The sequence below is a fragment of the Tamandua tetradactyla genome, chromosome 6 (genome assembly GCF_023851605.1).
Source record: "Tamandua tetradactyla isolate mTamTet1 chromosome 6, mTamTet1.pri, whole genome shotgun sequence".
Lineage (NCBI taxonomy): Eukaryota > Metazoa > Chordata > Mammalia > Pilosa > Myrmecophagidae > Tamandua > Tamandua tetradactyla.
In genome coordinates, this window is record NC_135332.1 from 1,198,879 (window position 1) to 1,259,826 (window position 60,948).

The 60,948-nt window shown below is 59.4% G+C and overlaps 1 protein-coding gene across 3 annotated transcripts; it reads right to left on the reverse strand.

The window, feature by feature from the left end:
* Positions 1 to 2,625: 2,625 nt before the first annotated feature.
* On the reverse strand, positions 2,626 to 60,675 carry PEMT (phosphatidylethanolamine N-methyltransferase). 3 transcript variants are annotated; one of them, XM_077163364.1, is made up of 7 exons: positions 60,572 to 60,675; positions 47,863 to 47,970; positions 13,630 to 13,745; positions 7,845 to 7,990; positions 6,302 to 6,413; positions 3,209 to 3,283; positions 2,626 to 2,866 (listed from the first exon to the last, which is right to left on the reverse strand). In XM_077163364.1, the coding sequence occupies exons 2-7, from the start codon at positions 47,953 to 47,955 to the stop codon at positions 2,809 to 2,811; spliced, it is 600 nt and encodes a 199-aa protein (XP_077019479.1). In that variant the 5' UTR covers positions 47,956 to 47,970; positions 60,572 to 60,675; the 3' UTR covers positions 2,626 to 2,808. The 3 variants fall into 3 exon arrangements, with proteins under 3 accessions (XP_077019479.1, XP_077019478.1, XP_077019480.1); XM_077163363.1 differs by lacking the exon at positions 60,572 to 60,675 and adding an exon at positions 59,530 to 59,692; XM_077163365.1 differs by lacking the exon at positions 60,572 to 60,675 and adding an exon at positions 59,530 to 59,674 and having other exon boundaries at positions 47,863 to 47,966.
* Positions 60,676 to 60,948: the final 273 nt, after the last annotated feature.

A 60,948-nucleotide genomic window follows, 5' to 3' on the forward strand; every position in this document is an offset into this window, starting at 1 on the left:
CTTCAAATTGTTAAAAGGATCTTATGTTCTGAATACTTCCCACAAATTTTTTTTTTAAAACTAAGGTTTAAGTAAGCCAGACATAAAAGGACAAATACTGGGTGCACAGGTGGTTCAGGGGTAAAATGCTTGCCTTCCATGCAGGAGACCCAGGCTCGATTCCCAGACCATGCACCAGAAAAAAAAAAGGACAAATAGTGTATGACTTCATTTATACAAAATATCTAGAAGACGCACATCCACAGCAAGGGAGGGCAACAGCAGGTCCTGGGTCGGGAGTCGGGGCTTACTAGGTGCAGGATGCCATTTGGGTTGTGATGACGTTTGGGTGATGCCGATGGTGACGCTGCACATTAACGCCACTTGATTGTACACTTGAAAACAGCTAAACTAGGAAAGTTTTATGTCATCTAAATGTTACTACAATAAATATTTTTTAAAAGAAAAGAAAATCCTGTACTCGAATGTTTATAGCCATGTCATTCACAATAGCTAAAAAGTAGAAACAAGCACGTATCCATCAGCAGATGCACGGATAAACCAGTGTCCGCTCTGTGAAACTGTGTTCAGCCACACTACAGCACAGTGGGGACCTCGAAGGGATCTTAAGAGACAAGCCAGCCACACAAGGTAAGGTGCCAGCTGTGTGGAACCCCCAGAGGGCAGGCCGCTCTGCTGCTCTTGGGATTCAGTCCAAGCTCCTTTCCTTGGCCCAGCAGGCCCCAGGGCCTTTGCACATGCTGCGATGGCCCTCTCTTCCCTGCCCTTTGCCTCCCTGACACCTGCTCACCTTGACTCTGGCTGCACCAGAGGGTTCGGCTGAGCAGGCCCCATGCAAGACGGGGCCCCCCATCGGCCCTCAGGGAACTACCTGCCATGGTGAGTTGATGTGTTCGGCAATGGCTGTCCCCTGAGAGGGGAGCCCACGTGGGCAGCTCCTGGAAGCATCTCGTTCCTTGCTGAGTCCCCTGGTTTGCAGGATTTAGTAAATGGTGTCGAATGGATGGCTGGAGGGCTGGAAGGCGGAGGGCCCACCAGGTGAGAGGCCTGGAGGTGTTGGGAGCTTCTCTGCAGCACAGATGGGGGCGGGTGCATGTGGCAGAACAAGGCCCTGGGAAGAGACCCCAGGGCTGCGACTTGCCCCACTCAGGTTAACAGATGGAGCCCCATCCTGAGGACAGCAGGGGACTGTGGGTGTGCCAGGGATTGTCTGCAGGTGGCTGTGGCAGTGCCAGTGCCGGTGGTGGGCTGGGGGGCAGCCTCTCCCCTCACACTGCCCGGGCTTCCTGCTCCTGCCGCCTGCTAGCACAGCTCACCCCAAGAAGTGGAGCCTGGACGTAAAGCCAGCCGTGCGGGATCCAGCTAAAGATGGGGACGCAGGGGCTGGGGTGCTGCAGGGGCAGGAGAGGGGCTGGGCCCCCCAAAGCCACCTCCTGGGTCTGAGCCGTAACTACACGGCTGCGGTCTCCTGGCCCCCGCGGTGGCCCCAGGCTCTCTCTGGTCCAGCTCCTGCCTGGGCCATGGAGCCGTTTGCCAGGCACCTGGGATGCTGAGGGGACAGCTGGGGACAGTGGCCCAGCCTTGGCCAGCCCAGATCTAAGCAGCCACTGCCCACCCCTCCTGCAGGTGCAGTGGGGTGGGGGCCCACCAAGGCGCTCCACTCTGGGCTCAGCGAGGCAGGGTGGGGGCACCTTAGAGCTGATCACCAGCCTGGAGCACTGGGGGAGGTTGTGGGGGGAGGGACTCCTTGCAGAAGCCCCCCTGCCCCCCAAATGACAGCTCAGGCCCGGGGTTCCTGGAACTCCAGGGCTGGGGAGGAGATGGGACACTGGCTTCGTGGGCTTGGGAGGCTTGCCGCTTCCCTGGTGGCCAGGTCAGGGGACTGCAGGCCAGGGGCCAGCACCCATGCCCCCCATGGCACTTTGCCGATGGCCCAGGCCAGCCCCTGGAACCAGTTAAACCATGTGTAGGGGGCCAGGCCTCAGATGCTGTCCTGTCCAGACCCCTGGGGCTCTGCCACTGAGTTCAGGACCCAGAGATGGACAGAGGTCACACAGTGGGGGGGGGGGGGGCGGGAGCAGGTGGGGGTCCCTGTGAGGCCATTCCTGGGTCCCCGAGAGGGACAAGTCAGCCAGCTGGCATGGAGTGGGATCTCTGGCCCCCTTGGATGGTCACCCAAAGCCTGCGGAGCCCACGACCCCCCATTCTACACAGGCAGAGCGCCCGGGCGTGGCTGGAAACAGGCCCCTAGACACGGGGCCCTGGCCCAGGTCAGCGACCAGCTGGGCCATCTCTCATGGCGGGGGCCCCAGGCAGCAGCCCCTGGCACAGGAGGAAGGGGCTGGGGCTCTCTGATGAAGGGGTCGTGCCCTGGGAGGTGTCGTGGCCTGAGATGATGCCCCCCCCCCCCAGCTGGCACAGTTGGACTCCTCTGGGGAGGGCGGCAGGTGCCCCTGGGTGGCACTTGTGGGCGAGGCGCCCACCTGCCTGTCAGGGCCTGGAGGGGAGAGGCGGCATGGCCCAGCGACCCCTTCCTCTCCACCCCTCTCTCCTGCCCCCCTCATCACCCTGGGACCCCCAAGCCTGCTCCTTCACCAGTGGACACACAGAGACCCGCGGGGACGCTGGGGTGAGGTGCCTTTATTGGGGAGTCTGAAGGCGGCGGGGGCAGAGGGCATCTGGCCAGGACCCCAGACAGCAGTTCCCATGACACCAGGTGGCCCTGAGGTGCAGTCCTGGGTGCTGTCCTCCTCGGGCGGGTGGGGGAGCCCCAGGCCACCACAGGGCCCCCCGCCATGCGCCAGCCGGTCAGCTCCTCCTGCGGGCCGCGGCGGCCTGCTGCCGGTATATCTCGGCCGTGAAGGGCCTGCGGGTGCAGGAGGGGGATTACATTTGAGGGTCCTGGGGAGGAGCCCCCCACATGGATCCTGGGGCCAGGAGGGGCCAGGGGCACCCCTAGTTCCCCAGGAGGGCAGAGAGGGGGCTGACAGAGACTGGGACGCCTGGGGCAGGGGCTGCCTGGAGGCAGGCAGCACGAAGCAAGGGCCTGGTCAGGCCGACCGTCCCAGCCTGTCCCTCCATGCTCTGAGCTTCCTGCCTGTGGCCTCACCGGACACAGGGGACGGCCCAAAGAGTCGGGGAACCGCTGTCCCCAGCCCCCGTCCCCACGTTCTCATCCCACCCACCCCCGTCCCGGCCCCCTACTCACTCCTCAAACTGGAGGGCGGCCACGTAGACCAGGGCCACGACAGCCGTCAGCAGCAGCCCCGTGGGGCTGGCGTGCCTGCGGGGACGGGGTAGGCCAGTCAGCGGGGACCACCCAGGACCACCCAGGGCCCCAGTGGTGACGGGCACTGCCAGGTGGGAGGGGCTGAGCTGCCCCTGCAGGCCTCCCGGGTCCCCATGAGCTGCCTGGTACTGGCCTTCTCAACCTCCTCCCACTTGCCCGTCCTGATAGGCTGGGGCGCCCTCTGGAATGGGGTGCCTCCTGCACCCCGTCTGGAGCTTCGGCCACATGTGCGGGTGAGTTGTGAGGGAAGGAAAGACTGCCTTGGCCCTGCAGTCCCCGGGACAGCCTCAGGGCCACGTCTGCTCTTCTCTGCCCAGGGGCAGAGCCCAGTGTCCCGCCCCCAGGCAGCGGTCTCGGGTGCTGCAAGAAGACTCTCCCAGAAGGGGGTCCAGGGCCCTCTAGAGCCAGGGAGGAGGGGCCTGGGTGCCCAGTGCCGGGGGCTCTGCTTCCTCACTGGGTGCAGAAGGTCTTCCCTGCCCCGCGGGGAGCAGCCCCCTGTGCACAGGAAGCCCAGGACAGGCTCCTGTGGGCTGAGGGGCCCCGAGGGCCGGCGTCTGCCCGGAACCCCCAGAAACACCTGCTGTCGAGTCACCTCTAATGTGGCCGGCCCCGCGGGGAGCTGCGGCCGCCTCCAGCCCCTGACCGCGGTCCTGCACCAGGATGTGGGGTCGGGCCCAGTGCCTGCCAGGGACCCGCAGCCCAGCCGGTGCCCCGCCCTGGCTGTCAGGACAGAGGCCCCCGCAGACCTTCGACAGACGGGGCTGGTCTGAGCCGCGAAGGCTCATGGGGACCCTTTGCCCTTCCCAGGCCCCGCTCCTGGCACCTCACCCCGTCTGTCTGTCTGTGTGCTCTGGGGGAGACGGAGGGCAGACACAGGAACAGAGAGAGGCCCGGCCCTGGTCTGGGCTCCAGCAGTGCCCTAACTGGGTGCAGAGAGGCGGGTGCAGCCTTCAGACAGCACCACGGGCTTCCAGAGAGTTCCAGGAGGGGGCAGGATGGAGCCCTCGGAGGAGCCCAGCATGGCCCCTCCTCATCTGCCCTCCCCTCCCAAGAGCACAGGCCGTGCCGTCCCCAGACATCCTACCCCACGAAGGGCGGTACGGCTGTGGGGAGAGCGGGGCCCTGTGGGGAGGGCAGGGCCCCAGCACGGGGCGAATCTCACAGGGAACCAGGCCGTGGGGCAGGGGGCCTTAGCTGTCCGCTGGGGGGTGCCCCTCCTGCTCCCAGCCCTGAGTCTTGGGCACAAGCTCCCTTGCTCTCTAGTTTCCTGTCTTCCTAAAAACATGGTCACCCATTAAAACAAACAAACCTTGACACCCCCCTGCTCAGTGTGGACCTGGAGTTAGGAACTTGGAGACCACCCTGTCTCGAACCCGAGCCCCCTGTGTGGCCTGGGACATGCCACGGTCCCTTGGGCCTCAGTTTCCCCACCTGTCACAGGAGAGGCCTGAAGTGGGCTCCATGCTGCCTCTCTGTTTTCAAAGTAAATCACTTTGACAAATGCCTCGGGGGCTCTGAGAAGGTCCCGAGAACCTCCTGCCCCCCATCGTGAGGGGCCTGGCAGGGGGGTCGGGTGGCCACCCCCACAAGCAAGAAGGGACCTTCAGCCGCCCCGGCCCCCGCTGGCCCCCACAGCCCCTGGGAGGGCAGCGCTGGCAGTCACAGGCCCCATGGGCTCAGGTGGCCTCCACAGCCCCCCCGGGACACCGAGGCCCCCCCATCCAGATAACCACGAGGGAGAAGGGGGCCTCGGGAAGCTCTTTTCCTTCACAACGTCATGAAACGTTGTTTCTAAAACTCCCCCGTGGGGAGGGTGCCCCACCCTGCAGCTGGGGGAGCTCAGGCCCGACGGACAGGCACCCACGACCCAGCGTGGCTGCTGCAGGACTGTGGGGCAGCTGCAGTGGCCCGAGGCCCGGTGGCCCATGGCCCCGTCCGGCCGCTCGCCCCTGGGCAGCCACAGCGGCAGTGCTGCAGCCGCCCCTCCCTCCGCCCCTGCCCGTGGGACCCGGCAGGTGTGTGGCCTCCTGCTCAGCACGGCGCAGCGGGGCAGCGGCTTGGGCCTACAGGCTCTCAGACACAGGCCCGGACCCAGGCGGCCCCTCACCTCCCACCCTGCCTGGGCGCCAACATCTCGAGGGGTCCCTGGCCTGGAGAGGCTGATGCTTACCGAACCAGGCTGGGAACAGAGGCGGCGCCACCCGGGCTCCGTGACAGCCCCAGAGGAGGGGCGTCTTGGGTGGGTGTTTCGATGCCCAAGTGGGGGGAGTAGAGGGGCAGAGGAGAGGCACCTGGGTGTGGGGGTGGGGAGGGCCCCCGGGTCCAGGCTCAGTCCCTGGGTGGGGGATGTTGGGGGCTCGGGCGAGTCTGGAAGCAAGACTGGAGGTGAGCTCGGCCACCACATCTCCCTTTCTAGCTTCTGGATGCTCAAACTACAGCAGTCCCAAGTCCACGCTCTCCAGTGGTACCCACAGAGGGATGGGGAGATGGGAAGGGCCTGCATCTCTCTGACATTCCACCATTAGAGATTCATTCCTTTGGCATCCTCTACCCTTCATGGTCTCTGGGAGCACCTATAACACTCTGGCAGGTGGTTTTGAATGTTAAATAAAAGCAGCAGAACATTTTCTACCAAAGAAAACCCTGTGGAAGGAGTCCTAGTACAGACCATGGATAAAGCAGACCTGCAGGGGGCAGGGGGCCTGGTGTGAGGGTGAGGGCCTGCCCAGCCTGGTGTTCCCGCCCCAGGGGTCAGCAAACCAATGGCTTTCACATTTTTAGACGGTCTGAAAAACCATCAAAAGAGCACTATTTCATGACACGTGGAAACTGAATGAAATTCAACCTCCAGTGTTCAGGGACATTTTTTCCTTTTGGTCACAGCCCAGAAGCTCCAGAGGAATGAAAGTGAGGAAGAGGCCCAGGTGGCCCCGGCGTCCCCACAGGACAGCGGGGCCGGCAGGCAGCTGGGGTCCATGTCCTCCTGAGCCCCAGCCCGCGGTGGCTACTCACATGAGCGCCCAGCCCAGGTGGCAGGCCGTGCTGCCCCAGTACATGGGGTTGTCCAGGACGCTGAACGGGAACGTGGTCACCCGAGCCTCCATCAGGATCCCGAAGTAGTCACCTGGCACGGTGGTCAGGAGAGGAGGGTCACTCTGCCACCCCCCATTACTGAGGGAGGCCCGGGGCTCCGTGGCAGTGGGCTCTGCAGCATGCGAGGCGGCAGCCCAGCCCTCCTGGAGGCCGCTGGCCCATCGGGGACCCGGTTAAACGCTGGGCAGTGGGCAGTGCTCCCACTCGGACATGGGGCACCAGGGTAGGGAGGGAGGGGGCTGGAGGGCCGGGCCGGTGGAAGCTGGGTGCTAGGGGCTCCAAGCCGTCCCCCCAGCACCGTCTGCCTGCTCCTCTGGCTCTCCGTGCTCCCACCACACTGGCCTTGCAGCTCTCCCTGCCCCAGGGCCTTTGCACACATGTTCCCTCTGCTTGCAGCGCCCCCGCCACCTCTGTCCAGCCCCCTCCTGCTCCCTCGGCTGCCCCGCACCTCCCCCCTGAGCCCCCCACCCACAGCAGAGCCTGCCTGCACCCCGCTCCATCACTCCCGCCTCCCCTCCCCTGCAGCGCCCAGCTCTGTGGCCCTGAGCTGCTCGCTCCCTCTCAGGCCTGCAGTTTCCCCTGCCACGCAGGGGGTGGCACCAGGGCCAGGCCACAAGCCTGGGTTGACTCTGCACAGGGACAGGCTTGGGGTGGACGGGCTCTCCCTGCCCCTGCCCTGAGGGCTGCCCAGTAGACTGGGCGACTCTCCCGAGCAGGCCCCACCCCGCCGTGGGGGGGGGGGGGGGCAGTGGGTGGCCAAGGGTGATTGTCTCTTGTGTCCGGGCAGCAGGCTGCAGGGAAAGGAGGGCAGCTCGCTGCTCTCTGGCCTCCGGGCCCCATGCCACACAGCTGCTGCCCCACGGGCGGGCTCACCACCCACCCGTCCCCCTTCTCTCCCCCTCGCACCCAAGGCCAGGCCATTGCAGAGCCGGCGCCCAAGGCCAGGCCAGCTTTGGGGCTAAAGTGGCCCCCGGCCCCTCCCCCACGGCCCGGTCCCCAGCCTCTGCGCGGGGCCACGTCCCACACCCCGGCCTGTGCTCTGGGCCACTTCTCCAGGGCGGGGGCTGGGAGCTGCCATCGCTGGGGACTCCCTGCCCTTCTCCCGACACAGTGCTTCCAGGCAGGTATTCCCGAGGACAGGCTGGCCCATCCCTACCCTCGCCGCCCCCCCCCCCAAGGAGTGGCCAGCACCCTGCTGCTGCCCTGCCTTGGGCCCCTGGACCCCACCCCACACTGAGTGTAGCTGCTGCCCGCCCCCCCTTCCCGCCTTGCCTTTCAGGGAAGCAGGGCCTCGGGGTCCCCTAGAGGGGGACAGGCTCAGGGCCTGCTGACCAGCAGACCCGGGCTGGGAGCAGGGGGTGCCGCCCAGGTGGGGCGCCTCAGAGCAAGGGGCCCTGGAATCACTGGACACCAACCCAGTGCGGCACAGCCGCCAGTCCTCCCGGGGCCCTGCAGCTCTTACCGAGGAAGGTTCCAGTGAAGCCCAGGGCCAGGAAGCTGGACAGCACGAACAGGACGCCCAGACCCAGGAGCGCGAGACCCAGGTGGTAGGCTGCGGCATGGCCCAGGGCCTCCATCCGGGGCTGCCACAGCATGGCCTGCGTGAAGCTGGGGGCCGGGGCAGCAGGTGTCACGGCAGGCGCAGCAGCCGCCCTCTCCCGGCGCCTCGTGCATCCCTGCGGCAGCAGCCGCCCTCCCCCAGCGCCTTGCGCATCCCTGCGGCAGCGGCAGCCTTCCCCCGGTGTCCAGCAGGGACCCTGAGCACCCAGCATGCCCCTGCGGAGGCCAGGCAGGGGTCACCGAGGCCAGGCCCTTGTGGGGTGTCCCGGCCACAAGATGCCGCAAGTCAGTGGGCCAAATTTGGGCTATGGGCCACCCGCCTGCAGACTCTGCTCCCCTCTAATAGGCAACTCGTACTGCACAGGAGGTGGGGTTTGGAAAAGACGAGGCACATGTCAGGGTTTCCTTGAGCAGCACTCGTGAGGTCTCCTGGGTCAAGCCCCGTTTCCCTGGCCAGTTTGGCTCCCTGAAGCCTGGGACTGGATCTGCTGCTTCGGCTTCTGGGGCTCCTCCCAGGCCTGGCCAAGTGTGGGATGGCCGACTCAGGTCCAGGGGGGCTCTGAGCCCCTTTATGTGTACCCCCCACCAGGCTCCCTTTGGGGTGAAGCCACTGAAGTCTTTAAAGGGCAACTGGTGGACACGAAGGGGGTGACAACGATGGCATAGTGAGGCTCAGGTTCTACAGGTAACTCCAGAAGAGAGGGCACAGGGGGTGGCTCTGGTGGGAGGGAGGCCCTGGGCACCTGATGAGGACAGTGACACATGCAAGTGCAGGTGTGCACCCCTGGCTGCCTAAGTCAAAAGGAACAGGCGTCTCACAGGGGGCAGCAACTTCATCCATCCTGGGTTCTACACACCATCTCTGAGCACTCACTCTGTGTGAGATGCCTCTTAGGACAGCTCACTATCCACCCTCCCACCCACTGACCCACCCACACACCCATCCACCCACCCAACCATCAATCCACCTACCCAACCATCCATCTGTCCACCCATCCACCCATCCATCCATCCACCCACCCACTCATCCATCTGTCCATCCATCCACCCATCCATCCATCCACCCACCCACTCATCCATCTGTCCACCCATCCACCCATCCATCCATCCACCCACCCACTCATCCATCTGTCCACCCATCCACCCATCCATCCATCCATCCACCCATCCACCTGTCCATCCATCCACCCATCCACCCACTTAACCATCCATCCATCCACCCATCCATTCACCCATCCACCCATCCATCCATCCACCCACCCATCCATCCATCCACTTAACCATCCATCCATCCACCCATCCATCCATAAATCCATCCACCCACCCACTCATCCATCCACCCACCCATCCACCCACCATCTACCCACCCATCCATCTATCTGCCCATCCATTCATCCATCCACCCATCCGTCCACTCAACCATCCATCCATCTACCCACCCATTCATCCACCCATCCATCCACCCATCCATTCATCTATCCACCCTCCACCCATCCACTCATCCACCCAACCATCCATTTGTCCACCCACCCACCCATCCATCTATTCCACCATCCCTTCCATGCTAAGTGTTGGTGTTCCAGGCTCTTTCAAGCAGCAAGAACTCACGACCTTCACTTATTCATTCATTCCACTGGTAAATTAATATTGTAAAAAGTGTTCTTATGTCGAGCTAAAACTGCCTCCTTGGAACTTTTCCCTCCAACCAGAATTTCAGTCTTAGAGAACCAGGAGACTCCCCTTCCTTGGGCATCTCCCCGACACAGAGCTCGTGCTAGCAGAAAGGGGAGCTGCACACAGTCCCCCTCCTAATGCAGAGTGGAGAACGGGGGGCGGGAGGGAGGGATGAGGACGAGGGCCTGGGAAGGAGCATAGCAGACAGGACCCCATAGCCTGCTGGTGGCCCATCGAACCTGGCCACTGGGCATGCCGCCCACCCCCAGCTCTCCACTCACTGCTGCCTTCCCTGATCCTCTGCTGCCCAGGCACAGGGTCACAGCAGGCGGAGGCACAGCAGCCTAACCCCACAGGCTGAGTTGCACTTGGTACTCCGTCGCCACACCCACTGCCCACCCACCTGCGCCCCATGAGCAGCAGCCATGCCTCCGTGCTGCACCTGCAATGGGGGCAGTGTCCAGCTGCCGAAGCCTGGGCACCCTCCCTCCCTGGACACCGTCCCTCCTGGGTAACCCCTGCACACTCCCCAGGCACTGCCCCTCCCTAGGCACCTGCTCCCCTGGGCACCCTCCCGCCTCTCCTCCTGCAGCTGGCAGAGACGTCACCTTAGCGAGGGGGTGGGGGGCTGGGGGGTGGGGAGAGTGGGGGGTGGGGGAGGGTCGGGGGGGAGGAAGGAGGCGGGAAACTCCAGAGTCGAGCTGGCTCTCCTTTCCGCTGCTTTCATGACGGGGAAAAGAAGATCCCAGAGCCCTCCCCACTGACCAGGCCTTGATCCCTAAGGCTCTCCCCGTGCCCCAGACCCACTGCCCAATCCCGACATGCCGTGTGGCCCTGAGACCCTGCACACCTCCGACCGAACGTGCGCCCCTGAGCCCCACTTGGTGGTTGGCGGCTGCACTCTGCGTGTCCCTGCACCCCCTCCCCCAGCCCTGTGGCCGAGTGGCCCAGCCCAAGGTGGCCCCATCTGGATGTGCGTCCCCCAAGCACCTGGCTTGGAGGGTCTCGGAGGGTATCTGTTAGTTTAGGGGTGGCTCCGTCGAGTGAGGGGGTTTCAATCTGGATACCAGGGGCCTTTACAGCCACAATTAACCCAGAGAGAGGGAGCGCTCCATGGGAGGGGGCAGGGGAGACGCAAGGAGCCGGGGCCCCCCCGACCGCTGGGCCCGGGAGAAGGAGACACCTCGGCTCCCACCTGCTGGTGTCCGAAACCGCACGCCCATAAATCCGTGGCTCAGGCCGGCAAGGGTGTCAGTCACACAGGCCTGGCCGCCCCCAGCCCTGCCCCAGGGCCCCCTAAAGTCCCCGCCTCTGCGGCTCACCCCAGGGTGACTGTACACCGGGGGGTGGCACTGTGATCCCCCACTCTTCCCCGAACCCCCTCACACCACGAGATGGGCAGCAAATGACGGGGGACGGAGCAGAGGTCAAGGGCCAATTCCAGGCCACGCGCCTGCGGAGTCAGCAGGCCGCCCTGTTTTCCCGAACAAGCTGAGCCCACATCCTCCCGCCACCACCGCACCAGGGCCCTGGCCAGTCCAGCCCGCGCTGGGCTCTGCGGTGCTGCCCCCTGCCCGGCGGGCGTAGGACCCGGTTTCAGACATACCGAGGCCGGGTGCTGGCCAGGGAGGACACCCCCTCACTCCACCGCGCCCTGGAGCCCGGCACTCACGCTCCTCTTCCCACAGCGCCCCTCTGTCGTCTCTGAGGCCCCCACCTTCCTGCCGGGGCCGCTGCGGCTGCCGTCCACTGGGACCCAGGCTCGTTCCTACTCACAAGCCATGTGCGACACACGGACCGCGTGGCCTGCAGATCCGGGATATACAATCCCCGGCCCCTTTCAGAGAAAGGGTGCTGACCCCATGCAGAGAGCCCCAAAATCTCAGAAGGGGCCTCGGCACCCACTCGTCCCAGGTCAGCAGACACGTCCTGGCCGGGTCTGAGTAAATGCTGTTGGCCCTGCAGGCCAAGAGGCCAAGCCGAAGGTACCACACAGGCACCTCTGGAACCATTCACGACGTCAGAACCATTCCGAGCTAATGGGTCAGCAAAGCAGGGGCGGGCCAGCTCCAGCCTGCCGGCTGTCACTCACCAACCTCGTCACTCAGCAACCTCTGAACTCAGCCAACACCCAGACTGGGACTAGAATGGACAGGAGAGGAGCCTGTCCAAAGCTTTTCCTGGCTGGATGGGGAAGGAGGAGGGAAAGCAGGAAGGGAGGGAAGAAGGGAGGAGTGATGGGGAGGACAGAGGGAGGAGGGTGGGGAGGGCGAAAGGGAAGGGGAGGGAGGGAAGGAGGGAGGGACAGATGGAGGCTGTCAGGCTCTCCCTGCTGGCTAAGCTTTCTGAGTGTGCTCATTCAGAGTGACCACAGACAAGCCCGGGGTGGGGGGAGGGGCTCACCTGTCACGCGAACAGCCGCACGCGGGAGGGGTGACTGTAATCACAGAGCCCACACGCGGGCCCGGGCCTCTCTTGCAGCACCCGAGCACCGTCCTCCCAGCCCCTCCTCCACTCCCTGCCCTGCCCTCTGGCCAAGCATGTCTGCGCCAGGTTCTCCTTCTAGAAGTAGGGGGCTCCCTCTTTTCCCCACACGCACCCAGGACCCACCAGTTGCCCCTTCCACAGACCCGCCCCACCCCTGTCCAGTCCACTGTCCATCCGCCTCCTTGTGGCCACCATCCCCAGCCATTACCCCCAACCCAGGCCAGGGCCCCCCACAGTGAACGGGGGGTACATATGCAAGTAAATGGAGTGCACCCCTCCCCGTTTCATCATTCACCTGTGGGGCAAGGCGAGATGCATGCCGAAGGGCCTGGACAGGGATGCTGGCCCTAAAAGGCTGGACGCAGCCTAAAGGCAGGAGGAGTGAGGGGCGAGGGGCCAGGGACCGTCTGCCCCACGGAGTCCAGTGTGGCCCTGGCGACAGGGAGGGGACGCTGGTGAGGGCCACTGCCATGTGGACCGAGCCATGAGCCGGCAGCGTTCAGGGCAATGCACTCCCGGGGCAGGGGCCGAGTGGGGCTCGCAGGGCAGCCAGGAGGGGCAGCCCTGCCCATCGGCCACACGGGTAAGTGAGCTGTGGCCACTGGTGATGTGACCGTGCAAGGACATGAAGCTGCCCGGCCATGGGCGAGCCCTGACAACGCCCGCTGGGAAGAGGCCAGCCCCAGTGTCGCGCATGACACATCCAGGCTGGACCCACGGGGACAGAAGCGGACGGGGGCCTGCAGAGCGAGTACCGGCAGGGACGGAGCTGGGTGGACGGGGCGACCCTGCCCATGACACATGCCACCCCACTGTTCAATTCAGTTAGCTTGATATCCTGTGAATTTCACCTCAATAATTATGTTCTTCAATTAGGTGTAGAAACCGTTTCAGCACATGTGTGAGAAGCCGCAGCTGGTGGCAGCAGGGCTGGAGGCGCTGAGCCCCGCGCCCCTTTCCCCCCCAGCCCGGCCTCCAGGGGGCAGCTCTGGGCGCCGTGGGTGGGCCTCTCTAGATGAGCCCTGGTCAGAAGGGCGCGTGTCCCAGTCCAGGGGGGACCGAGTGGCTTCCCGCGGGGAGCCTGGGCGCAGGGAGATGCTGCCCCCCATGAGGGGCAGCAATGGATCCTGGGGGGGGAAGCACGGGCCAACGGGGCCATCGGGAGACGTCCTGGCCTCTCAGGGTCTGCTGGGCACCCCCTGGATGTGCCCCGGGGGCCTCCTCAGGAGTCGGGGCTCAGCGGGAAGGGCAGGGAGGGCCTGGCGGGGAGCACACGGGGCACAGGGCCTCACCCACACCTGGTTCCAGAATTCAGGGCTCTGAAACGGGGGACGCCGAGCTCCTGCGGGCGCTGCCCTGACATCTGCCACGGCAGCTGGGGTACAGGACCCTCGGCCCAGGCGGACGCTGAGCCAGGTGCAGGCTGGGACCCCACCCCCACCCCCACGCGTGCCCCAAGGGAAGGGGCGGCTTCACGCCCCGAAGGCCTCTGGGAGTGAGTGGCCGACCCCCCCGCGGCGGCTTACCAGTGCGAGCGCAGCAGGTTCAGCAGCAGGATGGCGCCGCCCAGAGCGTAGCAGGCGAGGTACGGCGAGCCGAAGGCCCTGCTCAGCTGGCGCGTCCTGTGCTCCCACCTGGCGGCCTGCGTCCGGGGAGAGGACAAGGAGGGGCGTCAGAGACCTGTGGGGGCCGGGGGCAGCGGGGCCGGGGGCTGGGGGCAGCAGGGACGGGGCGCAGAGGGGCAGCAGGGGCCGGGGGCAGCGGGGCCGGGGGCAGCGGGGCCGGGGGCCGGGGGCAGCGGGGCAGCAGCACAGCCGTCCCAACAGTTCACTGACCACGGAGGCCGGTGTGCACAGTCCGCAAGGGGCCCGGCCCAAAGCCTCCCAATGGCCGACCTGGCTGTGACCTCTGACCCTCAGACACGCCCCGGAGGGTCAATGGCAGAGGAGGGTGCAGCCGAGGAGGGAGGCCCTGCGGGGAGCTAAGCCAGCGGCCCGAGGGGCCAGCCCAGGACCAGCTCACGGCCCCACCCAACTGGAGGCAGAAGCTCCATCCAAGGGCGGGCGCTGCGAGGGCAGGGTCTCCAGATCAGGCTGCCCCTGGCTAGGCTGGAATTTCAGACAAGCAGAATCATCTGGTATAAGCAGTTGCAAATATAAGACTTCTTTTCAATACTGAAAGGTCACTTGTTTATCTGAAATTCAAGTTCAAGTGTGTGTGGGGGGGTGTCCTGTACTTTTACCGGCTGACATGCCCCCCAGCTCTGCAGTGGGCAGGGCCTCTGCTCCAGAGCGTGCTGGTTTTTCAGCCCCCACTGGCTCCACATAGGAGGGAGGAGGCGGAGGTGGAGAGGCCGGGGGGTGGGGTGGGGAGGGCTGAATGAAAGCGAGCGGGATGGAAACCGGGGGTCCATTCTGGTCCTCACTCTGCTGCCGGCCAGCTGACAGCCTTGGGCTTGTGGCAGGCCCCCAACAGGTCAGCTCGGTGCGGGGGGAGGGGCAGAAAGTCCTGTAGAAAAACACTCTGGCCCAGCACCCCATCTGGCCTGTGCTAGCCACCCCCATGCCTGAGGCTGCGCCCAGCGGGCCTGTGTCCGACCCCCGCCTGGGCCCCACCAGCTGGGCTGACGGTGGCCTTGAGGGAGGCATCTCCTAGGTGAGCTGTGCTTCCAGCCAGGACACCACTGCTTTCTAGCACTTTCCGGGGCTCTATTGTGGGCATCCTTGGGCCCAGTGGCACCTGATAGAACCAGAGAAGCCAGGACCTGTTGGGCATCTCAACCTGGGAGCACAGCAAGTGTGGGTGACAGCAGCTGGGTGAAAGGAGGCACAGGGGCAAAGGCAAAGCAACAGAGATGGAGACCCCAGCTGGCTTTTTGGTGCTCACAGTCCAAAGCCCAGAGAAAACCTCTGATTCAGATGGCAAGAAGTATGTTTCCAGTTCATCCATCCATCCACCCAACCAATCATCCACCCATCCATCCACGCATCCATCTATCCATCCACCCATCCACCCATCCACCCATCCACCCACCCGCCCACCCACCCATCCGCCCACCCATCCGCCCACCCACCCATCCACCCACCCACCCATCCACCCATCCGCCCACCCACCCATCCGCCCACCCATCCGCCCGCCCACCCATCCGCCCGCCCACCCATCCGCCCACCCATCCGCCCACCCACCCATCCACCCACACATCCATCCACACATCCACCCACCCATCCACCCACCCATCCACCCACCCACCCATCCACCCATCCACCCATCCACACATCCACCCATCCACCCACCCATCCACCCACCCATCCACCCACCCATCCACCCAACCAATCATCCACCCATTCACCCATCCATCCACGCATCCATCTATCCATCCACCCACCCACCCATCCACCCACCCACCCATCCACCCACCCACACATCCACCCACCCGCCCACCCGCCCGCCCGCCCGCCCGCCCGCCCACCCACCCATCCACCCACCCACCCATCCACCCATCCATCCATCCACCCACCCACCCATCCACACATCCATCCGCCCACCCGCCCGCCCACCCATCCATCCGCCCACCCATCCGCCCACCCACCCATCCGCCCACCCATCCGCCCACCCACCCATCCGCCCACCCACCCATCCACCCACCCATCCGCCCACCCACCCATCCGCCCACCCATCCGCCCACCCATCCATCCACCCACCCATCCATCCACACATCCATCCACCCATCCACCCACCCATCCACCCACCCATCTACCCACCCATCCACCCACCCACCCATCCACCCATCCACCCACCCATCCATCTATCCATCCACCCATCCACCCATCCACCCATCCACCCACCCATCCATCTATCCATCCACCCACCCACCCATCCACCCATCCACCCATCCACCCACTCATCTACCCACCCACCCATCCACCCACCCACCCATCCACCCATCCATTCATCCACCCACCCATCCACCCATCCATTCATCCACCCACCCACCCACCCATCCATCCACCCACCCATCCACCCACCATCCATCCACCCATCCATTCATTCACCCACCACCCACCCACCCATCCACCCATCCACCCATCCACCCACCCATCCATCCATCCACCCACCCACCCATCCATCCATCCACCCACCCACCCATCCACCCATCCACCCATCCACCCACCCATCCATCCATCCATCCACCCACCCATCCATCCATCCACCATCCACCCACCATCCACCCACCCACCATTCACCCACCCATCCATCCATCCACCCACCCACCCATCCACCCACCCACCCACCCACCCACCCACCCATCCACCCACCCATCCATCCATCCATCCACCCACCCATCCATCCATCCACCCATCCACCCATCCACCCATCCACCCACCATCCACCCACCCATCCACCCATCCTTCCTCCAGCCCTCCCATTCACCCACCATCCACTCGACATTCACTACAGTCCAGAGCGTGTGCTAATAGTAAAGTGCTTTGAAAAGAAAAAGAAAAAGAAAGAGGCCACACAGAAAGCCATCCAGTAACAATGGTGGCCTTACTGTCACGTGATGAACCACAATTTAATAAAGATCATTAAAGCCAAGTGCCCTCACGCCCACCGGCAGCCCGTCCCTCCAACCTGCTGAGGCCAGAAGAGCAGCTGGGCACCTTGCTGGGTCTGGACCTTTTTCTGGAGGCGTCCCCCTGAAGCCTCTTGAATTTCCTACGTGTCCCTGAGGCAAGGGCTGCTGAAGGTGGAGTTTTAAATGCCCCACCAGAGGCCCCTTCGCCTTCACTGGGTGATTAACTGTGGACTGCGCCAGGGGAGCGCGGGTCCTGGGCTCCCACACCAGCTTCTCCACCTCTGGCCGGCGGCCTGGGCAGGTTCCTCCGTAAAGGGCTGCCAGGAGCGAGGCAAGCATTCGTAAACGGTGGGTGAGGGGGCGGGTGGGGTTCATTCTGGTGTGAAAAATGGGTTGGGGTGGAGAAGCGGAGGGAGGCCGAAGCAGTGAGGGCAGCCTGCATAGGCCAGTGTCCCCAGCACACTGGGCACCAGCGCGCTCTGCCCTCGGGCACTGCACGGTCTGCCTCCAGCCTGGCTGCAAAAGGTGCCAAATGGCCCCACGGCCCCTTCATCCTCCCCCTCCCCCCCAGAGCACAGTAGAAGCCCTTTAAAGCACAGGCCAGGCGTGACACCAAATTCCAATCCCTCAGCCCGGCCCCCAGCCCCCCCGAGTCTGTGGGTTCTCAACCTGGGACCCCGGCATATTCGGGGGTCCATGAACATCCCAAAACCAAAGCAAAAGGCGAAGGGGCAGATGCCCATAAGCTTTCCCTCCCAAGTGTAAGCATGGCCGACCTCACCCGCTGCCCCTGCCGGCCACATGTCCAGGGCGCAGACCAGGAGCAGACCTGGGCTCCGGCTTTCTCTCTGCCGTGGGGCCTTTGCCCGGAGGTCCCCCTGCCTGTGACCTGGTCACAGCCCTGTACCTCCTGATCCGCTCGTCCTCTATCCTCTGAGCTCAGCTTGAGCGTCCCCCACCTCCACGATTCAGGGTCACCAGCCCCATGCAGAACCTTCTCACTCTGCGCTCCTATCGTGTGCTCACCGGAGGAAGTTCTGCCGTGGCTTAAAGGTTGAAACGGCATTTCACCCACCACGGGCTTCCGCTAAAGTAGGGGCTCAATAAGTACTGCTTCGAGTGAGGGAATGAACAGGTGAAGGGTGGAAGTCCAAAGGCCGCCCGGCAAACGCGATGGAGCTTCAACTCACCAGCTGCATCCCCCCGTCCACGACTCTGGGCGTCTTTTGATTTAGGTCTTCTTTCTCTTTTCCATGCAATTTCACTGCATTATATGTTCGCACACCACATAACCATCCAAAGTGTGTGATCAGTGGTTCAGTGTCATCATACAGTTGTACATGCACCACCACAGCCAACTGCTGAACATTTTCATTACTCAAAAAAATACACACACGTATAAGAACAAAAATGAAAAAGAACCACCAAAACATTCCCTACCCCATTCCCCCCATTATTTATTTATTTATTGTCTTTATTTTCTTACTCATCTGTCCATACCCTGGATAAAGGGAGTGTCAGACACAAGGTTTTCACAATCACATGGCCACACTGTGAAAGCTACACCATGATACAATCGTCTTCAAGAATCGAGGCCCCCAGAACACAGCTCTACAGTTTCAGGCACTTCCCTCCAGCCTCTCCAGTACACCGTAAACTAAAAAGGGATGTCTACATGATGCGTAAGAATAACCTCCAGGATAACATCTTGACTCTGTTTGAAATCTCTCGGCCACTGAGACTTTATTTTATCTCATTTCTCTCTTCCCCCTTTTGGTCAAGCAGGCTTTCTCAGTCCCATTACGCTGGATCCCAGCTCATCCCGGGAGTCCTGTCCCACGTTGCCAGGGAGATTTACACCTCTGGGCATCATGTCCCACGTAGGAGGCAGTACTTAGGTCTTCTTTAATGTCTTTCAACAATGTTTTGTGGTTTTCAGAGTATACATTTTCCCACATCTTTTAGGTATTTTATTCTCATTGATGCAATTCTAAGTGGAACTGATGTCTTAATATTTCTGGACTGCTGGTCACCACTGCAGACACATGACTGTTCTGTGAGTTGGTCTTGTCCCCTGCCCCTCCCCCAGGGGCTCCGTCTCAAGGAGAGGAGGGAACTGGGGGGTCCACCTGCCCCCAGGGGCGAGGCCAGGGCCAAGCTGGGGGGCAAGGCAGAGCATGGGCTGCTGGGGAACACCCCCTCCCCAGCCCCTTCCCTAGAACTGCAGATGCCCCCAGCTGGGCCTGCCCCAGGAGCTGGGGGCTTAGGCTCCTGTGCAGCAGCAGGTGGCACCCAGGGTCCCCCAGGACCATCAGCCTGGCAGCAGCAGAGAGACCCCCAGCCAGCCAGGCCCCCCCGGTCTCCCAGTTCCCCGCCCAGAGCCCTGCATGGCCCCCCGCCCGCCCGGTCCCCTGACGCCCCCAGCCCAGCCCCCCTGCCCCCCCACCCCAGCTGCCCGCCCACAGCCCTGCGCAGCTGTCAGAGGCCAGTGCCCTTCCCAGCCCCGGGCAGAGCTGTGCCCAGAGTGTGGAGCCACCAGGCAGGTCCCCGCGCCACTGACGGCCGCACCCTGCCCCTTCCCAGTGCAGCAGGGTTGGGGGGCAGCACCCCTGCACCGCACCACCCCACCCCGCCTCCTCCTCTGCACAAGGCTGACCCCGAGAGTGGAGACCATGCCCACGGAAGGGAACTGGCTACAAAGGCTCACCTTGAGAAAGAAAAGTGCCTGCCACGGGCGGAAACACGTCCCACTGCGCACGTCCCGGGCCCGGGTGCAGGGAGCTGGGACACGAGCGTGAGTCCGGATGTGGCTCTGTTGATTTTTCTTTCCCAGCGGCCATCCACTGACCCAGTCCCCTGGCCGGTGGCCCCTCTCACCTCGTATCCCCACCCCTCCAGACCCCACCTCCAACCCCAGGAGCAATGCGGACTAGCCCGGCTTTTATCCCCTGACTGTCCACGGGCCCAGAAATGCTCCCCTGCAGCCGACGGGTCAGAGGACCACGGGGAATAGCCGGGGTGTCTGCAAACCCTGAAAAAGACAAAAACTGCTTGGCAGACACACATGCACCCTGCCCGCCTCCCATTCCCGGCTCCCCCGGCCCTTTAATTCGCGTTCTACGCCTGCGAATGTGCTATTTCTAGTCATCTCTTGTAAGGGCAGCATGCAATTTTGGGGCTTGTGTGTCTTACGTATTTCGCGGAGCCTGATGTTTTCCAGGTTCTTCCACGTTGCAGCCTCAGAACCTCATTTCTTCTTACAGCCCAATACGATTCCATCATGTGTGCGCACTGCGCAATTCTGTCTGTCCCTCTGTTGATGGACATGGGTTATTTCCACATTTTGGCTATTGTGGATAATGCTGCTATAATCACTGGTGACAAGCGTCTGTCTGTGACCCTGTTCTCACTCTTTGGATTTATCTCTGGAGTGGGGCTGCCAGGTCATGTGGTAATTCTATACTTAATTATTTGAGGAGAAGCCATACTGCTTTCCAGAGGCTGCACCATCTTACATTCCCACCAGGGACGCTCTAAATTCCAATTCCTCTGCATCCTCTCCAGCAATGTTTGTTATTTTTCATTTTTTAAGTAATAGCCATCCTATTTGAGTTTGAAGATGGCATCTAATAGTGGTTTTAATTCGCATTTCCCTATTGGCTAATGATGGTGAGCATCTTTTCATGTGCTCATTGGACATTTGTGTATCTTCTTTGGAGAAATGTCTATACAAGTCCTTTGCCTGTTTTTAAATTGAGTTGTAGCAGTTCTTTATATATTCTGAATAGTGAACCCTTATCCAATATATGCATTTTCTCCCATTCTATAGGTTTTTTCACTTTCTTGATAATTCCCTTTGATGTATGTTGTAGTTTGCTAGCTGCCAGAATGCAATCTACCAGAAACGGAATGGCTTTTAACAAGGGGAATTAAATAAGTTGCTAGTTTACAGTTCTAAGTCTGAGAAAATGCCCCAATTAAACAAGTCTATAGAAATGTCCAATCAAAGGCATCCAGGGAGAGATACCTTGGTTCAAGAAGGCCGATGTCTGGTCCAAAATAGCAAAAGTAGGACCAGGTAAAATGCATAGTCTTTATTTAAAAAAAAAAAGCCGATGAAGTTCAGGGTTTCTCCCTCAAGTGAGAAGTCACATGGCGAACACAGTCAGGGTTTCTCTGTCAGCTGGAAGGGCACATGGCGAACATGTCGTCATCTCCTAGCTTCTTCTCCTGGCTTCTGGTTTCATGAAGCTTCCCAGGAGGAGTTTTCCTTCTTCTCCAAAGTGCTGCCTGATGGACTCTGCTTCATGGTGCTGCAGCATTCTCTGCTCTCTCCGAATCTCCTTTCTCCAAAATGTTTTCTCTTTTATAGGACTCCAGAAATTTATCAAGACCCACCCAAATGGGTGGAGACATGTCGTCACCTAATCCAGTTTAACAACCACTCTTGACTAAATCACATCATCCAGGGAGAAGCTGATTACAGTTTCAAACATACAGTATTGAATAGGGATTATTCTGCCTTTATGAAATGGGATTTTGATTAAAACATGGCTTTTCTAGGGGGCATACATCCTTTCAGACCAGCACAAATGCACAAGAGTCTTTAATTTTGATTAAATAAATTTATCTATTGTTTCTTTTGGTGCTTGTACTTTTGGTGTCTGAAACCACTGTCAAACACCAATTCATAAAGATTTGCTACTATGCTAGCTTCTAAGTATTTTATATTTTTGGCTCTTATATGGGCTGTTTCCATCTCTTGGCAATTGTTAAATAATGCTGCTATAAACACTGGTGTGCAAACGTCCATTTGTGTCCTTGCCCTCATGTCCTCTGAGTAGATACCTAGCAATGGTATTGCCAGATCATATGGCAATTCTATACTTAGCCTCCTGAGGAACCGCCAAACTGCTTTCCACAGGGTTGTACCATTTGACATTCCTGCCAACAGTGGGTCGCTGTGCCTCTTTCTCCACATCCTCTCCAGCACTTGTTTTCTGTTTTACTGATAATGGCCATTTTGGTGGGTGTGAGATGATATCTCATTGTGGTTTTGATTTTCTTTTCCCTAATAGCCAGAGAAGTTGAGCATCTTTTCATGTGCCTTTTGGCCATCTGTATTTCCTTTTCTGAGAAGTGTCTGTTCGTGCTATTTGTCCATTTTGTAATTGGGTTAGCTGTCTTTTTATTGTTGAGTTGAACAATCTCTTTATATATTCTGGATACTAGCCCCTTATCTGATAAATAATTTCCAAATACTGCCTCCCAGTGTACGCTGTCTTTTTACTTTCTTGACGAAGTTCTTTGATGCACAAAAGTTTTAAGGAATTCCCATTTATCTATTTCTTTCTTCAATGCTCGTGCTTTGGGTGTAAGGTCTAGGAAATTGCCTCCTATTATAAGATTTATAAGATACTTCCCTACATTTTCTTCTAAAAGTTTTATGGTCTTAGATCTAATGTTTAGGTCTTTGATCCATTTTGAGTTAACTTTTGTATAGGGTGTGAGATATGGATCCTCTTTCATTCCTTTGCATGTGGATATCCAGTTCTCTGGGCACCATTGAAGAGACTGTTCTGTCCCAGGTGAGCTGGTTTTACTGACTTATCGAAGATCAATTGTCCATAGATGAGAGGGTCTGTATCTGAACACTCTATTCGATTCCATTGGTCAGCATATCTATCTTTATGCCAGTACCATGCTGTTTTGACCACTGTAGCCTTGTAATATGCCTTAAAGTCAGGTAGTGTGAGACCGCCAACTTCATTTTTCTTTCTCAGGATATTTTTAGCTATTCGGGGTACCTGCCCTTCCAGATAAATTTGGTTATTGATTTTTGTATTTCTGAAAAGTAAGTTTTTGGGATTTTAATTGGTATTACATTGAATCTATAAATCAATTTAGGGAGAATTGATATCTTAATTATATTTAGTCTTCAACACTCAAAAGTCTGTAGTGTTTCTATATAGTAGTGAACTATATAGAACACGGGATGCCCTTCCATTTATTTAGGTCTTCTGTGATTTCTTTTAGCAATTTCTTGTAGTTTTCTTTGTATAGGTCTTTTGTATCTTTAGCTAAATTTATTCCTAAATATTATATTCTTTTGGTTGCAATTGTAAATGGAATTTTTTTCTTGATTTCCTCCTCAGATAGCTCATTACTACTATATACAGACTTTTGAGTGTTGATCTTGTAACCTGCCACTTTGCTATACTCATTTATTAGCTCTGGTAGTTTTGCTGTGGATTTTGGGGGGGTTTTGACATATAGTATCATATCTGCAACAGTGAGAGTTTTACTTCTTCCTTTCCAATTTTGATGCCTGTATTTCTTTTTCTTGTCTAATTGTTCTGGCTAGAACTTCCAACACAATGTTGAATAACAGTGGTGATAGTGGACATCCTTGTCTTGTTCCTGATCTTAGGGGGAAAGTTTTCAGTTTTTTCCCCATTGAGGATGATGTTAGCTGTGGGTTTTTCATATATTCCCTTTATCGTGTGGAGGAAGTTCCCTTCTATTCCTATCCTTTGAAGTGTTTTCAACAAGAAAGGATGCTGAACTTTGTCAAATGCCTTTTCTGCATCAATTGAGATGATCATGTGTTTTTCTGCTTTGATTTGTTGATATGGTGTATTACATTGATTGATTTTCTTATTTTGAACTGTCCTTGCATACCTGGGATGACTCCTAACTTGGTCATGGTGTATAACTCTTTTAATACGCTGCTGGATTCAATTTGCAAGAATTTTGTTGAGGATTTTTGCATCTATATTCATTAGAGAGATTGGTCTGCAATTTTCTTCTCTTTAGTATCTTTGTCTGGCTTTGGTATGAGGGTGATGCTGGCTTCATAAAATGAGTTAGGTAGCCTTCCCTCCTCCTCAATTTTTTTGAAGACTTTGAGCAAGATTGGTACTAATTCTTTCTTGAATGTTTGGTAGAATTCACGTGTAAAGCCATCTGGCCCTGGACTTTTCTTTTTTCTCTTAATGACCAATTCAATTTCTTTACTTATGATTGGTTTGTTGAGGTCATCTACTTCTTCTCATGTCAATGTTGGTTTTTCACGCCTTTTTAGGAAGTTGTCCATTTCTCTACATTGTCTAGTTTATTAGCATAAAGTTGTTCATAGTATCCTCTCACTACCTCCTTTATTTCTGTGGGGTCAGTGGTTATGTCTCCTCTTCCATTTCTGATTTTATTTATTTGTATCCTCTCTCTTCTTCTTTTTTGTCAACCTCGCTAGGGGTCCATCAATCCTATTGATTTTCTCATAGAACCAACTTCTGGTTTTGTTGATTTTCTCAATCGTTTTCATGTTCTCAATTTCATTTATTTCTGCTCTAATCTTCGCTATTTTTTTCCTTTTGCCTGCTTTGGGGCTAGTTTGCTCTTCTTTCTCTAGTTCTTCCAAGTACACAGTTAATTTCTCCATTTTTGCCCTTTCTTCTTTTTTGATAAAGGCATTTAGGGCAATAAATTTCCCTCTTAGCACTGCCTTTGCTGCATCTCATAAATTTTGGTACGTTGTGTTTTCATTTTCATTTGTCTCGAGATATTTACTGATTTATCTTGCATTTTCTTCCTTGACCCACTGATTGTTTAAGTGTGTTGTTCAGCCACCATATATTAGTGAATTTTCTGGCCCTCTACCTATTAGTGATTTCCAACTTCATTCCTTTATGATCTGAGAAAGTGTTTTGTATGATTTCAATCTTTTTAAATTTATTGAGACTTCCTTTGTGACCCAACATATGGTCTATCCTTGAGAATGACCTATGAGCACTTGAGAAAAAGGTGTATCCTGCTGTTGTGGGATGTAATGTCCCATAAATGTCAGTTAAGTCTACTTTGTTTATTTATTATTCACATTGTCTGTTTCTTTATTGATCCTCTGTCTAGATGTTCTGTTCTTTGATGAGAGCAGGGAATTGAAGTCTCCAGCTATTATGGTAAATGTGCCTATTTCTCTTTTCAGTGTTTGCCTGATGTACTTTGGAGCACTCTGGCTCGGTGCATAAATATTTATGTCTTCTTGTTGAATTGTTCTTTTTATTAATACATAGTGTCCTTCTTTGTCTCTTTTGTTTTACATTTGAAGTCTAATTTGTTGGATATTAGTATAGCCACTCCTGTTCTTTTCTGATTATTGTTTGCATGAAATACCTTTTCCCAACCTTTCACTTTCGACCTGTTTATCCTTTGGTCTAAAATGTGTCTCCTGTGGACAGCATATAGATGGGTCCGTTTTTAATCCGTTCTACCAGTCTATGTCTTTTGATTGGGGAATTTAATCCATTAACATTTAGTGTTATTACTGTAAGGGCAGTACTTTCTTCTACCGTTTTGCTTTTTGGATTTAATATATCATATCTAATTCTTCTTTTTACCTTCATTTTTTTCTTCATTTCTACACTCTTCTCCACACCTCTCTCTCCCGTCTTTTCCTATCTGTCTCTAGTGCTCCCTTTAGTATTTCTTGCAGAGCTGGTCTCTTGGTCACAAATTCTCTCAGTGATTTCCCCCTCATTTTTGAAGGACAAGTTTGCTGGATATAAAATTCTTGGTTGGCATTTTTTCTCTTTCAGTATCCTAAATATATCATACCACTGTCTTCTCACCTCCATGGTTTCTGCTGAGAAATCTATGCAGAGTCTTACTGGGCTTCCCTTGTATGTGATGGATTGCTTTTCTCTTGCTGTTTTCAAGATTCTCTCTTTCTCTGTGACATCTGACATTCTGATTAGTAAGAGTCTTGGAGTACACCTATTTGGATCTATTCTGTTTGGGGTACGCTGCACTTCTTAGATCTGTAATTTTAAGTCTTTCTTAAGAGTTGGGAAATTTTCAGTGATAATTTCCTCCATTAGTCTTTCTCTGCCTTTTTTCTTCTCTTCTCCTTCTGGGACACCCACAACATGTATATTCGTGTACTTCATGTTGTCATTCAATTCCCTGTGTCCCTGCTCATATTTTTTCATTCTTTTCCCTATATTTTCTTTTGCTTGTCAGATTTCATATGTTCCATCCTCCAGTTCACTAATCCTATCTTCTGCTTCTTGAAATCTAACATTGTAGGTCTCCACTGTTTTTTTTTCATCTCTTCTACTCTGCCTTTCATTCCCATAAGTTCTGTGATTTGTTTTATCAGATGTTCAATTTCTTCTTTTTGTTCTTTCCTTGCCTTCTTTATATCATCCCTCAATTAACTGATTTGATTTTTGATGAGGTTTTCCATGTCTGTTTGAACATCCTATATTAATTGTTTCAACTCCTGTATCTCATTTCAATTGTTGGTTTTTCCCTTTGACTGGGCCATATTTTCAATTTTCCTAGTATGTTTGTTATTTTTTGCTGGTATCTAGGCATTTAATTTCCTTACTTAGTTTATTCTGGAGGCTGTTTTCACTTTTTTTTAACCTAGGATTTTCTTGCTGGATGACTATTTTCTATCTTTGACATTCAGTTTGGCTTATCCTAGACCTCTAGCTTAGGTTTTGTTTAATGGATCAGAATTTTTCAGTTCATGTTTTCTTGTTTCTTGCTCTGCCTGTATGATGCCTTTTTTTTTCCCTTAGGAGGGTCTACTTAGGCATCGTAGACCCCAGTTAGATTTTCCCAGACCACTGGCCTCCTCTCAGGAGGAAAGAGTCACCCGCGTTGGTTTTCCCCGAGGGTGAGACCCAGCACATTGAAAGACTTTCCTGTGAAGTCTCTGGACTCTGTTTTTCTTATCCTGCCCAGTATGTGGTGCTTGTCTGCCTGCAGGTCCCACCAGCATAAGGTGATGTGGTACCTCTAACTTCAACAGACTCTCCCTGCTGGGGCGTGGTGGAGACAGAGGAGAGGTGGTGGCCTGGCTTTAATTGCTTCGATTTTCCAGACCCTGGGGTCTGAATTCCTTGAGAGAGGAATTCCACCTGAACTGGGCCCCAACCCTCTCCTGGGGAAGGCACAGCCTCCAGACAAACTCTCAGACAAGCTTAATTCTTCCCATGCCTGGGGCAGTGGAGCCTGAGAAGCCCTGCTGCTGTATCCAAAGAATAGTCAAGCCGTAGAAAAACAGCCACAGAAAAGAAAAGAAAAGTAAATCCTTTTCAGAGTAGGACCCCTGTTCCTCAGGTTTGCCAATCAAGAGCTTAAGTTGGTATGTTGCTCTGTGTATCTCCAGGTCCTGTGTGCCCCCTCCTTTCCCTTTGCCATGGCTTGGGGAACTCACAGTTCTGGGGAGGTTCACAGCCAGTCCAGCTGGTCCAGACTGGGGTACGCTGTGTGTCTGGTCACTGCCGTGGCCCCAGCAGTTGTTCTGTCCTGTTACTAGCTGGTGTGCAGGATGAACTAAATCCCACACCCCACTAAACTGCTGTCTTGGACCCTGCTATTTCATTCTTTCACATTTCCTTGGAAATGTAATTAGCTTTCTTAATTTCCTCTTCAGATTGTTCATTACTAGTTCAAGGAACACAATTATTTTTTATTTGTTTGCTTCCTTTTTTAAATTAGAGAAGTTGTGCATTTACAGAAGAATCATGCATAAAATACAGTTCCCATTTCCCACCTGTTAACTCCTTGCATTAGTGTGGTACGTTTGTTACAATTGTTTTTTGCATGCTGCTCTTCTCCCTGCCACTTTGCTGAATTCATTCATTGGTGCTAATATAACAGTTTTCTTGTGGATTCCTCTGGATGACATATATAAGATTATGTTGTCTGCAGAGAGTTTTGCTTCTTCCCCTCTAGTTTGGATACCTTTTTATTTCTTTTTCTTGCCTAATTGCTCTGGCAAGAACTTCCTGTACAACACTGCCCAGTGGTGGTGAAAGTGGGCGTCCTCGCCTCATCCCTGATCTCGGAGAAGGCTTCCAGTCTCTCACCACTAAGTGTGAAGTTGGCTGTGTTTCTGTTTGTTTCTTTTTCATAACTGGCCTTTACCATGTTGAGAAAGTTCTTTTCCGTTCCTACCTCTCTGAGTGTTTTTATCAAGAAATGGTGATGGATTTTGCTAAGTGACTTTTCTGCATCTACCAGGATAACCAAACGGAGCTCTTCCTGCACACTGTCGATCACGCATTAACTGATCCGTCTTCATTCGCTGAACCACCCCTGCCTTCCTGGGATGAGTCCCACTTCATCATGGTGTGTAATCTTTCTAATATGCCATTGCATGTGTGTGCTAGTGTGTCTTTTAAGGATTTCTGCATCTATATTCACAAGGGAAATTGTTCTGTAATTCTCTTTTCTTGTCTTTACCAGGCTTTGGTATCATAGACTGAATTAGAAACTGTTCCCTCCTCTTGAGATCTTTGGAAGAGCTTGAGAATGAGAGGTATTAATTCTCTTCTAAATGCTTGGAAGAATTAGCCAATGAAGCCATCTGGTCCTGGGCTTTTCTGTGGTGGAAGGTTTTTGTTTAACGAGTTCATCTCTGCATTAGTTCCAGATTATTACTGTTTTCTATATCTCCTTGAGCCACAAAGATGCATTTCTAGGAATTTTTCCATTTCTTCAGATTACTAGTTTGATGGTGTTCAATTTTTTGTTATATTTTCTTATAACCCTTTTTATTTCTGTAAGGTCAGTAGTGATATCACTATTTTCCTTTCTGATTGTAGTTATTTTCTTGCTTCTTTGTCAATCTAGCTAAAGTATTGTCAAATTAAAAAAACAATTTCTTTCAAAGAACCTACCTTTGTTTTATTCTCTCAATTGCTTTTCTACTCTCTATTTCATTTATCTCTGCTCTAATCTTGTTTCCTTTCTTCTGCTGATTTTAGGTTTATTTGGCTCTTCTTTTTCTAGTTCCTCAAAAAGCAAAGTTAGATTATTAACTTGAGCTCTTTCTTCTTTTTTATTTTTTATTTTATTTTATTTTTTGTCTTTGAATACAGACTTTAATAGTAACAACTCCTTAAAGCTTAATTAATTTTAGGTATTACAAGTCTTATGTAGATGTCACTATTAGATCAGTGAGTTGCACTGGGTTCCTCACAGAATATTAGACAAATTCAATGGAAAGGGTAATCAACAATCATTTAACAGTTTTGTTATGCCAACACAAAACATAGCTAATTGATTCACCCCCCCAAATCACTAACACACCATGATCAACATCTTAAATATACTTCAACTAAGCCACTAAAAAAATGTGAGTGTTTCACTACCCCTGAGACCACTAGTTAACTGTGGTTCGTACTTTAAAAAGTGAGCACTCACATATGAAAGCACACTAATCACTGTAAAGTTTCCAGCTTTTTTGTACATCTGATTATCACATTGCAAACTTGCCCAGGAACAAAAATTAGTCACTTAAAATGCAAATTTAAGTACCATTAACAGGCCAACTGGAATTCCTTTAGGTTAAGAGAAATTTTATATATTGTTTATGCATTATAAGACATAGGAAATATATAGGTAGAGCTAAAATCAATTCTAATATTCACTGCAGTCCTACACACGGCACTGGTAATGTCGAATTAACAAATGAAACGGACTAAGGAGGGCAGATGCTTGGATTCTTTTGAAGGTTTCATTGGAGATGATCTCAAGTCCAGTACCATACATTCAAAATACATTGTTTTTCCCGGTACTTTAAAATACTGTTCTTAAACCTGGAGAAGCCTTTATGGCTTATTCCCTTAGAAGTGACATACGAAACGTTACAGAAAAGCATCAAGTCAAAGATTAAGAACCTGACACATCTGCTAGTCATCATTCTAACAATCAGTGGTTTAAGGAAGTCAGCTCAGTTAATACCTAAAGGTTGTCTAAGGCTAAAAGGGTCAATGTGAAAGTCAGGGATCCAAAAGCTCTGTTAAGTATGTACATTTTATTCACGGTTGGTCTTCGAGAAATGATATACCTACTAAAGCTGTTATTTTGAGTATACAAGTCTTAGAACTACTTTGAAAACAAACGCTGCAGAGCATTTCTTACCTTGTTGAGTGGTATGTTACTTCTCACTCACAATTTGAATCCAAAAAAGTTATAACAGCATGACATCTACCCGTAAGAAGTCACCATTATTTCTGTAAGCATTAAGCTTCAGAATGAAAAAATTCACTCACCGGAAAATTGTAAAAGCTGGACTATTTTCCCAATGAGCTTATAACAGTACTAACAAATTCAGAACTTTTTCAGAAGGCATGCATTTCACTTCGCTTAAAGAACTTTAAGTCAATAAATCATGTCCAAACTACATATTACAATGTTTATAAAAATCAAGCTTTAACATTTATTTTATATCTAGCTTTCCACATCTGTGTGCAGACAAGGAATAAGATTGCACATAAATGTAAAGCAGTGCAAAAATGTGGGGCTGGAGAAGTCACAGACGTGTTAGAAACCGAATACAGGACTGTTAATAAAGCAATGGACAAACCAAACTAAGAAAAAAAAAGTAACACCACAGAGTCGGAATTAGAAAATTGAAGAATGATAATGCCTTTCTTACTACAGAAGTTAAATCAGTGGCACAGATAGCACTTGTCAGACAAAAAAATAATCCAATAGCATTGACTTTTTCTTCTTTTTTAATACAGGCATTCATAGCTATAAATTTTCCTCTGAGCATTGTCTTCGCCACATCCTATAAGTTTGGGAAGGGTGTGTCTTTGTTTTCATTTGCCTCTAAGTATTTCCTAATTTCCTTTGTAATTTTTTCTTTGGTGAAAAGCAGTTTTCAAAATGGAGGGCAGGGAGTACAGAGCATTTATCCTGTCTTTCCTAAACAGAAAGGGTAACACATTTTTGATAAGGAAAATTCTTCTTTATAGAAAAACCACAGCTAATAAATGCACACGGAAAGACAGAAATAAAGCATCACCACTTTGTAACGCCCAGTGAAATAGTGAATGGGTCCCGGCCACAGTCACTGGGGGCAGAAAACCGTCGGGGAGAGACAGGCAGGCAACTCGCCGTAATTGATCTGCAGACTTAGTACAAGCCTCATCAAAGTCCCAAGGGGCTTTTTATCGCAAATTGAAAATCTGGTTCTGAAAGTCACATGGAAATTCAAAGCACCCAGAATAGCGAACAGGCTTTGACAAAGAAGAACCAACACAACCAATTTTCAAGACAAAGGAGCTGGAATCAAGAGGGTGGGGCACTGGCACGAACAGAGACAAAGAGGTCAAGGGAACAGGACAGCCTCCCAAAGTAACCCAGGGACAGGGTCAGGGCCGCCCTGGAGAGGAAGGGAAGGCTCTGGGGCGAGCACACATCTTTCTCCACAAAGCGACCTTCAAGCCACAGCTCAGCCCACACAGAAAACTGACTCTAGATGGAGTGTACATCTACGTATTAAATCCAAAGCTATGACGCTTTCAGAACACACACAGGAATTCTCTATGATTTGAGTTGGTTTATTAGCTACCACGTGAAATGCCTGACGCAAGGGAAAAACCATTGATCAGTTGAGCTTCGTCGAAATTTAAAAGCTTCTTCTCTCAAAGACACTTTTAAGAAGATGATGCTATTACGACATTTTCACCCATAAAAAGGGTGTAGGGCCCCCTGCACCTCAGAGGGGGGAAGTCTCAGGTGTGCTGGGGAGGGCAGCCCTGGACGAAGCCCCGAGGGGTGCCAGGCCCCCCCACATCCCTCCCGCACCCCACATGGCCCCCCCACATCCTGCCCGCGGTCCCCCAGCTGCCCTGGGCCCTTCAGAGGCGGTGCCCACCCCAGGACAGGGCCTGTCCTGCCCCTCACTCATGTCCAGCCTGCTCAGGGCTGTGGAGCCCCGGCAGGTCGCAGCAGCCTGGGGTCACCTGCCCACGGGGTCAGCGCGGACACAGCTCGTGTGTCCATTAGTCACACACCCGGCTTTGCCGCCGCCTCCTCTCTAAGTGGTGTTTGTTCTTACGGGGGGAGATGGGGGGAGCCCGGGTTGCCCTTTGTGGCCGGAGGCTCCCAGAACATCTGGCGACAGGCCCTGGGCCAGGGGGAGGAAGAGGCCGGAGGGGGCTGCTTGTGGGGGCACGTGGCCTCTGTACCCACAAAGGGCCACCGCCACCACAAGCGGCCTCACCATGAGGGGAGGGGTGGGGTGGGGGAGGGGGAGGGGAGGGTGGGGTGGGGGAGGGGGAGGGGAGGGAGGGGAGGGTGGGGTGGGGGAGGGGCTCCGCGGGAGCCAGGACTCTTTTATTTTTTTAATTTTAAATAAAACAAGGCCCACCTGGAAAAACAGCCCAGGCGTGACTCTTCAACTGTTAACCAAATATAGTGCAAAACACTGCTGGCCTTCTTTGGTCAATATTTATACGGCCTTGAGCGTCCTCAGAGAGGAAATGTGCAGGGGCCTGGGACCAGGTTTCCAGGAGGCAGGGCTGGTTTCCAGGGGCTGGGTGGGGCTGGGGCTTCAGGTATTATAAACTCCTACTCTGAGCCAGCTTTTATTTATTTTTTTCTGAAATAGATTAGTTTATTTTGGAAGAAGGAACTTTGTATTCCTTGGGGTCAGGTTTATCGAGGTAAAATTCACCTTGCGTAGTGGGTGGCCCAGTGTGACCTGACACAGGCAGATGTCACCAACAGCAGGGTGAATGCAGCCCAGAAGCTTCCCTCGGGACCCCGTTGGGAGCCCCCCACCCCCCCAACTCTGTGACCACTGATCTGACTTCTGCCCCAATGGATTTACCTTTTCCCAAAGGGCATACCATGGCATACGGTATATGGCCTTTGTTGTTTTTTTTACTTTTTTTTTGGTAAAATATAACATCTATACAAAGCAAAGAAAGAAAAAGGAATACTTTTCAAAGTACCCTTCAACAAGTAGTTACAGGACAGACCCCGGAGTCCGTCACGGGCGACCACTCCACCATCTCAGAGTTTCCTTCTCGCTGCTCCAGCACCTGGAGGCTGGAAAGAATGTCAGTCTGGTGATTCGGCTGTCGCACTCGTCTGTGAATCCCATTTTCTCTGTTATACCTCCTCTTGTCTCCTCTGATCCTTCTCCCAATCTACAGGAATCTTTGGGCAATGTCTGTTGTGACTTTTTCATGTTGAGAAGGGATGTCTACTGAAGGAGAGGGGGACAGAACTAATTGATAATCCTGGAGAGGATGGTCACTCTGGGTTTCAGGATTCATCTGACCCAAGAATCCTCTGGGAATATATGTTTCAGGAAGACAAACCTGGAGATGAAACCTCTACAGAGTCTCACTTCAAGCCCTAGGTGTTCTTAAGAGCCAACAGGAGTGATGGTGGTTGGGGTTTGGCTGACATGGGAATCAGCACTAGCTAACTGAGGCTCGCGTGACGGCAGCCTCCAGAGCAGCCTGTCGAGTCCATTCGATCTCTCTTGTCCACTGATGCCTTGTTCTATTGCGCTTCTCTGTCCCCCTTCTGGTCAGGAAGGCCCTGCCCATCCCACAGTGCTGGGGCCAGGCTGGCCCAGGGTGCTGTCAGGGAGACCCTCAGCCCTGAGTGTGTGGCCTCGTGTGGCTTCGTGTGGCTCCTCGGCTCTCCCCATGGGGCGTCCGACGTCTGCCCTCTTTGTGGCCGGACAGCACTCGGTACAGCCTGAGTGGCCCACCTGCTGCTTACCCGCCGGCCTGTGGATGGCCACGGGGTTGTTCGCAGGTTTTTGCGACTGTGAAGGAAGCTGCTGTGTGCACCCACCTACTGATTTTCACGTGAATCTTCAAGTTCTTATTTCTCCTGTGAGCCCCCAGCATGGCCATCTGGCTGGGTGGAAGGTGTGTCGCTAGGAGCAGGAGGGACCGCCAAACTCTCCTCCGAGGCGGCCGTCAGGGGTGGGTTTATTTTGTTTTATGACCCTCCCCACTGGGGCGCCCCTCATCTGGGGGTGAGGGGAGTGAACTCAGGGACCCGGGTGGGCCAGGCCACACAGTTAACCAGGGGTGAGTGGAGCCAAGGCAGCTGCCCAGCAGCGGGCGGACGGATCAACAAAACGGGGTGTCGCCAACAGTGGTGCGTCAGCCACAAAAGTGAGGTGCCCTCACTCGGGGGACACGGTACAGCCGTGTTGAACACAGAATCCCACCCGACCCACAACCCCACTGCTAGGCACGTGCCCCAGAGAACAAAAGCAGGGGCTGGAGCAGATTCTCGCAACCGGACATTCACAGCAGTGCCACGCGCATCGCGAGGAGGACACAGAGCGTCTGTCAGCTGGCGAGCAGATGAACGGTGCAGCCACACAGCGGAACATTATTCGGCCAAAAAAGGAAGGAGGCCCTGAGACACGCGACAAGGACGAACCCTGAGAACATGATGCCGAGTGAAAAAGGCCAGACACAAAAGGACAGGCGTTGCAGGGTCCACGTACGTGAAATTTCTAAGGTACAAATCCAGAGATGGGAGGAGACTCGCGGTTACTGGGGCCGGGGGAGGGCGTGGGGTCATTGCTTCATGGGGGCAGAGTCCCTGTTTCAGGTGACGGAAAGTCTCTGGTAATGGACGGTGGGGGTGGGAGGGGACAGGGGGACTGGGGGGGTGGAAGGAAAGGCTGCACAGGGTGGAGGTGGCGCCATGCCCTCCACCCCGGCTGGGGGACACATCCCATCCGCCACCCCCCCCCATGGGGGGCAGCCAAGGGGAGGTGGGCATATGCCCAACTGTCAGGACCCACGAGGGAGGGGTGGCCAGAGGCTGGCCAGGGCCCAGGGTCTGGGAGGCTCTGGCGGGTCAGAGGAGTGGGGGACTGTAGGACACAGCTTCCCCTGCCTCTCACCTCCCCATGCTTTTCCCCTCACCTGGGTGCACCTGCTTTCACCCAGCGGGCAGGAGCATCGAGCGGGGTGCAGCACAGGCGGCCGCCAGAGCCCCCCCAAAGGCAGCACCCACACCCCCAGTGCTGGAGCAGCACGACGCTGGGCATCTCTCAACTCCTGAGCCCCCCCAAAAGCAGGCAGGACGTGGCCTCCTCACCTGATGGGAGAAGCAGCTTCTCAGAGGTGTCCAGCCCACCTGCCCACCTCCCCGCCCCCTGGAGAGCAGATGCAGGTCTCCCGGGAGCCCCCCCAGCACCCCCACACAGCAGGCTGCCCACACGCTCTCGTCAGGCAGAGACGGCTGTCCGTGCCAATTCCCCACGTGGAGCTGCCCAAGACGAGCCAGGTGTGGGGTGTGACCCCAGGGGCTGGACCCCGCGGCCCCCAGCTCCTGGCCCTCCTGTGTCTGGGAGTCAGGTGGGTGAAGTCCCTGGACGTGGGGCCGGCACCCAGAGGGGCAGCTGGTCTTGGTCTTAAGGCTCATGGCTCTGGGGAGGCTGCCTGGCCCCCATGCCCGGGGCGGGGGGGAAGCCCTCGTCCCCCTAAGAACACGCTGACATAGGTGTCATGGTGGCTGCACTACGGGAAACAGGGCACGGGGACGGGATGGGAGCTGTGGTCACGCCGTGTCAGCCCCGTGCGGCCTTGGCAGGGCCCGGCGGGTTCAGCGGGGCTGGGCAGGAAGGGAGATCGTCTCAGCAGGCGCCCTCGGGGCTCACTGCCACCCAAGGGCCAGCCTGTGGCCACACTGCCAGGAGGGGGGAACTGCTCGGAGGTGGGTGGGGGCACGGCTCGGTCCCGAGGCCCCCCTGACCAGCCAGGTGCCTGCCCGGAGGCGACCCCCCTCTGCAGGGACAAGCAGCCGCGGCATCTTCCTTCTTTTAAAGAACCTCTTTGATTTGGAATGATTCAGATCGACTGAAAAGCCGAACGGACAGAGCGTGCTCCCGAGCCCCGGGCTGGCCCCACAGCCACGACCCGACGGCCATGACAAGCGGCCGTGATGTCCTGTCCGAGCCCTGGGCTTAAGGGACAAGGGGCGCTCTGCTCCGGCCCAAGGACGCCATCTGCTCGGCTGCCTGGACGGCGGGAGGTGGGAGCTGGCTGTGCACCCGCTGCTCCCTGTCCCGGGGCTGGGGGGCTGGGGGTGAGGGGGGCAGAGCAGGAGGGACACAGCGGTGGGGGAGCAGAGCTGGGTGGGGAGCAGAGCAGGGGGCAGAGAGGTGGGGGAGCAGAGCTGGAGGGGGGCAGAGCAGGAGGGACACAGCGGTGGGGGAGCAGAGCTGGGGGACAGAGCGGTGGGGGAGCAGAGCTGGGTGGGGAGCAGAGCAGGGGGGACAGTGCGGTGGGGGAGCAGAGCTGGAGGGGGGCAGAGCAGAGGGGACAGAGTGGTGGGGGAGCAGAGCTGGAGGGGGGCAGAGCAGGGGGGACAGTGCGGTGGGGGAGCAGAGCAGGGGGGGCAGAGCGGTGGGGAGAAGTGCAGGGGGGACAGAGCGGTGGGGGAGCAGAGCTGGAGGGGGGCAGAGCAGGGGGGGCAGAGCGGTGGGGAGCAGAGCTGGAGGGGGGCAGAGCAGGGGGGACAGAGCGGTGGGGGAGCAGAGCAGGGGGACAGAGCGGTGGGGGAGCAGAGCTGGGTGGGGAGCAGAGCAGGGGGACAGAGAGGTGGGGGAGCAGAGCTGGGTGGGGAGCAGAGCAGGGGGATAGAGAGGTGGGGGAGCAGAGCTGGAGGGGGGCAGAGCAGAGGGGACAGAGCGGTGGGGGAGCTGGAGGCGCCCGCAGGACCATCAAGAGGCCCCAAGGAAACCCGAGCTCCTTCGCAGCAGCATGTGAGTGTCCCTGAGCACGGGCACTTTCTCTTCTCCTGGGCACAGCCGGGTTCAAAATAGGGCGTTCTGTGCCCGGTGCCCCCCCACTGGGCGCCCGCCGACCCCCGGGGACTGGGAAGCTTCTGGGGTGCTGTCACTGCAGTGGGGGTCACAGAGCAGCGTGCTCCCCTGGACGGCGGGCGCTGCAGCTCAGCTCCTCCAGGGACAGCCCTGGCTTTCCGGGGTGGTGGAGACCCAGGGCTCAACCCCAGCCTCGCCCGGACTTGGCCAGGTCAGGGGTCACATGTGCCCGCTGCGCCCCGGGACAGCCGGGCTGGGAACCACGGCCTCGTCGTCTCGCGTCTCCCATCTGGCCACCCCAGGCCCGGGTCAGCATCTGCCCAAACGAGGGCGGCCTAGACCACAGGAAAGGGCTGTGGCCACTCAGTGACCAGTGGGCAAAGGGGCCAAGAGGTGGTGGGAGGCCGCATGGCGGAGACCTGCGCCTGGGCTGCTCCTTGGTGACCGGTGCCTGCCCCGGGCTGGTGCCACCCGGAAGCTCCTCACAGCCTCCAGGCTGCGGGATGGGCCAGGGAGAGGAGTGGGGAGGGGGCTTCAGCCTTGCAGGTGGGGAGCGGCCACAGGTCCCGGGGGCAGCGGGCCCAAGGAAAGGGTTCAAGGGCGTTGTCAGCATTTCCACCTTGCACGTGGCCCACGTTAACTGTTTAAATGTGACTGTCATCACCACAGGGGTGTGAGCGCGACCCCCGGCGCCGTCCCCAGGGGTGGGGGCAGGTGGCCACGGTGAGGAGGGGTCCGCAGGCCTGCGGGCTCCGGGGTAGGCACGGGGGCAGCACCGTGCGCGTTTCAGGAGGAGCAGGTGGGGCGCGGACGGCCGCTCCTCCTGACGGGGCCCTCGGCTAGGCCCTTGCCCTTCCTCACAGCGTGTCCATCTCGGGGCAGGGGTGGTGACCCCGACGGCCACCTCGCCTCTGCCCTCTCGAATGTCCTTGCATCTCTGCCCAGTGGTGAGAAGCAGAGGGGACACCGGGCGGAGCAGGAAGCTGGCCATGGTCGCCGCGGGCCGGCCCCCTGCTGCCGTGGAAACGCACTGGCACCCTCGGGGGCGCGGGCCGGCGGCTGAGGTCCTTTCTCAAGAAAACAACCCCACAGCTGCCGTCTGACGCGAGGTCTAAAATTAGGCCGCTGGCTCCTTCACCGGACCCCCCAGGCGCCCAGCCGGGCCGGGTGGGGGCACGCAGAGGGCCAGGGCAGGGGCTGCGGCTGCAGCGGGGAACAGGCTCTTCTGAACGCACTGCCCACTGTGCCTGGGGTGCCCCCAACCCGGCTCCCCCCAGGCCAGGGGCCTCGGCCGGGGCACCTCCCGCTCCACACCACTCTGCTCCTGGGGAGGGGCTGGGGTCAGTTATCTGGAGACAGTAGCACGGCGCGAGGCTGGGGGGGTCCCAGACCCCCATGCCCCACTCCCAGAGCCCCACCCCAGCCCCCACCCCCCCATCTCCACCGTCTCTTTAGGGAAACAAGCCCGGCGGCTTCGCATCCAGGTGAGAGAGCACCTGGCAGGCTGAGGGATTAGCAAGGCTTCGATGTCCCCACACACTCTGTCCTCTGCCGCAACTCCTTGGGAACACAGCCAGGGAGGGGTTAATGCCACTCATGCTCCTTCCAGCCACAACAGTGCCCGGGGTGGAGGGACCCTCCGGTGCCTTCCTGGCCTGCAGGCAGCCTGTGGGGGTGCTGGGAGGGCGGCCACCACCTGCCTCCTGGGGGGCGAGGACAGAAGGACAGCACAGGTGCCCACGCGCTGCACCCTGGAAAAGCTGCCCCCACCCCCGGCCAGGTGTAGCCCAGGCTTCCAGAAGAGTCCAGGGCGCAGGCTCCGCTCGCTATGGGTTACCCCGAATTCTGCACCCTGTTAGGCCCACGAGGTCCCCCGTGTTCTCATTCCCTCCTCAGGGGCCCAGGACGCCTGCAGGGTCCTCAACCGAGCGAGACCCCTCAGCCGGGAGGCTAGCGGGCTCCCCCAGTGCTGTTCCTCCACTTGGAAAACCTAGAAACGACTTCTGTGCACAAATCTCCTTGTTCCCTTCTCTTCCTTTTCCTCGCTGGAACAGCAACGCGGGAACGGCTCTCCCTGCCTCTGTGGTGGGGGGGGGGGGGTGCACCACGGGGCACCGAGCCTCCCGTCTAGGCCATGGGGCGCCTCTCCCCTGCAGGGCCGGGGGCTTCTTGGGTGGGGACACGGGAGCCAGCCTGGGGGCCAGGCCTTGGCGATGGCGAGCCAAGCACCGCCCTCTCCAGCTTCAGCCTGGAGCATGGCCTACAGTGAGTAGACGCCAGGCTGCGGGCGGGGGCCAAATGCACCATCTTGGTGCTCGATTTCGTTACCACCACCAGCACAATTCTAAGAACCTCAGCACAAAGGTTGACGGGGACAGACGCTTCGGAGGGGCAGGGACACGTTTGTTTGCTTAGTCCCCACCACACGCACCCCGCTCGGTCTCCGGGGCATGCAGCCCACCTCGCCAAGCCCTCACAGCACCTCCCGGGGCAGCGCACCTGTGACACCTGGTTCTCAGCGGGGAAACCGAGTCACTCTGCTGGTCATTGGTGGGGTGGGCAGTAAACAGGGAGAAGGGTGGGCACCAACAGGGAGGGAGGGTCACGTCACGCAGGCTGTGTGTGGGGTACAGAGGAAGCCGAGTTTCCCATCGCACCCCTGGGCCCCGAGGATGGGCTCCTGCTCGGCCCGCCCAGCCCAGTCCCACGAGGCACGGCCCGGGGTGGCTGTGCGTCCACCTCTAATGAGTGAAGAGGAGCTTTCTAGAACCAGCATCTTCCAGGCTTGCATCACAAAGCCGGGGGTGGGGTGCTGGTCCAGGGTTCTAGCTCTGAACCCCCTCCCTCTGGCCCCCCACTCCATGGACTGGGGCTCGGGTCTCGGAGTAGACAGTATGTCCCCAACAGTGCCAAGGGCACCCCTAGGGTGGGGGCTCCAGGCAGCCCCAGGCACCGCGAGGTGGGGAGGGAAGGCGGGTGGTGGGGGCAGCGGCCCCAGGCCACCGTCTGCAAGGCTGTGACGACTGCGCCCATCTCACAGACGGGAAAACCCAGGCTGCAGAGACCTTGCCACCCTCCGCCCCCAGCAATCAGTGCACGCGGGGCCGGCGGGCCCAGGACGGGGCAGAGGATGGTCTCCGGCCACAGGCTGAGGAGGTGCATCCACCCGCCCCCCACCTGGGCCTCCACAGCACGTGGCATCCCTGCCCCGCCGGCCACGTGCACAGCTCCAGGAAGCCCCACGTGCAGTCAAAATATTGATATTGGCGGCGCAGCTGCCAGGAAGCGGGTCCGCGGGAGGCGTGCGGGCCTGGCCGGACTGGCAACAGAGGACATGGGGTGGGGCCGCAGGGGCTGGGGGACGCAGCTCGCCGTTCTCGCCCCGCCTGGCCAGCCTCACAGAGGTCGTGTCCAGCTTCTCGTCGACACACCCGTACGTCCTGCACGCCTTCCTGGTGGGGAGGGGAGGGGGGCCGTGACGGTCGGGTGGGTCCCAGCAGCCGGGCCGGCCCCACGCCCACTGCTGTGTGACCTGGGCAAGGCGGGCAACCTCTCTGGGCCTCAGTGGCTGTGCTGTGCACTCCAGGGCTGCACCTGGGGAGCTCCGAGGGGCCTTCAGCTTGGCCCGCATGCTGTCACAGGGACACTGAGGACGTGCAGTAGCATAGGAGTGCGGTGACAACTGTAGAAAGGTGATAATACATGACAATTATCTCCACAATCACAGCCACTCTCATTCCTGGGCCCTCGCTCCTGGGGTTCAGTCCCTCGAGCCCCCTACAGCAGGTAGGACAGCTCTACCTGCGAGCAGGCGGCTGCCCCGCGCCCCCATCACGCAACTCCGCAGGCCCTCTGCCCCGTCACTCCGATGGCTGGTGGTCGCGGCCGAGCCTCCCTCCAATTCAGCCAGGACAGGGTCCACTCAGCAGAGCCTGGCAGCCCCACACAGCCCCTGGCGCTGCCCGCTTTCTTGCGGAAGCACGTCTCCCCACTTCTCCCTGGGCCACGAGGAGGGCGCCTCGAGTGGCACCAGCGGGCACGGGGGCCAAGACGCTGCTGTGGACACTCCCGGGACCGACCGGCACATTGCCCAGCCCCAGAGACAGGCCCAGGAATGTGCGGGGGCCATCTGAAGTCCCCAGGGCTGGCAGTCAGCAGGTGAGTGAGGCCAGGCGGGAGGGCAGGGCGGGGGCCACAGGCCATGTGAGGGTCACAGGACCCAGCTCTGGTGGTTGGGAGGCAGGGGTCACCCTCAATTCCATCGCCATAGAGAAGAGACCGTCCAGCGGGGCCTGCTCCCCACTAGGATGGACGGATGGACAGATGATAGCTAAACACGTAAGTGACTCAGGCAGGCAGGTAGATAACTAGATGATTGATAGACAAAAAGACAGACAGACAGATGGAAAGAAAGACACGGGTGTGGTCAGATGGCTACGCAGGTGCGTCTGGGTATCTGGGTGGGGAACACGCTGGAGTTCTTTGTATGGGTTTTGTGTTATTTTTGCAGCTGGCCTGTAAGTTGAAAGGTTTTTTTTTTTTTTTAATTTTTAATATGAAAAAAGAATAAAAGATAAATTTTTGAAAAATGTAAATGAAATCAATTTCTTAAAATTCACAAAGAAAATCTGCAGTGGCCCGTGTAGGAGTCCACTGGTCCTCACGGCAACCTCCGCCCGGGGACAGCGGGAGCGACGCTCGTCGCGGGCAGGGCATGAGCCCGAAGCCACAGCAGAAAACCTCCAGACTGCGCCGGTCTAAACGCCGGGTCCATGCTGGGAGCACCACCGCTCGCCTTTCGGGAGGACAAAATGAGTTCAGGGAATCCAGCCCCGCACATCTGAGGCCCCAGGCCCTGGCCCCCCGAGCCCCCTACCCACTCGCCAGCCTTCCCGGGGAGGCACCGGTCCTGGGAGAGGGGTTTCCTGCGCCCCACCATGTGCCCGGGGCTTGGGGACGGTCCTGGGGAGGTCCCGGCACTCCGAAGGGTGAAGCACTCCCGCCACACGTCCCGCCGCCCTGCCAGGGTCCCCAGGCCCGGGGATCACACACACTCCACCCGGGTCCAGGAAGGAGCCGTTCGATGGAGGCCATCTGGGGAGGGTCCTGCCAGCACAGACCCTGGTGGGCGGGGCAGCAGGTGGGAGCTCGGGGCAGCCGGGAGGACACGTGCTTCGTGCCACCCAGAGCCGGTGGCCGAGCCTTGGGGAGCAGGGAGGGGGCCTGGCCGCTGACCGCTGACCTTGGCTCGACATTTAGCCACCTAGGGCTACGCCCAGGCTTCCTGCAGGGATGGGAAAGTGGGGCGTGCTGGGGGACAGGTGGTCCTGAGAGCGACCTCCCCTCCCCACGGGAATGGATGCACAGCCCTGACCCGGCAGCCCTCCGCCTCCTCCCAGAACATCTCGCTTGCCTGGACAGGGAATCCAGCAATTGTAGAATCAGGAAGGATCTTAGTTCAGCTCAGTTCCTTCCAATTTCTCTTTTTTTTCTTTTTCTTTTTTTTCAAGATCACAGACCTATAATCCAAGTCCGCAGAGCCGGTGAGGATGAACGAGGCAAGAGACGCACAGCAGGGCTTCCCGGAGTGTCTGCGCGGCTCTCTGTGACCGTCGCGGTCCAGTCCCCTCCCCAGGAGCGTGGGAGCTGCCCAGGTGTGTGTGCAAACGGAAGACCTGCCCGGAGTCCTTGGAAAGGGGCTCGGGAAGCCTCGGTAGCTGACAGACCCTTTGGCTGAGGGCATCTCCTTCCCTACTCAAATCCTACGAAAAACCCAGCTCACAGCCGTCGGACATGCTCACAGGAGCTCTGTAGGTGACACCATCGGCAGCCACACCGCAGAGGCCCGAAATGCACTGCCTCCAGGGGCTGGGGGACAGGGACGGAACGAGGGGGGGGGACAGGGGCGGGATGGGGGCAGGGGTGGGGATGGGGAGCAGGAGTGGGGCTGGGGGGCAGGGGCGGGACGGGAGCAGGAGTGGGGCTGGGGGCAGGGGAGGGACGGGAGGACAGGGGCGGGATGGGGGCAGGGGTGGGGACGGGGGCAGGGGCGGGACGGGGGGCAGGAGTGGGGCTGGGGGCAGGGGCGGGACAGGGGGATGGAGACGGGACAGGGGCAGGAATGGGGCTGGGGGCAGGGGCGGGACAGGGGCAGGGGTGGGGATGGGGGCAGGGGCGGGACAGGGGGACAGAGGTGGGGCAGGGGCAGGGGAGGGACGGGGGTAGGAGTAGGACTAGGGGCAGGGGTGGGACGGGGGCAGGGCAGGATGGGGGTACAGGGCAGGGGCAGGGGCAGTGCCTCAGGGGCAGCCAATGAGCCGCAGCTCCGCATCCCAGCGTCCATGCCCAGGACCCTGCAGAGACTGGCGATGACAGCTGGCATCGTGGGCCCTCGATGGTAGCTGAGAGCAGGCTGCCTCCAGTGCCCCAATCTCCAACTCCTTCTGGGCTGGCCCCTCACTCCTGGAATATGGACGGGTCACCAGCTACCGAAATCCTCTCCACGGGGCCCCCTCAGCCATGGCAATGTCTCGGGGCCTGGGTTTCAGGGACCGGGTGCAAGCACGTGGCCTATATATAGCTCAAAGCAGCTGCAGAGACGACGGCACGGACACTGGAATCTTCCAGAAGCTCCTACGGCCCCATGGCCCCCCCAGCGGCTTCGCCCTCAAGCCAAATGTGGCACTGGGCACCCTGTGCTTGCCAAATCTCCTTCGCACCCACCCCTGCCGGAAAGCCTGGTACACACAAGATGTAAAACGGGGCAGAGTTCCCCATCCCAGACAGATGATGAGGCAACCAGACACCCGGGGAGCTGAAGCAATGCGTCCCGGGTCACAGAGCAGGAGGCCAGCAGTGAGAGGAGGCCAGAGGCCATGTCAGGGCTGGGCAAAGCCAGCGACGGCGTGCAGCGCCCAGGTCCCCGACCACTCTCCAGGGGCCGCGCACAGCTGCAGCCTCAGAGCCCTACACCTGACAGGAGGCTCGGGAAACGCGGACCCCGTGTTCCTCTCGGGTGCACCCCAGGCCTTGGGGCTCCCTGTCCGTGCAGGAAGGACACCTTCCCTCCATCCATCCCTCCCAGGCCTGGTCCCCGTGGCCCAAAGGTGCCACAGACTCTGTCCACAGCTGCCAGAGGATGCAGGCACAACCCACCTGCAGTCCACGGTTAACGGGGCCGGTTCAGAGACACAGCAGGAGTCGGGAGCCCAAGCAAGGGGACGGAGCCCATCTGCCAGGGGACTCAGGAGGAGTGTTTAAGGTGAACAAGGTTCTTTTCTTTTCATAAAGAAAAACAGGAGTCAGCCAGGGCAGGCGGTCATGGGAGAAGCCGCTGTACCAGGAGGGAACAGAGCGTGCAAAGGTACAGAGGCATGGGAGGACCATGCCCGCAAGGGGCAGTGGACCAGATGGCCACAGCTTGGGGGGACACAGTGAAGTCACAGAGGTGGTGAGGGGTTGGGGGGGTGCTCCCAGGCCACGAATGACCCGTCTGCTGCCAAGCTGCAGGCCTGGGCTGGCATCACACCTACAGTGGCACCTGAGAGCCACGCCACGCCCCGGGCTGGCATCACACCTGTAACGGCACCTGAGAGCCGCGCCACGCCCCGGGCTGGCATCACACCTGCAGTGGCACCTGAGAGCCGCGCCACGCCCCGGGCTGGCATCACACCTGCAGTGGCACCTGAGAGCCGCGCCACGCCCCGGGCTGGCATCACACCTGTAACGGCACCTGAGAGCCGCGCCACGCCCCGGGCTGGCATCACACCTGTAACGGCACCTGAGAGCCGCGCCACGCCCCGGGCTGGCATCACACCTGCAGTGGCACCTGAGAGCCGCGCCACGCCCCAGGCTGGCATCACACCTGCAGTGGCACCTGAGAGCCGCGCCACACTGACAAGGCCACAGCCAACACGGGAGGCATCTCAGACCCCCACCCGCCCAGCAGGGACCCCCAGGAACCCACCATGGGGACGGGAACCCACCCAAGGGGGTGCTGCCTGGACCTCGGGCCGGGGGGAGTTTTCTCCACTCCCCTCCCCACCCCCACCCCTAACTGTGTAACACCACAGTCCCGGCAAAGACCAAGCGCTGGCCCAGTTTGGATGCCTCTCCCTCACTTCACCACCACGGCCTGTGTTCAGAGATGGGGGACTGCGGGGGCTCGGCGGGGCCCCCCACTCAGAAAAGAACACACCACTCACAGGCCACGGGGCGCTTTTGCCCTCAGAGGGCGAGGGAGAGGGGCATGGAGCTACTGCCACTCTCGCACCAAGAATCCCACCTGTGTGCCCCTCGGGCAGGGCGGGGGAGCTGGGGGGCCCCAGTGTCCACGGGGACAGGTGGTGGCCAGCCGGAGTCCCGTGCTGCCTGAGCGCCGTCCCAGCCAGGCTCAGCCTCCTCTGTGGGCCCCCATGACACCACAAGCCCAGCTCCCGAAGCCGCCAGCCGTGCCCAGGCCCAGGAAGAGGCTGCCTGGTCCCAAAACCTGGCTCAGACCCAAGCGGGGACGCGGCCATGGCCTGTGTGCTGATTGCCCAGCCCAGTTCCAGCTCCCCGCCTGCTGGGTGCCCCACCATGCCCTGGGCCCGTGCCCACCACAACACTCTGCTGCCCACTGGGCTGACCCCTCGGGCCCTCTCTGGGCGTCTGCTGCCCGCAAACCTCCCACCTGCATCATACTCCTTGGAGACAGCTACGCAGTCAATCAAAGCCTGATTTTAAATCATCCCCTGAGCTCAGCCTCCTCCTCCAGCGCCAGCTGGGAGGGCAGCTGCCTCTCCCCCACCAGCCTGGCCACAGGGCCGGGCCTGGGGACGCCAGGAGAGAGGCCCCAATGTCATGAGTGAAGAATGTCCCCATCGCGAGGGCCAGGCGGGGCAGAGGCAGATGTCTGCAGAGTGAACGAGTGGATGAATGAATGAACGAGCGTGCGAGCCTCTTCAAGGCCCAGTGCCCATGGGGAGGACAGCAGCACTTGCTCAGGTGTGCTGTGACAACACTGAAATCCCACGCGGGACGTGGACGCAGGCACTGCGCACGGCGCCCCAGACACCAGCTGCCATCACCACTCAGCAGATGCCAGGCAGCCTCTCGGCACCTTTGGGGAGGCCAGAGGAGGTCCCGTCCATGCCGGCCACACAGGCCCAGGGGAGGTTCTGTCCACGCAGGCCACACAGGCCCGGGGGAGGTCCCGTCCACGCCGGCCCCGCAGGCCCGGAGGAGGTCCCGTCCATGCTGGCCCCGTAGGCCCGGGGGAGATCCCGTCCACGCCGGCCACACAGGCCCGGGGGAGGTCCTGTCCATGCCGGCCACGCAGGCCTGGGGGAGGTCCCGTCCACGCCGACCACACAGGCCCGGGGGAGGTCCCGTCCACGCCGGCCCCGCAGGCCCGGGGGAGGTCCCGTCCACGCCGGCCACGCAGGCCCGGGAGAGGTCCCGTCCACGCCGGCCACGCAGGCCCGGGGGAGGTCCCGTCCACGCCGGCCCCGCAGGCCCAGGGGAGGTTCTGTCCACACCGGCCACACAGGCCCGGGGGAGGTCCCGTCCACGCCGGCCACACAGGCCCGGGGGAGGTCCCGTCCACGCCGGCCACGCAGGCCCAGGGGAGGTTCTGTCCACTCCGGCCACGCAGGCCCGGGGGAGGTCCCGTCCACGCCGGCCACACAGGCCCGGGGGAGGTCCTGTCCACGTCGGCCACGCAGGCCTGGAGCCTGCAGGGGAGCGCGGTGCTTGGCCTCCACCAGCTCTTCTGCCTGGACAGCGGCCCCCCGGGAGCAGCAGCCCAGAACCCGCGACAGGGCTCTGGAATGTTCCTCATTACGGAATGACTCTGAAGTGCCCGCTGTCCCGCCCACACATGACCAAACTGTCCCAGCAGATACTTCTTTTTTTGAAAAAAATAAAGCAAATGCAAAGCTCCTGCCCCACACAGCTGCTGCACACAGAGCTGCCCCCCTGGGAACCCTCCCAGGGCTGCTCTGGAAATGCGTGCGGCCGCAGTGAAGGGACTGCCCGGAACCCCGCAGAGGGCCCACGAGCAGAGGGGGCCTGGTGGGGGTCCGCAAGCAGGACGCAGCCAGGGGGCTCGGGCAGGACCCGGCCGGGGCCAGTGGGAGGGCAGCCGCCACGCACCACCCGCTGCCCCCTCGGCAGCCCTGGGACACCCAGCTCTGTTCTTGTCCTCAACACCCCACGCGGCTTCCGGGGCACTGACCACCCACCTGGCGGCTTCAAGCCACAGAAGTGGTCACCACTTCTCGGTCTGGAGACCGAGGGCAGTGCGGGGGCCGGGGGAGGAGGCGGCCAGCGCCAGTGGCCCCAGACATCCTTGGCCAGTAGCTGCATGCTCCCACGCCTGTCTCGGGGGCCACCTCACTGCCTCCCCTCTGGCCTCAAACATCGCCCCTCCCTATAAGGACCTGGGTGGGATTTGGGGTCCCCCAGAAACCAGGGCCATCTCCATCTCAGGCTCACATTAGAGGCCCAGGGTCACGATGTGGGTGTCGCCGTGGGGGGCCATTTTGCAGCCCACCACCCTTTGGAGCCATTGTTGAGACATTCCTGAAGGCGAAAAGGGAGAGGAAGATGCAAAAGCGGGCGCTGGCCCAGGGACCTGGGGAGGAGGCCGGCCAGCTCGATGCAGAGGGACGGGCCCGGGAGGCGAGGGTCCGTGGGGGCTGACGCCGAACACCCCAAAACCAAGCTGGCCTGAGCCTAACCCGGCGTCTGGACAGAGCCTGGCCCGGGCCCCCCTCCAGGGCTCCTGGCAGCAGCTCAGAGCTTCTGCCCCCTGGGCCAACACGTTCCGGACAGGAGGGACAGCGTGTCCACAGTGCAGGCAGCTCCCCCACCAGGACTCCCCCCCGGGCCGGGGTCCCATCGGCAGCTGTCCAGAACATGCCGGGGGCCTCTGCGTCGAGGACCGACAAGCGCAGCATAGTGATGGCAACGCGGGGGCGCAGCCCCGGGACCCCCAACCCGGGTCCTCATGTGGGGGGCAGCCCCAGGGGAGCGCAACCCGCCCCCCATCCTGAGAAGGCCCAGACAGCGGCCCAGAGCCCCCCAGTCTCAGCAGGGGTGGGGGTCTCGGGGCCTGCGGGGCACAGCCTGACCCACCTCCTGCCCCTGAGCGCCCGGGCCTGCCCCCGTGGGAGCCGTGGATGCCTCGCCCCGGGGACTGTGCCTCCCGCACACCTGGGCAGATTCTTTTCTTCGGGGGACACAGGAAGCCTCATTTAGGGAAAATCTAAACGTCTGTGGTGCACACCCATGGGGAGATTCACAGAAAACAGCCCCGTCAGTACCACAGCAGAGGGAGACCCCACCCCTTAGAGGGGCTTCACCACGCGAGGGGGCGCGGGGCTCACAGAGGTGGGCGCTCAGGCAGACATGAGCGGCTCGTCCAGGCGGGGGGAGGCCAGGCCAGGCCGCAGCCCCTCCTCACCAGCCCAGCCAGGGCCGAGCCTGCCACCGGGGACCCCTACGCGGGAGCAGCCACCGTGGCCCCCTCGTCCGGCCCGTGTGGGGCCCCAGCTCGGCGGGCGCGGCGGCACTTACCACGTTCCAGAAGAGCGGGTTGAAGGCGATGGCGAGGACGGCAGCCACAAAGCTGGGCTCCCGGGGATCCACGTAGCCCAGCAGCCACGTCATGACGCAAGGGTCTGCCTGTGGGGACACAGCGGGTCAGTGGATACCTGCCGGGGGTCCGGAGCAGTGGCCGAGCCCCCCAGACCTCAGAAACAAAGTTACCCGCTGGGAACAGGCCAGGCCAGCAGGGGTGGCCGCAGCACAGCCTTGTCCAATGAGATAAAAGCTGAAACTTAGCCAGCTGTGTCATGCCCCATTGGGGACAGCCGGGCTGGTGGCAGAGGTGCGCGGACGCCGTGCTGGGGGCCTCATGGGGGCGAGAGGGGACCAGAGGGCTTCTGGCGGCCCCAGGGGCACCCACGTGGCCGGAGTACGTGCGGACAGGTGCCCAGGCTCAAGCACCATCAGGTTAAAGCAAACCAAGACCAGAGCAGCTACCTTTTGTCCCAGGTCACCGACCGCCAGCACTGGGCGCTAGCCAGGGCAGTCCCCATGTGCCCCCCACCTCACCGCAGCTCCACCCATGGACGTCTGCCCCCCAGGGGCACCTGCGGGAGCCAGGGGAACATCAAAGGAACATGCCGCTGCCAACAGTGCTGCCAGGAGAGGGCCGGACAAGGGGGGACAGGGAAGCCCAGCGGCCGCCTCCTCAGCCACTGCAGATGCGAAGACAAACGAGTTGGACGTACGCGCAGCCCCGTGGAAACTTCTTGGACATGTCAGGCCAACTGAAAAGAGCGAGCTGCAAAATTGAGAGCATGTATGCGGATTTTCAGAAAACTCAATCTGTTAATATTCTGTGTGTGTGTGAGTGTGTGTGTGTGTGTGTGTGAGAGAGAGAGAGAAAGACGAGAGTGCAGGTACTAAATTCAGGACTCTCGCTGCCTCCAGAGGGGATTGCTCAGCCTTGGACCCTGGCTCCGGGCATCGGTCACTCTTCTTCACGGGGTGGGCACGGGCAGCATACCCGGTCTTGGCTCACCCTGTTGTGATGACCAAAAACATCTGCAGACACAGGCCAGTGTCCCCCACATGGGTGGGGGCAGAAAGGACACGGGGGCCACTCGACATGGGTTTCTTTCGCTAGAAGAGCTGAGGACCCGGGCGCCTGAGCACCAGCCCTCACCGAGCCCTGAAATTACTTGCTGGACTTTTCTTTTGTTTTCGTTCTTAAAAGGCTCTCAGGGTCCCAAAGCACTGAAGACATGGGGTCTCTCCACAGGCCATTCAAGACACCGCTCAGAATTGTAAAATAAGCACAGAGCCTTCGGAGCGCTCATCTCTCCCAGAATGTCTACTTTGATGGTGTTTTTGTTTGTTTGGGGAGACAGTAAATTCTTCCAGAAAGTGTTTCTGCCTCCCACCTTTTGGGGCAGGTGGGAAGGACGCCCCAGGCCCGCCCCGGGAGCTGCCTGGCCCCCTGGACAGAGCAGCCTTCGCTCCAGCACTTCTCCGGGGAGACCTCTGCTGAGTGTGACAAGAACATTCTGGAACTTCTCCCACACGTGCAGGCCTCCCGCCCCAGTCCGACCTTGTACTTCTCAAGGGCAAACATGGAAGCTCTTGGGGCCCCAGGGCGGAGCTAAGTGGACACAGGTGAATCCACGGGCCTGCCCTGAACAAACAAATGGGTGGGTAAATGAGCGAGCCGCTCACACCAGCGGCCAGTGGAGGCGCGGACAGAGAGGGGTGCAGAGGGCCCCCCCTGCCTCGTGCTCCTGCTTCCGCCTCCCGTGCCACCTTTCTGGGGCTCTCGGAGCCTGTGCCCTCTGCCCCAGTCCCACTACAAGGTCCCCAGGGAACGCAGCCCTCGGCGAGGGGCTGTCACCCACAGGCCTTGAAATCAGGGCACCCTGCCTCAGAGGGGGGTCTCGCTCCAGTGCTCTGGTGCCCTGAGGCCGTCTGGCTGGCCGCACCTGGAATCCGAGGTCAGCGCGCTCTGTTCCATGGTGGCCTTTACTCGGTGCCTCCCGACATGACAGCAGGCCGCGCCCTGCTGGGGCTGGAGGGACCAGCTGGGAAGAGGCTGGGGTGGGGAAGCTGGGGGTGGGGGGGAGCCGCAGCCCTGGGTCCCTGGGCCTTGCAAGCAAGGGCTTTCTCTGGCACCTGGGAGTCCTCAGGGCCAGCCTCCCAGTACGTTAACAGGGGCACGCCCTAAGCCTGGTTCAACCCACCTCTAGGTGACATCTAGCCCATTCCCTCCCTGGGCCCCACAGCGCTCCCCAGGTGAAGGGGTGACCTTCCCACAGACTTCAGACCTCCCTGCCCTCAGGTCAAGTTCAGGCCCCATGGCACACTGAGCACAGTGGCTTCCAGAGCCGCGCCCTCCGCCACCCCCGCCTCCCTGCTGGCACAGGCTTCATCCCTCAGTGGGCTGATGGGCAGGCAGCCTCGTGCCTCCCCGAGGGACAGACAGACCTTGCAGGGCCTGGCCAGTCTCTCTCATCTGCCACCTGCCTGCAGACCCCTTCGCCCACACTCGGCCCCTTTCACCATGGTCTCCACACCATCCTGAAACACCCTCCACCCCTCTCCACTACTCCCAGCCAGCTCCTATTCATCCCTCAAGACCTGGCTGAAACATCTCAGGCATCTCCAGTGCTCATCCCACTGCCAGGCAAAAAGGTAGAGCTTTGCTGGGTGGAGAGTGGCTCTCGCCTGCGTTGTCAGTAAAATGCCAGGGCTTGCCGTGCTCTCTCAGCCACCCCAACCCCAGTGCCGACACCCTGAACCCCCAGACTTTGGTCCCTTCCAGCCAATGTGTGCAGTCTGCCCTGGACCCCAACTTGGGCCGGACGACAGGAAATTGCCAAGCAGCCCATGTGGGAGTCCTAAAAGTGGGCAGGAGGGGAGCAAATGGAGGTCCTGGAGGGGGGCAGTGGGGAGAGATGGGGTTGGAGGGGGGCAGTGGGGAGAGATGGGGTTGGAGGGGGGCAGTGGGGAGAGGTGGGGTTGGAGGGGGGCAGTGGGGAGAGATGGGGTTGGAGGGGGGCAGTGGGGAGAGATGGGGTTGGAGGGGGGCAGTGGGGAGAGGTGGGGTCCTGCAGGGGGCAGTGGGGAGAGGTGGGGTCCTGGAGGGGGGCAGTGGGGAGAGATGGGGTCCTGCAGGGGGCAGTGGGGAGAGGTGGGGTCCTGGAGGGGGGCAGTGGGGAGCGGTGGGGTCCTGCAGGGGGCAGTGGGGAGAGGTGGGGTCCTGCAGGGGGTAGCGGGGAGAGGTGGGGTCCTGCAGGGGGTAGCGGGGAGAGGTGGGGTCCTTCAGGGGGCAGTGGGGAGAGATGGGGTTGGAGGGGGGCAGTGGGGAGAGATGGGGTCCTGCAGGGGGCAGTGGGGAGAGGTGGGGTCCTGCAGGGGGTAGCGGGGAGAGGTGGGGTCCTGCAGGGGGCAGTGGGGAAGGTGGGGTCCTGCAGGGGGTAGCGGGGAGAGATGGGGTCCTGCAGGGGGCAGTGGGGAAGGTGGGGTCCTGCAGGGGGCAGTGGGGAGAGGTGGGGTCCTGGAGGGGGCAGCGGGGAGAGGTGGGGTCCTGCAGGGGGGCAGTGGGGAGAGATGGGGTCCTGCAGGGGGTAGCGGGGAGAGATGGGGTCCTGCAGGGGGCAGTGGGGAAGGTGGGGTCCTGCAGGGGGTAGCGGGGAGAGGTGGGGTCCTGCAGGGGGTAGCGGGGAGAGGTGGGGTCCTGCAGGGGGCAGCGGGGAGAGATGGGGTCCTGCAGGGGGCAGTGGGGAGAGATGAGGTCCTGCAGGGGGTAGCGGGGAGAGGTGGGGTCCTGCAGGGGGTAGCGGGGAGAGGTGGGGTCCTGCAGGGGGCAGCGGGGAGAGATGGGGTCCTGCAGGGGGCAGTGGGGAGAGGTGGGGTCCTGCAGGGGGCAGTGGGGAGAGGTGGGGTTGGAGGGGGGCAGTGGGGAGAGGTGGGGTCCTGCAGGGGGCAATGGGGAGAGATGGGGTCCTGCAGGGGGTAGCGGGGAGAGGTGGGGTCCTGCAAGGGGTAGCGGGGAGAGGTGGGGTCCTGCAGGGGGCAGCGGGGAGCGGTGGGGTCCTGCAGGGGGTAGCGGGGAGAGATGGGGTCCTGCAGGGGGTAGCGGGGAGAGGTGGGGTCCTGCAGGGGGCAGTGGGGAGAGATGGGGTTGGAGGGGGGCAGTGGGGAGAGGTGGGGTCCTGCAGGGGGTAGCGGGGAGAGGTAGGGTCCTGCAGGGGGCAGCGGGGAGAGGTGGGGTCCTGCAGGGGGGCAGCGGGGAGAGATGGGGTCCTGCAGGGGGTAGCGGGGAGAGATGGGGTCCTGCAGGGGGTAGCGGGGAGAGATGGGGTCCTGCAGGGGGTAGCGGGGAGAGGTGGGGTCCTGCAGGGGGCAGTGGGGAGAGATGGGGTTGAAGGGGGGCAGTGGGGAGAGGTGGGGTCCTGCAGGGGGCAATGGGGAGAGATGGGGTCCTGCAGGGGGTAGCGGGGAGAGGTAGGGTCCTGCAGGGGGCAGCGGGGAGAGGTGGGGTCCTGGAGGGGGGCAGTGGGGAGAGGTGGGGTCCTGCAGGGGGGAAGCGGGGAGAGGTAGGGTCCTGCAGGGGGGAAGCGGGCCCACGTGAGCCCACACAGCTGGCCTCTCCATGGCCTGGCACTGGGCTGCACGAGTGCTCGTTTGCAGGGCACCTGGTGGCTGAGAGGTCACGTGGTGTGGGTGGCTGGGTGGGGATTCGGGGTGAGGGAGGGGGGCTAGCTCAGCTACCTGGAAAGCACAGGACTGGATGGGTTCCGGGTGGAGGCCCTGACCACAGGACACTGGCCCAGGGAGGTGTCCCCACGCTGTGCTGGCATCCTGGGGCCCTGGCCGCCCTGGGCTCTCCCCAGCCCCGCCTCGGGATGCCACCTGCCTCCCTCACCTGCTCCACACCCAGAAGCCACATCCACAGCCCCCTGAGCTCCCCACAGAAGGACGGGACAGCTTTGTGCCCAGCAGGCCCGGGGCGCAGAGGGCATTCTTGTTCCCACTCGCTGACTTTTAAAATGACAGTCCCCACGGGAGGCCACAGGGCCACTCTACGGACGGGGCCCTCACTATTGACCCGGACGTCCTTTTCAGCAGAGCTCTGGGAGGCCACTTTTCTTTTCAGCCGGAATTCTCTATTTCAAGCTGTCCAGCTGCCCTCACTGCAGCAGCACACTGCTGTTCATGATGACAAAAGCACCCCCAAAGGCTGAGCTGCGCCTCACTGAGCGGAAGGAAAGACGTGAAGTGCGGCTTCCCCGGCACACGGCCACGCTGGGCACAGTGCTATTTCCATCCCCGTTGCACGGGTCAGCGAGTGAGGCCAAGCGGCTCTCCTGGGGCCCCAGCTCACAAGGGACAGGGCCGGGGTCCACCCTGCGGGCCCCACCTCACGCCTTCTCTCCAGGGGACCCCCACGACTCCCCCTTTCCCGGGGGGCTCTGACCCTGGGCAGCATCTCGGTGGACTCTGGGTTCCAGTCACAGTTTACCGTGCAGGAAAAGGTCCCTGGAGCTGGGGGGTGGCCAAGGGGTCCGTCCACTCTCCCTGGGAAGTCACAGGCCTCAACGCTGGCAGTCCATGTCCCGGGAACTCCTGCAGCCTCGGAGCACCTGACCACCCCAGCTGGGCCCACCAGACCCCCCAGCTGAAGCCTTCACCCGCCACCTGCTTGGTGGGCCAGGGTCAGCAGGACGGGCCACAGCCTGAACGGGCTGCCAGGCTCCCTGTGGGTGGGAGGGTGGGCTGGGGGCAGGCAGCCCACGGGCACCGAGCCCACAGGGGCTGAGAACGCTGTTTCCAGACAGAGGGGAGAGCCGGCGGGACGGAGCAGAGGTCTCAGGCTGGGGCGGGGGGAATCCCGGCGGGAAGCCCAGCTCTGGGGGGGCAGCACGCGGGCCAGTAGCCACAAGGAAGGCCTGCGAAGGTGCGGCCTCAGGGCAGGGGCTGCCGGGGAGGAGGGGGTCCTCCCTGGGCAGGGGCACAGGGTTTTCTGGGCGCTGGGGAGGTGCCAGCCTCCACAACCCCCTCCAGCTGCTCCCTCAAGGCCCAAGCTTTCAGCACCCGTAAATGGTCCCCTCAGGAGACAGAATTGCAGAGGGCTTCGGGTAAGAGACCATCTCCCCTCCAGGCAGCGGTTGGGTGCCAGGGTCCCCGCCCAATCTCTAAGAGGCGTTTAGGGACTCGGCTCCGCATCACCTCCGCGCACGTCCACCGAGCCGGCCCTGCTCTAGCGGTGAGGCTGGGACCCCTGCATTGAGCTCCCCGCCAGTGAGTTACCCAGAGCCGGGTGCTCCTGGAACCTCACACTCGCCCTACTCAAGCCTCAACACCCCGTAAGAAAAGCCCACGTCATCACTCAGGGCTGGGCTCGCCCTCAGGTCCCAGAGCCCACCACACCCCAACACTGGGTGAGAGGCAAACCCCTCAGGGACCTGGAACCCCTGCTGCCAGCCAGCGAGCGGGGGTAAGAGCTCCTGGGAATGGGGAGAACAAGCAAAGAGAAAACAGGCTTCCTTCACCTTTCATGGGTGCCGGAATGGAGGGAAACTGAGGCACTGGGCAAACGGCCGAGACGGACTGAGTCAGGCAGACCCGACACGCCTCCCATCCCCGTGATGGCCTCTGAGAGCTGGAGCCCTCCCCCAGGTCTCCGTGTCCCCGGGTCACCCTGGTCCAGCAGGAGGGGGCGTGAGGGGGGGTCCACCTTGAAGAGCCCGAGTGAGCGCACCCCTCTGGGGCTGTCACCAGAGAAGGGCCTGGATCTGCCTCGCGGGAAAGAATGACTCACCCTGGCGGTGGGTAGCGGGCTCCAGGGGCAGAATGGAAAGCCCCGAGCTGCCCACCCACTGCGGCCTGCAAGCGCCAGTGACCCCCTGCCCACCCAGGCGCGGGGCCACCGTGCTCTCCCCACTGCCGGGGCCAGGCTGGGGCACCCCCTCTAAGGGGCTGTCTCTGCCCCACCCACCCCAGAGTGTCGCAAAGCCGTGATGTCCTAGCTTCCGAATTCCCTGCTGGTCCTAAGGATGGGGCCCCCACCCCGCCCTGCCGGGGACCCCTGGGCCTGCCTGAAGGGGGGCCTCCTACCGCGAGCAGGAGCGGGGCTGGCTGAGCTCCGGCTGCCACGCCGCTACGCACTGGCCAGGGGCTCCCGGAACCCGGAGGGCGGTGCGGGGGCGGCCTGCTGGACTGAGGGACCCTGAGCCACAGGAAGGAGCAGTGACAGGTCAGGAGAGCCAGGGGCCGCGCCACGTTGTAACATCCGCACAAACAGTGGGAGCCAGGGGTCAAAGTCGCATCGACCAGGCCCCATCTGGTCACACAGCACATGCACCAAAGGGCGGGGGGCTCGCAGCCCCTCCCGCGCCCACCAGCGGCCAAGGCCCCTGCAGCTGTGCAGCCTCCGGCCTCTAAGAAGTGTGCAGCCACACAATGTTTACAGCAGCGTTATCTACAATCGCACAGAGATGGAAACAGCCAAAATGTCCATCAACAGACGAGTGGCTAAACAAACTGTGGTATATACCTACGATGGAATATTATGCAGCTTTAAGACAGGATAAACTTATGAAGCATGTAATAACATGGATGGACCTAGAGAACATTATGCTGAGTGAGACTAGCCAAAAACTAAAGGACAAATACTGTATGGTCCCACTGATGTGAACCGACATTCGAGAATAAACTTGGAATATGTCATTGGTAACAGAGACCAACAGGAGTTAGAAACAGGGTAAGATAATGGGTAATTGGAGTTGAAGGGATACAGACTGTGCAACAGGACTAGATATAAAAACTCAAAAATGGACAGCACAATACTACCTAATTGTAATGTAATTATGTTAAAACACTGAATGAAGCTGCATTTGAGGTATAGTTTTTTTAATTATTTTTTTTTAATTTTTAAAAAATTTTTTTCTATTATCATTTTATTTCTTTTTCTGTTGTCTTTCTTTTTCTAAATCGATGCAAATGTACTAAGAAATGATGAATATGCATCGATGTGATATTAAGAATTACTGATTGTATATGTAGAACGGAATGATTTCTAAATGTTGTGTTAGTTAATTTTTTTTTAATTAATAAAAAAAAAAAAAGAAGTGTGCAGCCAGCTGGGAGTGAGGGACGATGGTTTACACAAAAGCAGCCCCCCCACATTCTCCCTCCTCTGCACTGGGGACCCCAAGACTCAGAGAAAGGCTTCAGGGTCCCACCGCTCCCCACAGGTCCCGTGGGCAAGCGTGACCTGAGCCTCAGCTGGCCCTTCCATAAAATGGGGGTGACAAGATCGGCTACCCTAGGTGAGATTCAGGACAGGTGAGAACAGGTGTGAATGGGCAGGTATGTAGGGGGCAGCCCCAGTGAGAGGGGTGTGCTGACCCCTGCCTGTCTGCTGAACACTCGCCCGCCAGTGCCCCTCGCAGACAGAGCTGCCCGAGGGCCCGAGAAACATCCGCAAACAAACTCGGCACACATACAGAGGACAGCAGGTCACGCCGGGTGGGCTGGGCCTGGGGACTCGGGCTGGTCCACCACCAATAATTCACGGTGCTGACGGATTTGGGACACTCCAGGTGAGCATCTCCACAGAGAAAGAAGAAACGAAGCCTCAACAGATTTAAGCGACTTGCCCAAAAGGTTTTATGGGACATGGCAGAGGGGGGTCTCAGGTCTGGTCTGTCTTGAGGCTGAGTTAAAAAAAAAAAAAACCAAAGATAAAAAGTCCGTGAGAAACGCACAAAGTAAGTCAACTAACCTAGTGGTCGGACAGTTCTTTCTCCATAAGGGGGCGGGGTGGGGGGCATCTTCCCTTGAAAGAAAGTGAAAATCCCGTTTTTGCTGGTGGTGTTTTCCCAAAGTGGTTTGCTTGGGTCCTGCACAGTAAAGGGGCACTGCCCACCTCACCTGCCAGCTCCCGGAGCCCAGGGCCTCGGCCTCTGAAGACCGCAAGAGCTCGGTGAACTGTCCCCCAAATCCAAAAGCTCCTGGCAGCCCCTTCTCTCATTCTGGGCTTCCCCAGCCCACCGAGAGCCCCATTTTACAGACACTGGTACTGACACTGTGTAGGCATGGTCCCTCTGTCCACCCAGGTGAATCAGCGTGGACAAGGGGCCCAAGGACCTGATGCCTGGGCCACCCCCTGGCTCCGAGCATCTCAGTGTGCACCACCGGCCTGGAGTATCCAAGTGGACCTGGCCTGGAGGCCTCCCCACTTGTTCACAGCAGGTCGGTGGTCCCTGCTGCTATCTGCCCACCAGCCTGCTTGCTTCATGACATTGCCAAGTGGAGGCTTCACGCCATTGCCAAGTGGAGGCGTTCCCATGGCAGGGAACGGAAAGAGAGAGACCTAGGAAAATAGGGGACCAGGACCTTGCACCCCTCTCCCGCTTCCCGGTGGCTTTTAAAATTGAAAACAAAACCCAGATTCTGCACCAGCTGAGGTGGGGCAGGGGACACCTGGTAAGGGCGGCTAAGCAGGTGACGGACACCCCCCCCCCCCCGCTGGCATGCTCAGTATGGTTCGGGGGCCGCCAGCTGCAGCCTGAACGTGGAATTGAATGCTTGTAGTGCCATGTGATGAAATGACAACATTGGGACATACTGGGTTAAATACAAATGGAAAATTTTTTTAACATGGCCACAGAACCATCTAGAATGCTGTACATGACGTATTTCCACCAGGGTAGGGGCCAGCCTGCAGCTCGGGTACCGGGGGGGAGGGGTTTGGAGGAACCTGGAAGCCCGCTGGGCAGGGGCTGGCTCCTTCAGAAAGCAGATTTCCATTGGGGAGGAAACTCCCAGGAAGGACACGAGGTGGTTGTTGCTGTTTCCCCGTAAGGAAAATCCCTTGGCAACGGGAGGCTTAACTCTGCCAGTGAGGCCAGCAGTGGGAAAACAGAATGTCAGCCCTCGGGGTCACCCTGACCTGCCCGGCCCCCCAGCGCTGCCGGCTCTCTTGGGGCACACAGCCCGCGGGGCGCGGGGGAGAGGAAAGGCCAGGGGAGACCCCCGCCCCCTCTGCTCCCACCGCGTCCAGGATGCCGCCTGACTCCAAGGGCCTCGGCTGGCCCGAGGGGATCCAGCACCTGCCCTCTGGCCCAAGGGGACGGCCACCCACCCGCCACTGCTCCCCGATGCCAGGGGTCCCGCCCTGCAATGCCAACGGCCCTTTACGGGCCTGGGGGTCTGAATGGCCGCTCGGGGTTCAAGGATTTCCACAGGTGTCCCACGGCGGCTCCGGCTGCCACCATGGGGCTCTGCACACTTCAGGAAGGAGCCCCAAGCTGTGCGTGTGCAACACGTCACTCCTCTAAGTGTGCCAGGGTCACGGAAAGCATCACGGGAGCACCACCACTGTGTCCCGCCTCTCACTCCTCGTGAGCCCTTAACCAGCATGTCCCCCCCCAGCCCCCCACTGGCTTCTCGGGGTCTCCTGACGTCACCTCCACGGAGACCTTGGGGGATCCCGTCCACCTCCCCACCAGCTGCTCCTAGGACGTGGGCTGCTTCCATCCGTCCCCCTGGCTGTGGGGAGACAGCAAAGGGAAGGCGTGAATGCACCAGGTGGTGAGCCTGGGGGAGCTTAGACAGGGAGGAGGGAGGACGGAGAGGGGCCAGGCAGGGCCAGCGCACGCACCATCCCAATTCAGAGCTCCGTAATATAAGTATTTCCACCCCGACAGCGAGCTCCACGTCCAGTGAAGTCCCACCTGACAGGAGGCAGGCGACATCCTGAGCTCAGGACTGGGGGGGACAGGGGGACAGGGCTCAAAACCACACTCCCACCCCAGCTGCAAGCCTGGCCTCCTGCACACACACCCTGCTCTCACCATCTACAGGCTCTCACCATCCACATGCACATAAACACGTATGCTCAGCCCCCTCACACTCACACACGCAGTCACACTCAGCCTTGCTCATGCCCACCCACACCCAGACTCCCAGACACACTCACAGCCACTCTGACACACACACTCAAAGACTCACACGCATGATCCCAGAAACTCAACGCACCAGCCCAGAGACTCACACCCACCATCCAGGAATTCACGCCCACCAGCCAGGAATTCACACCCACCACCCCATGGATTCACACCCACTATCTCAGATACAGACACAATCTCAGAGACTCACCCAATTCCAAAGACTCTCACACACACACACACACACACACACACACACACACACACACACTCAGGGGCACCCCTCTCTCTGACGCGCACGCGCAACCTACGGCTTCCCCCACACCCCGCAGTGCAGAGCTGCCCATCCCGCACCTGCGTCCGCGCGCACCCAGGCCCCGCCCTCCGAGGCCCCGCCCTCCGAGGCCCCGCCCTCCGAGGCCCCGCCCTCCGAGGCCCCGCCCTCCGAGGCCCCGCCCTCCGAGGCCCCGCCCTCCGAGGCCCCGCCCTCCGAGGCCCCGCCCTCCGAGGCCCCGCCCTCCGAGGCCCCGCCCTCCGAGGCCCCGCCCTCCGAGGCCCCGCCCTCCGAGGCCCCGCCCTCCGAGGCCCCGCCCTCCGAGGCCCCGCCCTCCGAGGCCCCGCCCTCCGAGGCCCCGCCCTCCGAGGCCCCGCCCCCCCGGGTTTAAGGCGAAGCGCGGCCCACCCCGACTGCCTTCCGGGTCTCTCTCCCGGTGCCCGCCGTGCCCCGGCGGCCCAGCGCAGCCAGTACCTGCCTGAAGTCGATATTGCCGAGGCCTCCACAGCAGTCGGGCCCCGCCAGCGCGCCGCTCATGGGCCCCCCGCGCCCAGCTGCTCCCAGCCGGGGGCTGCCTCCGGAGGCCGCACGCGGGGCCTTGGCCGCACCCTCCCGCCTCCCGGACCCGGCCCCTTCACGCTGGGGGCGCGCGTCGCCCGGAGCGCTTTCCCGGTGACCCCCGTTTCTTCCGGCCTTCTGGGAAATGTAGTTCCACGGCCCGCGTTCCTGGAGAGCCGAGGACTACAACTCCCAGCGTCCCTGGCGGCAGCACGCCGGCGTCGTCACGGGTCGGCTCCCGACCCCTGCCCCGGGTCCCGGCCTGGCCGTTCGCCCGTTACCCCAGCCCCGGCCCGCCCCGGTCCGTCAGCGCGCGGCCGCCCCTCCGGTGCTCTCTTCGCCTGTGAGCCGTGGGGCCGAGCCCGGCCGCCCCTCCATTCATTCACTCATGCCTTCCCGCTCGCCCGCCTGTGAGCGCCGAGGCCGGCAGCCGGACGAGCAGGGCCCGGGCCGGACGTGCGGGATTCAGGCCGGGAGAGGGGCCGTGCGGCGGGGCCGTGGTAGCGGAGGGCTGGGCGATCCGGCCGGGCGTCCGGAGTAGAGAGAGGCGGCGGGAAGCCCCGCGCGGAAAGAGGCCGAAGGGGCCCAGGTGGCCGCGAAGCCGTGTCCGGACGCGCCAGCCGCACCCGCTCCCCTGCGCTAGGCGCCCCTTCGCACCCCCGGGTCCAGCGCCCGCCGGCCGGAGGGGTCCGAGCAGTCTCGGTGCCTCGGCGGAGTCAAGGGCAGGGCTAGTCGGCATTTCTGGGGGGCTCCGGGGGTAGGGGCTCAGTGGGGGGGGGGGGGCGCTCCGCAAGGTGGGGGCTCAGTGGGGGGGGGGCGCTCCGCAAGGTGGGGGCTCAGTGGGGGGGGCGCTCCGCAAGGTGGGGGCTCAGTGGGGGGTGGGGGGCGCTCCGCAAGGTGGGGGCTCAGCAAGCGCCCCCGAGCACCCCCGCCTTGCCGGCCGTCTCGTGGCCGTCACCTCTGTTTATCGTGGGGTCATCTTCATGTTTGACCGTAAATATCCATTTCTCAGGAAGGTCTTTCCTGATGCCGGCCCGTCCTATTCGCTCCCCTCCCCCGTCCTTTCATTTCAGAATGTTGGGGATTCATTACAACGTATTTCACCTATTATCCGGCCCACTGCTCTGTACGTTCCATTCTAACACTACATTTTATTCATCTGTTCCTGTTGTTTTCTTAAGCCAAGGAAAAAAACTTGTGTTTTGTTTATCTGGGAACAAAGAAAAGTAAATCTCAGTGGCTGTGCTACATCTGATGCAACTAGAATCCTTTCCACCGCCAGGGAAGTGGCACAGGCTTGAAACATGATTGCAGTTTTCTAGGTCAAAAACCTGC

What these genes read in the sequence shown, in the direction of transcription:
- PEMT (XM_077163363.1), bottom strand. Translation starts at nt 59,592, where the DNA reads ATGAGCGGCGCGCTGGCGGGGCCCGACTGCTGTGGAGGCCTCGGCAAT. An exon ending in ACCCGCTCTTCTGGAACGTG is followed by an intron (nt 13,746 to 47,862) that starts GTAAGTGCCGCC and finishes CCCCGGACGCAG; the next exon opens with GCCGCCAGGTGGGAGCACAG. An exon ending in CTTCACTGGAACCTTCCTCG is followed by an intron (nt 6,414 to 7,844) that starts GTAAGAGCTGCA and finishes CCACCGTGCCAG; the next exon opens with GTGACTACTTCGGGATCCTG.